Source organism: Neofelis nebulosa, chromosome 4, assembly GCF_028018385.1.
Source record: "Neofelis nebulosa isolate mNeoNeb1 chromosome 4, mNeoNeb1.pri, whole genome shotgun sequence".
NCBI classification, from domain to species: Eukaryota; Metazoa; Chordata; class Mammalia; order Carnivora; family Felidae; genus Neofelis; species Neofelis nebulosa.
Window position 1 is genome coordinate 76,304,472 of NC_080785.1, and position 72,089 is coordinate 76,376,560.

A 72,089-nucleotide genomic window follows, 5' to 3' on the forward strand; every position below is an offset into this window, starting at 1 on the left:
TAGCGATATAAATTTAATATGATTTGAGAACTATACTGTACATGAAATCAGAGATAAAGCCAGTGGAAGAAGGAGCCTCTCATTTTTCTCTATTCTAATTATCTTCGTTTCAGTGGATTAGAAAATGGTAAATGTAGAAGTCAAGTTGGAGATGGTCCTGAGCTCAATCGCCTGCCAAGTTAAGTCTGATAAATGGCAAGTGTGTATAATTAATACTGTCATTTTTCCCCAGACCAAAGGGCGACTGCAGTAACTATAGATTGTAATTGTCATCGTTGTCACATAAAATGTGCTATTATTAAGTTCAGGCTGAATTTTATTGCTGGGAATGCTCATAAATTGAGCGGTCAGTCATTTAAATTACCAAGTAGAGAGCTTTGTGGCTTGCTCTGAAACTACTTTCTAAGACAATGTATTTGACTTTGGACCTCTAGAAACTAATTGCATTTTCTGAACAGACGTTAGACAGGCTGTAACCTATAAGTGAGGATATTCTGACAGACATGCCGCGTATACTTAGGAATGTTCGTAAGAATCTTACATTTTTATTTCCAATATTTTTGGTGGTAGGGGCAAGAGAGGGATGAGGAATAGATGTAACTGACATATGAGTGGGAGAGATTATTTTGAAAATACACTTACTGCTCTCTTGCAAGATACCTACTTTCCAGAAAGTGATGTTGATAAAAAAAAAAAAAAATTGCAAGAGTGCAGGATGAAAATTAGGATGGATTTGTTGTTACTGTCTTACAGGATGATTGTGGGAGGGAAATTTGAGTGGTGTAGCAAGAGAGGGGTGCCAGCTAGCAATATGTTAAAACGATTAGTAATGACTAATAGAATGTTTGAGGATTGGTTCCATTTATTATTAGATCAGTTTCTTTGTGTATTTAAAATCACTATAATTAAAACATGTATTAAACATAGGTTTACCTAAAATACTATAATCAGTACTCTGATATGAAAAGCACTGATGAGACACATGATTTTCTCTTGGGTATGTTGAATTCTACTTACATTTCTCAGCATGAAAATAGTACACTTTTAAACTAAAAAATAGAAATAAAGGGAAAAACACCCCCCCCCATATTAGTACCACTACTGTTGTCAAGTTAATGCATAGCTTCTACATAAGATGAACTTTTATCATTGTAATAAATGCTTAAGTAACCTTATGTTCTGTGTTTTGTGTTCTGTGAATCTCTTTTTCATGATTTTCTATGATTAGATAGCATTCTGTAGATTTTCACATAGCCGTCGGTTCACTCTTGGTATTCAATTCTTACGAATCGCCTCCCAGATGATTTAATCTATGTTAGTTTACTTTCTCTCCTCCAACTTTCTATCATGCTATCCTTCACAGAATCACCGTATTTGTAACTATTAGTCCTCTGGTAACTAATTTTACTCATTCAGTTGCTCATTTATTTCTCTATTCAGTTAAAATATAAATTCCACGACAGCAGAGACTTGTCTGTCTTTCTCAATAATGTATCCCCAGCCCTAAAATAGGACCTGGCATATGCAAATAAATATCTATCGAATGAAATGAAATTTTTGCTGTGCCATTCTTCCTTTGTGGGACGTAACTTATGTCAATTTTGGTGTTGTTATATAGTTTATGCATTGAAGGGTATTTTCCATGAATATAACAGTTCTCAAATTTTAGAAATAAAATATTAGAAAAGCTTAGAAAATAAATTCAAATGTTAGATAATAGGTCAAAGAGTCCGACATTATTCTTTTTACTTTATTTTATTTTTATTTATTTTTTTAGTTTTCTTTGAGAGAGAGAGAGAACACATCTCAACCAGCCTCTACACTAGAGCTCTGCACCGTTAGATTATGATCTGAGCCAAAACAAGAGTTGGACACTTAACCAGTTGAGCCACCCAGGTGCCCCATGAAGGTATTCATGTTTTAAACATTCAACTTATTTTTTTAGAAGGCTTGAACAAATGTCAGCAGCCTTTTGCTTCTGTATACTTTTTCTCATAGTTTCACCTCTGCTGTGTGTTACAATTTTATTTCTTTATTTTTTAATATTTTTAAATTTATTGTCAAGTCTGCTAACATATAGTGTATACAGTGTGCTCTTGTTTTGGGGGTAGATTCCCGTGATTCATTGCCTACATACAACACCCAATGCTCATCCCAACAAGTATCCTCCTCAATGCCCATCACCCATTTACCCCCTCCCTAGCCCCAACCCCCATCAACCCTCAGTTTGTTCTCAGTATTCAAGAGTCTCTTATGGTTTACCTCCCTCTCTGTTTGAAACTGTTTTTTCCTCTTCCCTTCCCCCATGGTCCTCCATTAAGTTTCTCAATTTCCACATATGAGTGAAAACACATGAAAAATATACAAAAAAGTTCCTATGAATCAAATGGCAAATGGGTGAAAACAATATACCTGTGCTTGTTTATTTTAATTTTCTTTGTTTTTTAGCAAGTTTGTACTTTGCTTTTTTTTTTTTTTTTTAAATTTTTTTTTTCAACATTTTTTATTTATTTTTGGGACAGAGAGAGACAGAGCATGAACGGGGGAGGGGCAGAGAGAGAGGGAGACACAGAATCGGAAACAGGCTCCAGGCTCCGAGCCATCAGCCCAGAGCCTGACGCGGGGCTCGAACTCACGGACCGCGAGATCGTGACCTGGCTGAAGTCGGACGCTTAACCGACTGCGCCACCCAGGCGCCCCCTTTGCTTTTTTTTTTAATGGTATTTTTTCCTTCTGTAAGTTTGTGTTAATTCCTTCATTATGTTTTATGAGTATGGGCTCTTGTATACTTGAACCCTTTGAGCTATCAAGCTTAGTTGTATTCAATTAAACCATTAATTAGAAAGGTAGCATGCTATGAGCTTAACTGGTGCATCAAGGAATGAGTTATAACCCTTGAATACCCCTGACGTGACGTAGGAGGGAGATAACTATTCTGACCCCTCAGTACTAAGACTAGTTATGTCACACATTGTGGTCAGTACTTTGTATCACTTAATTCTCAGAAGTCGACAGAGTTGATTGTATATTCCTATTTATTTTTTTTTAATTTTTTTTTTCAACGTTTTTTATTTTATTTTTGGGACAGAGAGAGACAGAGCATGAACGGGGGAGGGGCAGAGAGAGAGGGAGACACAGAATCGGAAACAGGCTCCAGGCTCCGAGCCATCAGCCCAGAGCCTGACGCGGGGCTCGAACTCACGGACCGCGAGATCGTGACCTGGCTGAAGTCGGACGCTTAACCGACTGCGCCACCCAGGCGCCCCTGTATATTCCTATTTAAAGATGTGACACTAATGCTCAGCAAGATCAGACAAATTGCTCAAGATAACACAGTTCTTAGGTGTTGGGGCCATGATTTAAACTCAACTCTGTTTTCTCTCGTAGTCTGTCTACTATGACAGGATATCACCTTTGTGATGGACATGTAGATGATTAGCAAGGAAAAGTGCCACAGATGTCACTGACAAAGATACTAGAAATGAAACAGTCTGGAAACATTGACGTCTGACATTAAAATGTGTATTTTTCAATTGGCTTGAATTGTCCCATGTTGCATACACATCACCATGTTAACCTCTTCCTTTGTTAAGTAGGCATGTGCTTAATTTGTAATAGTGTGGTTTATATTGCTAACTAAAATAGTTTCATTTTTCTTGTTATATTAAATACTAAAGAATGGTTTAAAGTTCTGCAAAAATACTCTGGTTCCATTGTTTGGATAAATGTAGACTGTGCACTATTTATTTTCACTGAAGTTTACATGATATGTTAATGGATGATGTGAAAACTGGTTTCCAGGACTGACTGACAATCAAGATGTCTGCTTCAGAACCCCCAGTGAGATTTACTTACTTTCTCACATTCTGCTCTTGAATAAATCAATTTAGAGAATCTATCATTTCCTGTGCTTATATTGGCAGCATGGGATTATTGGAACATCTCTGGCCTAGAAATCAGATTATCAGGGCAAGCAAATACCAATCAAAGACTCACATAGTATAATCTCTGCTTTTTAAGACCTGAAATCACGTACTTGCACAGAAGGGATGATGTAAGGAATAAGGTAAGAAAAAAACTTCAAAATGATTGATCTGATGCCACCAAAGAAAAAAATGTTTCCAGTTAGATAAACCCTTTGTGAGTTACTCTAGATATCTTTGTGTTGATAAAGAGACATAATAGTATTTTTTGTGTTCCTGACTGTGGGAGAAGCAGAGGGGAGACTCTCAAAATAGCTGAACTAAAAATCTCTCCCCATGTCCTGTGTCCCTCTTTGTACTCCTATGTGTGTGTGTGTGTGTGTGTGTGTGTGTGTGTGTGTGTGTTTGTGTGTGTGTGTGTGAAGAGGTGGTGGGTATCTGGACATACATTTCTAGAATTAAGAAGGTAATGAATGTGTTTCTCACATCCTATAGGTATCTTTTTATAACCCAAATTAATAATTTTTTATCATGATCCAAAAAAATGTGAGGAAAGAAGATCTGCTAGTGACCCCTTGGCTAAAACTTACAGAGAAGTCTTTTTTTGGAGTGGATTTTTTTTCTGTGTTTCTGAAAAATCATGCGATGGTACTTGTATTTTCATAAACTTTTAAAGTGCCCTTTAACAAAATAATAAAGTGCCCTTTAATCTCTGTCTTTTTCTTTGGTGTCTGAACTCCACAATTGTAACTTGTTTATGTAGTTGATTTTATTCCTGTGAAATGTGTGAGTTGACATAGGAATAGTAGATAATTTTCACATATAGATATCAATATTCTGGAAATAAAGTACGCTGGGATATGATGCTATAATTCTTAACCAAGCATTGATTTGGGCCTCTTTATCGTCCATGGCATGTTTGCATAATAGCTTTGACTATCCACAGCACTTTTACCTGCATTAGCTGATGACATCAGTACCACAGCGCTGTAAGTAAGGTGGGTGGCAGTATTTTCCATAGAAAAATAAAAGGTGCGGAAACTGAGATTTAGATCTATTATGGGACCAATCCAAGGCCACACAATAAATTCCAACCAGAGCTGGATGTCTTGGGTACTCTAATAAAGGTTTGATAAGTTATAATATCTTGGTGTATCATAATGCCTCCTGGCTTCTCATTAAATTTACTTATGCTTGAGGGGGAAAAAACAATTCTCCTTAATGTGGTTTGCATCCAGAATTCACTAACTAATGCTTACTAAGTCCACATAAAGGAAATAGCAGTCAGTGCTGAAAAAACAACAAGAACCGGTGTCCCAGTGTTTCAGAAACAAGAGCCTGTGACAAGTCCTCAGTGGGTCATAGCCGGCCCTCTGCTGTTCTCTTTTAAGGCATAATGTTCCTTCATTAATATTAATGATTTTGAAGTGCGTATTTGTGGCTAACATTTCTAAGTAATCTTTCACTGAAAAGAAAATTAAGATAGAATAAGGCAGAATACTAAGGTCATCTTCAAGTCTTCACAGCTGAAATAGGATATATTCTTAGAGACAGGGATATGGCAATGAAAAAGCTACCTTTGAGGGATTGCAGAACCCTTCGATGCTTGCAAACCATCTGTTGGTGAATACGCCATTTATAGGACAATGAGTTGTTAATATGTAACTTGCAGTTTTAGTCTGTAGTTTCTGCAAACATGCCAATGTACTGTCTTGAAAGTGTTATTTTGCTTTCCTGAAACCAGACTAAATCCTGAGAATAAGCCTGGGTATTTGTCAGACCTAGATTATGTCAGAAAAAGACATGGCATAAAATAGTGGTTTGGCTTATCTTCTTTGCCATGTATGTCCTGTGAACAGAAGTTTATTTATGTTTATGGTTTTATTTGCCATGATGACCATATCCTTTTATTTAATATTTTTGTTTGACCTAAAAGCTCTATACAAAATTAAAATATTAGTACTAATTATTATGGATTTCTCTTTCCTGGAAAGGGTCATATAACCTTGATTAAAAGAGATAATCTAACAGTAGATGAATACTTGGTATAGCGGGATGTTTTTTTTGGCTTGTGATTTTTACATATCAAGACAAGAGGAGGATAATCTCAATTGTAAAAGTACTGAGGTATCCAAAATAATTGTGAAATTGGGAGGAGTTGAAAGATTCCATGTGTCCTAGTTTCTCAGAGTATATAAATAAAATTTGACAAGCCAACTCTTTTTTTTCCCAGGCACTTCTGGTTCTAGAAACATCAGAGAAAGATTTCTATTACCTTTTAAAGTGGGAAGAAACATTGAACTAAAAGCCAAGCCAGGGCACCTGAGTTCTAATGCCGTCTCTTTGTCCTTGGGCAAATTTCATTCCATCCTATGCTATCGAAGCACTTTGTCTATAATGAGGAAACCAAAAACCAATAAAGTAAAGCCTATGGTATATTTGAAGAACTCAGAAGAAAAATGAAATAGAAATTAGATACCCTTTACAGGCATGAAAATAAGCACCTTTATTATGCCTGTAAAAAATTTAATGATACAACTTTTTTATATTCCTTTTATTAACTTTGTAATAATGGTTAGAAATACGAATTTAAGGGAAGCAAACACAAGTGTGGGGCATAATCAGAAAGAGTAGGAGACTAACTGGCATGTCCTGAATCTTTATCTAAACATGCATATCAGGGGGCGCCTGGGTGGCGCAGTCGGTTAAGCGTCCGACTTCAGCCAGGTCACGATCTCGCGGTCCGTGAGTTCGAGCCCCGCGTCAGGCTCTGGGCTGATGGCTCGGAGCCTGGAGCCTGTTTCCGGTTCTGTGTCTCCCTCTCTCTCTGCCCCTCCCCCGTTCATGCTCTGTCTCTCTCTGTCCCAAAAATAAATGAAAAACGTTGAAAAAAAAAAATTAAAAAAAAAAAAATAAATAAACATGCATATCAGATCCAAACATTCTGTATGTCTTGATTAGGGAAAACGAAATAAATCAGGTCAGCTAGGCAGTTCTGTCAAGTCACGAATTAGTCAAATAGTTCTCACTCGACTGAATGGTTTAGTTGATATGTTTACTCAAACAGCCAGCAAAAAAAAAAAAAATTTGAGCATCAATTCTGGGTCAAGTATGTGCTATAAACACAAAGATGGAGCAGACATAAACTTGGCCTTTAAGGATTTTATAGATTATAGGTGATGCAACTACAATCCAAGGTATTTAGTTAAATGCCATCTAAATTGAGCCTGCTATAGGCAGAGGTTTGGTTGATTCAGGGTGAGAGGAGGAACAGTGAGAAGGTGTCTACAAGATGAGACACTTGGGGTCAAAATAAAGGTAATTCAGGAAAGAAATTTGTAGAGGTTTCGGGATTGAGATAATTTTTTTGGCTGATTCATCATTTCCATTCTGCAGTCTGATGAACCTGAACCCAGATGACATTGGGTCAGGACTGAGAATAGACTTTGTTGCTAATCTTTTTACATTGATTGTAGTCCAAATTAACTGACTTCCTTTCTGCCTATTATCATCCAGAGATTCTTTCTCTCCTTTCTCTTTGATCAGATGAAGGACAGAAAGTCAGGTGAGTACACAAATTGTTCATAGATAAGTAATATGAATAGGTAAAGGGAATAAGGGGAACCAAGACTCCATATGTTAACATGAGGTGCTTGATGAAAATTCTCACATAATATCTTAGAATGTTCATAGTAACACTAAGGCTGATCATTGCTATTTATATTCAAAGTTAAGTAAATGAGCTCTCAACTGGATATAGAACAGTGATTTGGGTTTAGCACTCTGTCTTGAAACCATAGCTTGGAAAGCTATGGAAAGGAGATCTTTATGTGCTTTTTTTTTTAATGTGTAGATTTATTTATTTATTGATAGAGAGGGAGAAAGCAAGTCGGGGAGGGGCAGAGAGAGGGAGAGAGAGAATCCCAAGCAGGATCCATGCAGTCAGCACAGAGCCCGATGCTGGGCTTGATCTCATGAGCAGTGAAATCATGACCTGAACTGAAATCAAGAGCTGGATGCTAACCGACTGAGCCACCCAGGTGCCCCCAATTAAGTGCCTTTTTTTTAGTGTTCTTGGTAGTCTCCAGTTCATGTTGGACACAAATGTGAGATGTTTGTATATTTGTGATAATTCTGCACTGAGGCACTAGTATTCACTATGGTTATCATTTAAAAGCCATATTCATTTAAGGCTATGTCTTATGAGAGAGCAGAGACCATGTTGAAATACCCTGTGCTAACAAAATCCAGCTATTTCAGAGGTGTAAAATCACCCTGACTTTTGGTCTTTGGATGATGGCACTGGGGATTTGCAGGGACAGCCCTTTAATAAAAACAACAACAACAAAAAAACAAACGAAAAAAAAAACCCAACTAATGGATTGTAATGGCACTGAGGGATTTCTTAGGATGGTGCATGGGAGAGTGAAGGTTTTGTCGTGCCTCTAAATAAAGAGGAAATACTTAGGTTCAATTTGAAAATTCTTTCTAGGTCTAAAGTTTATTTTAAAATGCATGCCTGGGTGGTTTAATACATTAAGCATATGACTCTTGATTCTGGCTCAGGTCCTAATTACACAGTTCGTGGGTTTGAGCCCCACATCGGGCTCTGTGCTGACAGTACAGAGCCTGCTTGGGATTCTCTCTCTCTCTCTCTCTCTCTCTCTCTCTCTCTTCCTCCCTTGCTTCCTCAAAATAAATAAATAAACTTAAAAAACTGCATGCCATATCTGATTAGTTAAAATTTCACTGAATTATTTTCTTCTGCTATAAAATTAATTATCTTTTATAAGCTTTTACATTCAAGACTCTCAGTCACACCTGCATTCAGTATTAGTAATTACTTAGATATTAGAATTATCTAAATATTTATCTAAATGGATTAATGATAGCCAAATGCTGCTCTAGCAATCATCTGTTGTGTTAATAATTTTATCACCATTTCTGTCCAGATCCTAGTGTGAGTTACATAGTAGAATTGAATTAATTCATGGACTTTTTATTCAGTTATGCTTGTTTCACTGGAAATGGTTGCCAGCAGATTCTGCTTGGATCGCCTTGCCTGCAATTTAATAGAAGGATCTCTGAAAGGCAAGGGGCTTGTCCTGTAATCAGCAAGCCCAAGGCGCACATATCTTGAGTCTGAGTGGGCTAGGCAGACTCAGTCTCTAATAGCACTTTTTTTAAAGTACATTTTGGATTAGTTGAAGGGAAGAACAAGTAAGTGATGAGTTACACAAGTCACCATTGTTATAAGTGATAATCTTGATTTAGGATCTCAATTTGAATATACCAGGGAAAGAGGCTAGTAGAGGTAGGAAGAGAAGAGGATGATTTTGAGAAGAGATTGAGTAACAAATTAAAGGTTCAGATAGAATGTGTGTGGCTTCAAAGGATACAAAACCAAGGAGGTGACGAGGGATTCCATTTTCCTTAATTTCTTTTTATACAAGTGTTAAGAGATTGAAGCAGAAACCTTGGGGAAATGATGTTGCATTAACTGATAGTTGCTAACTAGCTTTTGCATTCAAAGTTCACTTAGGCAGCTGTGTTATATCAGAAGCTTGGAAACCTAATAGTTAAAAGTGAGGTTCCACAAACTACAGTATCTTGGCCAAATCTAGCCATTGTGTGTGTGTGTGTGTTTGTTTGTTTGTTTTCTTTTACTACCTGGGGGCTGAGAAGGTGTTTTGTTTTGTTTTGTTTTTTGTATTTTTTAGTGGCTGAAAAAATTCAGAGGAATATTTATTGACATACAAAAGTTATATAAAATTCAACTTTCCATGTCCATAAATTTTTATCAGAACACACATCCACAGCCTTTCTTCCTTCCTTCCTCCCTTCCTCCCTTCCTCCCTTCCTCCCTTCCTCCCTTTCTTTTCTTTTCTTTTCTTTTCTTTTCTTTTCTTTTCTTTTCTTTTCTTTTCTTTTCTTTTCTTTTCTTTTCTTTTCTTTTCTTTCTTTCTTTCTTTCTTTCTTTCTTTCTTTCTTTCTTTCTTTCTTTCTTTTTCTTTCTTTCTCTTTTTCTTTCTTTTTAAAAAACATTTTGTTAATGACTGCTTCTCTACTACCAGGGAGGAGTTGAATAGTTGAAACAGACTGCCTGACCTGTACTGCCTAACCTATTTACTTACTCTCTGGCCCTTGATAGAAAAAGTTTCTGAGCCCTGGTCTAAGATAATCCCAGTTGCTCTATTGCTTAGTGCGGGATTCAGTGATCTCCCAAGCAAAGATTTATTGCGGACGATTGTGTGTCACAGCATTTTTCAGAGAACTTGTCTTTTCTCATTTAGCCCTTGCAACACTTTCATGAGATAGCTGTCATTTTTTAATGCATACTTTAAAAGAAGAAACGTACGCACCAAAATATTAAAAGCTTGCCTCTAAATCACAGGGCTATTAAGTAATCAAATTGAAATTTGAACCCTGGCAATTTGACTTCAAAAAAGCATGCTACACACTTTCTAATTCTCAATTTCTCATCTATAAAATAAGGATACTAATACCTTTTTAAATACTTATTCTTAGGATTGAGTTTGTTAAAGTATATAAATCCCTTGCCATGAAAATACCTAATGCATTAGTCTGAGCCTTAATTCTATCTATCTTGGACTCAGAAATTCTGGAAGGCAGGCTAAAAATAAGCTTTATGAAAAGTGTCCCCAAGTTATTTCAGTGCATGTGGTCAGGGTGGCATTTTGAGAAATCTTGGGTCATTGAGGATGTAGAGAGAGAAAGCAATGATTCTGTCCTCTAGAAGGATCTAACTTGTATGCATAAAGACATAATCATAACAAACATTAAATCCAAGGTTATGAACAAGTCTCATAGATATTCACGGGATGGAAAGATTATTGTAGGGATCAGTTAAAATTATGGAATAAGAAATGGGAAAGGTCAGAAAAGCACGCAAAGAACAGAGAACTGATTAAAGTATAAACTGCCCTAAATGAATGAATAAACCAGTGTGGCAACTTAACTTGAGGAGGAGGCATTCACAAGACACTTCTGAAAAAGGGGGTGCCCCTACTGAGTTCTGAATGCTTAAATTAGACAAAGTCTATTTTAAAACAAAGATTGTATGGGACGCCTAGATGGCTCAGTCGGTTAAGCGTCCGACCTCAGCTAGGGTCATGATCTCATGGTTTGTGGGTTCAAGCCCTGCGTTGGTCTCTGGGCTGGTAGCTTAGAGCCTGGAGCCTGCTTCAGATTCTGTGTCTCCCTCTCTTTCTGCCACTCTCTGCTCATGCTCAGTGTCTATCTCTCAAAGATAAATAAACATTCATAAAATTCATAACGTAATTAAAAAAAGAAAGACACTTCTGAAAATGCAGGCTGTCTGGGTGTCTGTCAGAAGTAGACACAGAGACCCCACCTAAGGAGTCATGGTTCTTGATCTTAAGGAGTTAACAGTTCTAGTGGAGAAGCAGTGACGCCAGCAGTCGTCACACTACACTATTGAAAATTCAGTAGCAAAAATATGATCAATCTTGCTAATCACTAAGCTGAAGAGGTACCAACCAACTCTGCCTGAAGGAGAAAGCTAGGTTTCAATGAGGAGTCAAAATTTCTGGTGGGAAGACAAATGAAACATAAAGACCATGAGAAGCAAAATAACAACAATAATCAAGGAACATTAATGGAGAAGTTCACAATGATGTCAAAGAACAATATAACTTTTATACCAAAATGTGATCTACAGGTAGAAGGCTTAGGCCAAAGAATCTATGAAGAAAACATTTTGATTTTAATATGTATTTTAGTTGCAAAGTATCATTTTAAACTCAGTCTCTCTGTCTCTCTGTCTCTCTGTCTCTCTGGTCAATAAGACTAGGTAGTTCATACTTGACATAGTCACCGTTTTTAGGGCTTTTAGTGATATAGGGTGGAAAGATCAATAAAAGGTCCATTGTCCAGACAAATGTTCAAAACCTTATGGTGGTTATCCACTGATGATGAGTTCAAGGTTAAATGTGAATTTTTAAAAGTTTAACTGACTTTCCATGCAACTTTTGTAGTAGAAATACCCTTTATCTTTGGCCTAATTTCCAAAGATGAGCCTTCTCTAAGTGTCTCCTTCCAACTTCCCTCCCTTCCTCTTGTGTTTTTTGAAATATTTCAAATATACACCTACAGCATCACTCCCCAGTTTAATCAACTCTGAACATTTGCCACATTTGCATCCGTATAGCTGGGCTTACATAACATTTTAAAGATACAGTAGAACTAAAAGTTTCTTTTATATGCCTCTCCAAGGCTGTCCCCTTGGCTCTTCTTCAGATTTGATCACTATTCTGGTGTACAACTTTAATGGCTTCCATTCCCCCAAAGTTTCTATATGTTAGGTAGTTATAAAAAAAAAAAAAAGTACTAACTATAATATGTTTAAATTTTTGGTATTTAGATCTATTAATTTTAATTTAAATATTAAATTTCTAGTATTTATAACTATATATATTTAAATTTGTAGTATACATATAACTCTGAATACATTTTTACTTAAAGCCATGGTTTAGGGGTTATTCATATTGAATTATACAACACTAGCTTGTTAATTTTAACTGTTCTGTATTATTCCACTGGGTGACTATGCCACAAATTATTAATCCATTTTCCTGAGGAAGAACATTGGTTTTGTTTCTAATTGTGAGTTATGACAGATAATATTGCAGTGAGTATTCCTAGAGGTGTCTCCCATGCACCTGTGTGACATTTTTGGGAGGACAGTAGTTTTAGCAATGGTTGGAGATTGCAATTCCCCTCATCCTCATCTGAGCCTCACCCTTAGAGATTCTTACTCATTTGTGCTGGGCCACTGATCAGGTACTAGTATTAAAGATAAAACAAACAAAAAGCTCCCAAGGCCATTAGAGTGTAGAGTTAATAAGTGAAAATCCATTCTAAACTAAGAGTGTGGTTCCTGGGTCCTGGAACCACATGCATCTTTTCAGATTTGTTGTATTATTGACAGTTGGTTCTCCCTTTAACAATATGTGTGTGTTCCAGTTGAGCTACACCCTCACCAGTGCTTGTATTTGTCTCTATTTTTGTTTAGGTGTGAATTGAATTAGTTGAAAGGGAATACCACATGATTTTTAATTTTGTAGTTCTTAGGTTACTAGTGAGATGAGTTTTATTTTATTATACATTTAAATTTCCACTATTGCGAACTTAACGTTTGTTTGTTGTGCTCGTTTTTCAATTGGATTTTTAATTTTCTTGGTGCTTACTCAAATTGAGTTTTTAATATCATCCAAATATTGTTTTTATTAATTACACGTGTTACTGATATTTTCCTCATGTATGTGACTTTTTTCACTTTGTTTATGGTCAATTTTCTTAAACGAAAATATTTTATTTTGATGTAGTTAATTTCACTTATGATTTTCATTATGGCTGATGTTATTTGTGACTTATTTTAGAAATTCTTCCCTATTCTGAGGTGATAAAAAACATTGTCTTACAATTCTTCTAAAAGCGTGAAATTTTAACTTTTTCCATTTGGATTCCTAATCCACGTGAATTTATATTTGTGTATGTTAGAAGAATATTATAGTGGCTAAAGTTAAAATGGAGAACAAACACTAGCTAAGTAGGCTGGCTTCCAATGAATTACTACTGGTATAGGGACTACTGGAGGAGAAGCAGATTGCAAGGTAAGTTGTGCTGTATAGCGTTGGTTAGCAAGGTTTGGGATACATCTGTCTTGGCTAGGGCTGCCAAAACAAAATACAATAGATTGGGTGGCTCAAACAACAAAAACTTAGTGTCTCACAGTTATGCAGGCTAGAAGTCCAAGGTACAGGTGTCAGCAGGTTTGGATTCTTCTGAGGTCTTTCTCCATGGCTTGTAGATGGCTTCTTTCTCACTGTGTCATCAACCTCTGTGTGCGCACCTTTGATGTCTCTTTGTACTTCGAATTTTCTTCTTACAAAAATACCTGTCAAATGGGATTGGGGCCCACCCTAACAGCCTCATTTTAACTTAATCCCCTCTTTAAAGGCCCTATCCCCCAATGCAGTCACATTCTGAGGTACTGGGGATTGGGCTTCAACATATAAACTTGTGGATGAGGGAGTCATGTTTCAGTCCCAGACAGGATATATTGAGTTTGCTTTACCCATGGAATTAGGCAACCATCATGGTAACGATAGGCTCTCAGAGAGTAGAAGCAGAAATTGCCAGGTTTCTGGAGAATTTGATCTGGAATTGAAACAGTTCCACTTCTGCTTCATTCCATTGGTCAGTGTAAATCACAGGGCCAGCATAAATTCTAGCAGAAAGGAAAGAGATGCCACCTAGAAGAACAGAGAGAATTCTCTGGCCATGAATGCAGACACTTTACTGTAGAGACTGAGAAAATGGTCACAGATGTAAGATGAGAACAGAGAGCTCATTCTCAGATTCCAAGGAAGGACAGTGATTTGAGAGGCAAGCAATTCAAAGCTGTAAACATGGCAGAATGATGAAACAGGGAATGAAACAGAGGGAAGCCTCTGGATTTGGCCGAACTATGAGATTTTTGGGCCACAGAAGGTCAGGAATTGGCATTTAAGGATTTAAATGCAGTAGAAACAGAAGGACTAAAACAGTGGGCAAAGAGCTCAGCTTCACACTATTAAGTGAATTGAAGGGAAGAAGAGAGGAAGTAGAAGATGCAAGGAAACAGGCTTCTCTGAGTAGTATGGAAATGAAAACAGGGGGTAATTATAGATAACTCCATCTCAGGGACACATACAAAAGTTGCTGCAAGACCCGGGACCTGCCTTTCATTCAGATGGTATTTGATGAGACCTCTTTCCTAAGATGATGTGACTATCATATGAGATAAGGGCTGGCCGCATTTTGGAAGATACTGAGAGGCAATTTCTCCACTGAAGATTTCTTGCGCTAAATAGAAGATAACTTGCAGACAGAGCTTATGTTCTTGTGGTGTCTTTTGGTTGGGTTGATTGCTTTCAGATGGGGAACTCAGCTCACCAAATCTTACAGGAGTGTCTGTCTCTGGCAGGGAACAGTAAACTAGTGTTCATGAGGCAAATAGGACCTGCTGCCTATCATTGTAAATAAATTTTATTTGAACATAGCCACACTTGTTGGTTTATGTATTGTCTGTGGCTTTCCTGCTATATTGGCAGAGTTGACTAGTTGAGACAGAGACTGTACAACTCAGAACACCTAAACATTTATTATCTTGCCCTTTTCAGAAAAAGGTTTTCAAGCCCTGATCTATATAATATTGAGAACTCGCTCTAAAGCTTTGTCATTTAGCAAGCAGCTAAGGAACCCTATGGTGATGAATTAGGAAAAAGCCTTGGCAATTGCCAAGCCACTGCTGAAGGTCTTAGAGACTATGTAGGAGAAGAAAAGTCAGTCTAAATGGCAGTCCCCCGCTGGGCTGCCAGATTCATCAAATAAAAATACAGAATACCCCAGTTACAATTGAATATTAGGTTAAAAATAATTTAAAAAGTTTTTTTTTAATGTTTACTTATTTTTGAGACAGAGAGAGACAGAGCATGAATGGGGGAGGGTCAGAGAGAGGGAGACACAGAATCTGAAGCAGGCTCCAGGCTCCAAGCTGTCAACACAGAGCCCGATGCGGCGGGGCTCTAACTCAAGGTGTGTGAGATCATGACCTGAGCCGAAGTCGGATGCTTAACCGACTGAGCCACCCAGGCGCCCTCCCCAAAAAACAATTTTTAAGTATAAAGATGCCTCAGGCAATATATTGGATATATTTATGCTAAAAAGCCTGATTGTTTATCTGATACTAAATGTTAACTGGATGTCTCATATATTCTCTGGCCACCCTAATATCAAGGCAAAAGAGTAATGCTTAAGAGTGGATTCTGAATACAGACTGCCTGAGTTCAAATTTGCCTACATTGCTCCCTAGCTTAGTGGCTTTTATTTATTTATTTTGGGGGGGGGAGGGAGAGGGAGGGAGAAAGACAGAGAGGAAGAGAGAGGGAGAGAGAGACCATAAGGGAGGTGCAGAGAGAAAGAAAGAGAGAATCCTAAACAGGTTCCAGGCTCAGCACGGAGCCTGACGCAGGGCTGGATCTCACAACCATGAGACTGTGACCTGAGCTGAAATCAGGGGTCAGGTGTTTAACCCACTGAGCCACCCAGGCATCCCCTGAGTGACTTTTACTAAGATATTTAGCTCTTTATGCCTCAGACTCCTCACTTGTAATATGAAAATAATAATAGTTTTGACCTCAAAGGATTAAGTGAACTCACATATTCAAAGCATTTAGAATAGTGCCTGTCACAACATACGTCTCCTTACATGTTGACTCTTCTTAATCATGCAGCAAAACAAATCAGAATGAGAAAAGAACTTTGAATCTTGCTGGATACAAATGCTGTGAAGAAATGCCTAAACAGAGGTGGTGCTCAGAGAGACAGGTATCAAAGCAGAAATAGATGGATTTGGTGGCATCTGTTGAGAAGAAATTGGCATGGACTACAGTGTCTCCTTGAAAAGTGCACTTTTAAAAACCACACAGCTGATCTCAGATGCAGAGTCCCTTATTCTTATTATCATTTCAAATCAAAGAAGAAGTCATACAGTTGTTGCATAACAAGAAATGAGGTAGAACACTTTTTCTTAGTCAACAAAAATCTTAGGCAGCATTACTTTCTCTTGTTGGAATGGTCCCAACTATTTACCATCATGGATCTTATTTCAAAGGAGACTCATTTTTGTTTTTAAAGTTTTATTTATTTTGAGAAACAGTGAGAGAGAGCATGTGAGCAGAGGAGGGGCAGAGATGGAGAGAGAGAATCCCAAGCAAGCTCCATGCTCAGTGCAGAGCCTGATGCAAGGCTCAGACCCACAAAGCCATGAGATCATGATCTAATCTGGAATTCAGAGTTGGATGCTTCACTGACTGAGCCACACAGGAGCACCCAAACGGACTATTTCTTAAACTCCTTGAAATGGAATGTGCTCTAGAAAAGCAAAACGATTTGTGGTTATATTCCTGAGTCAAATATCTACTAACAAAGGAGTTTTTTGTTTTATTTTTAATTTAAAAAAAAAGCTTTTTTTAATGTTTATTTTTGAGAGAGAGAGAGAGAGAGAGAGACAGCACATGAGCTGGGAAGGGGAAGAGAGAGAGGGAGACACAGAATCCGGAGCAGCTCCAGGCTTTGAGCTGTCAGTACAGAGTCTGATGTGTGGGGCTCAAACCCACAGACCACAAGATCATGACCTGAGACAAAGTCAGACACTCAACCGACTGAGCCACTCAGGCTCCCCCAAAGGAGTTTTTGTAATTGCAAAAATTAGCTTCTGTTTTATACTTACCACTGATTTGCCATAATGCCTTTAAATCTAGGGCCTGATGGGATAATTCAGAAAGTGACAGAGACGTGGAAACTGAGACTAAAAGTAACCTTGCCCCAAATAGTGAAGCTCATTTTGGAACATGGTGAGACTTTTCTTTTGGTTAGCTGTGACAGAGAAGATCAGGTTTTAAAAAGGTCTTGCTTTGTTAGGGTGCAAAACAGACCTAGTTCAAAAGGTGTTTTTAAGTATAGCTCTTTTTTTCTAGGATTACAACTTAGGTTCTCCTGTAAGCCAAGGATTTTATTTAAAATCGTTATCAAAAATTAGTTGTTTCCTTATCAGTTATCTACCTTTAACCCCCATTCATCTTTCTAATACTATGTTATTCACATGAATAGAGCTCATTGTACAATGTTGTCTGTACCTTTGCTATTTCAACAGGAGTCTTAAATAATACTATCTAGTGACCATTTGTTGGGAATAGAGGGTGCCGACTTAGACTTGGTATGGATTCCTTGTGCTTAAGCCAATATAAGACGTTGATTTGTGCTCTGACAATAACAAATGAACTTATGGAAATACTGGGGGTGTGTGCAATAGATACACCGAATGAATGGTCCAGGAATAATGCAGCACACTTTAAATTACAGACCATTTCAGAAATGATGATGAGGGAAAATATTTTACAGATATTTTTCCGGGGGATTCATTAGGGGTTTTAAGTGATCAGGAGTTTAGATTTATGTGCTACTGAGTCAGTACCAATAAATTATCCATCCATCCATCCATCCATAAGGGAGGAATAAAGTAAATGAATAATATGAAAAATATTGTAGGGAATGCAAAATCGTGCAAAGATATGTCTCCAAGCCAACACAATTTGGTTTGATACATGATCCTTTTATTTTACAGTTTTAAAATGCATCTCACAGGCAAAACCATTCTTTACTTCTCTCCTTGGGGAAATATGCAAAGACATGCAGTTCCACACAGGTCTGCCCCACTGGAAGGTTTTTATTTCAATGCTATCAACTTCTATTCTCTCCAATCATTTTTCTTTTATTCTCAGTATCCATTGTTTCCAGTAATTCACTTGAGCAATCTGAGCACCGCTGAGAGCAGCTGTGAGAAACCTCTCTGCCTGCCTACTTTGTTGAGAAAGGCTTTTTGTGAGGGAGGTTCTTTCTGAGTCTATAGACAATTAATAAATAAAGAGACTGAAATTAAATTATCATTATCTCAAAATCACACTGATAAGAAAATACAGTTCTATTTTTTGCTGTACAGAGACGATTTTAAATTGTGTCTGCCAACATTGATCCCCACGACTTTGTGTGGTAACGGTGTTTACTCTTGTCCAAACTGGAGGAGCACAGACGGGTCATCAGGGCAAGATTCCTTCCATACTAACCACCTACCTTCTCCTCAGCCAGTATCCTGTGGTGACCTTACTTTAAATTTGTTCGTCAAGGGTTGCTCTATCGTGTAGTAATATGGTAAATACAAGAAATGTGTGTAAGTTCATAGGGGAAAAAAAAACCCACCAAGTTGTATGGTTCATTTGGTTGTCTAAGCAGTTACATCTGAAATGTATTAATGACATCTCTTCGATTGCTATTATCTTGATCATGATGGTTAGTATTATAATCCTCGTCACTATCATTGATGATAATATTTTATTACTTTTAAAGCTCTAAGTATATGAAATCACGGCTATAGATTTACTTAATCCAGTTATCTTAAATAAGTCAAATCTCTTTTTTTTTTTTAAATTTAATCAGGGTGAGCAGATCAGTCTGATCATTCATAAATAGGCAAACTAACCTATGCCTTATCATTCTCTTGCTCTTGGAATACCATTCAGTTGGTTTCAGCTGACCAATGTCAAAATCATTGCAAAACATAGTGACCTAAGATCTTTTTTACTTATCAGTTATGTGTGTAAATTATTTTAGACTAAACAGTAGGCCTCTGGTTTCGTGAGGTTGGAAGGGATTCTGTGTATTACACAGTCTATCACTTAACAGTTTGTGAGGATGGCTTTGTTTCATGGAAGTTGTCAAAGTACCGACTAGTCTAGGATTATTTTATATCCAGTAACTGCTTTAGCCAGTTGCATCAATAATTACTGATATCAAAATTGAAAACACTGATGTCATTACTGGTGTAATAATAATAATAACAGCTCTCTTTTTCTTTTTTAAAATGTTTGTTTTGTAACTAGAATGTGCCAGGCTGCAGGATAACTTATTTTTTCAACACTATACTAATTCATTTGGGGAACTGGCTCTCTTAGACACCTTGCCTACAGATGGCTCTTTTAGAGAGTATATAACATCAGTTCAGAGTGGTGAACAGAAATAATATTATAATGATTCATTCACATAACCAGAACTCTTAGAAACATTTTTACACAGTTGTCCTTAGAGAGTATATGATATGCCAGGCTAACTTAAAAAAAAAAAAAAAAGATCTTAATTATTTTAACAACTCTGCAAGTTGATAGAATTATTATCATTGTGTTGATGAGCAAATTGAGACACAGGAAGGTTAAATATCTCAGAGAAAACCAATCTTACTTCCACTCCTGGAAATATTGGCTTTTTCACCTTCCCACTAAAAATAACTAGAAACCCTGGGTGTTATATATCAAACAATATAAGAAGTCTTTGTATGGTGGAGAGAAGAAGAAGAGCACTGTCAACTTTGAAATCCAAGAACCACCATGGTGGTGAGTGTCCTGAATTTTTTGTTGGCTGATACATCCAGATAGGAATGAAGATGTAGGCAACTGGTAAATGCCAACAGGCACAGACAAAAATTGCCCAAATAAAAACCTGTGTTTGCAAGTCAGAGGACCAAGAAAGGGGCAGCCTACAAGTTAGAAAAATTTTACACAATAGCTGCTCTACTACATTTGAACACCACAGGAAAAACAAAATGAAACAAACAAAAAGCATGGCCCTCCTCCACTCATGCTAGTAAAGGCCAATTTGAGAAGCCTAGATCTCAACCTTTGTCCGGCTGTAATGGAGTGCTTCCACTTTCACACTAAGGTTAGTGTCAGAGAATGCTGACTGGTGAGACAGACTTTCATCTCCATGTGGTAACAAAGAGACAGCCTTTCTCTTACCATGGGGGTGGTGTGAGAGAAGGCCCAGTGGAGAGTCAGGACTTATACCACCACACTGCAATAATAAGGCCCTGTGGTGACAGTGAAGGCCGTATGGGGAACAGTTGATGAGGCCTTTCTATCTGTGCCAGCCAGGGAGGTTGGTGGACACCCTGTGGGAGCTAGAATTCTTATTCCCACCCAATAGTAATGAGGAATCCTCCCCCTGACTGTCAACAGAGGCCAAATGGGGAATCCAGACTTCTACTCCCCTGGGCAGTAATGAAGTGGTAACCCATATATCCTACCATGATTTCTACAAAGTTGTATCTTCCACGTTTTTTGGCTTTTAAATTTAGGAGTTACAGGATGGTGTGTACCATATACTTGAAACAATGCTGTCTAAATCAGAGTATGGTCACCCTGGGGTATGTATGAAATGATTTATTGGGATGTCAAATTAAAATATTAGAGCTTCTATTAATACTTGGTTATCTCATCCTTTTAAATGACTGTTTATATTTAAATTAAATATGATATTTATAATAGTACATGTATATAATTAATATATAAAAACACATACACTGGGGATGTACGCTCAGGGTTTTTTTTGCGTGTGTTTTTTTTTTTTTTTTTTTTTTTTTTTTTTTACTGATTGGATACATCATATCTGGGGAAAAACATTTTAAACAATATTTAAAATGTTTTCTGACCTGAGGATTGAACGCTGTAAAAATGGGTTGATGTCTTGAGAACAGGTACTCAGAAGAGTGGTCAAAAGGAAGATTTGGGAGGTTCGGGAGATGAATGTTTTTGTGTTTGATTACTCTGACTGGATATAGGGACATACCTAGATAATCATATACTTTACCCTATATAATGTCATCGTTCCAACAGACTTTAAAATATAATTATTTTAAGCCCTCAGGTAGAGAATAACAACACAGGCATGTTGAGAATTTGCCTATCCGAGGTTAAGTCAGGCAGGTTGAGGTGTTAGGGAGCAGGATTGGACAGGGTTTGCTGTAGTCTCTAAAGTAGACATCTAACAGGATATGATATACCATATAATAGCGCTTCTAAAACTCTGGCAGTTTGATTGATTCAATCAATACATAATATCTCTGAGCCTCGAGGGAATCACACTTGAATGAAATTTAATCAGTGCTATTAACTCATCCAAAGAAGGAATGGCTCTGATGGAGAAAAGTGGAAAGCCTAGAAAATTGAGACTGAGAATGTGAAGATCTGCTTGATTTTTTAGTAACTGCTCCATTAAGGGAGATTCTAGATTTGGGAGATAAAGACACACTTGTTAGTTTAGCTTTATTAAAAACTGAATGTATGAAACACTACCGCTACCCTACTTTCTTGGATCTTCCATTTCATACTTACCAAACAACTTTGTGCTGAAAAAATATGGGTTCTTAAATATCTTGCTAACTAACAGCTCAAAATGGTTGATCACTACTGTGTGTCAGACACCGTTCTGGGTGCTTTATATGTAGTAGTTCAATTAATTTTTATAACAGCACTCTGGAGTGGAAACTGTTATTGGCCCCATTGTACAAATAAAGGAACTTGGTTCCACAGAGGCTAAGAAATGTGCTCAATTGTTAAATTGTTAGTAAGCGGCAGAGCTGGGATTCATTCCGGCGGCAGAGCTGGAATGGTCAGAACTTCAAGTCTGAGTTCTTAATCATTCTGAAACATGGACTTGTTGAATCTGGAACAAGGGAAGCCTTGGAAAGGAATGTAGGTACTTAATTACTGAAATAATGTGACTGCTGTGGTAAATTAATGAATGGTCATTGAGCTGTTTGATCAGAAGTACATAGATCAGTCTTGTGTAAAGTCAGTTAGCAGGGCTTCATCGTGGAGAGACTGTACTCTGTAGTTTACTAAGGACTCCTGGTTTTTGGACTCCAAGGGGATTACCACTACAAGCCTCTGGTGAGTTAATCACCAGGATCATCCCTTCAGCAATCCAGCCTCTCCACTAGGGAGCTTCATTAAAAATTCTGATGCAGGGCACCCGGGTGGCTTACTCAGTTGTGTCCAACTCTTGACTCTTGGTTTCTGCTCAGGTCATGATCTCATGGTTGTGGAATCAAGCCCCACAACTGTGCTGTGTGCTGCTAGCACATGCTCTCGATTAAAATAAGTAAATAAACTTAAAAAAAAATGTGATGCAAGTGTGTCCTATAAGTATGGCTTCTATAGGAGATAATTTGGGATTTTTCAAAGACTTCAGTGCAGTCTTCTTTTATGTGAACTCCTATGTCTCCTCGTTCATTGTGACTTCTCCAATCTGATTTACTGTTTCTGAGAACTCTTTATCTCCTAAATTGATAAAGTTATTCATAGAGTAATATTGTAAAGAACAGCTGTAGGGTTTTTTTTTTGTTGTTATGCTTTGTCCATTTGTAGGACTCAAAAATATTTTGAAAAGTAAAGTTGATTATTTAGTAAACTCCCAGTTGTGTTGGGCCAGTTCTTCTTTCTAGGAAATGACTCCTGAGAGTTGGCTTGTGTCAATTCTTACAAGGCAGAAACATCTGTTAAACTATTTTCTTCTTGGCATTTACAAAAATAGCTTTAAAGTTGTCGTTATTGTAGTTTTAAAAGTAGCATATTTTCATTTTAGCCTCTTCTTTCTCCAAAACTGCTGTCAGGCGATCCAGCACCAGGGACTAAAGCAGTGCTTTTTGTAGCTCTCTGGGCTTCCTTCTGTCTGAGATGATCATCTGAGGGCCTGGGCTCATCCATAGGCACATCTATTAAAACAACTAAATCTAACTAATCGGGGCTGAAACCTCACTAGTTTCCTTCACTTCCATGTAGCCCTCCATGTATCCTCTTTAACACTTACCTAGAAAGTTCTCACATTGAACACAGTTCAGTCTGGCAAGCTTTCCTTGATACTTGCTCCTGTCTATGTATTTTTAATAATTTCTTTCCTGACTATTCTGGTAAATGACTTTGGCCTTCCTATACTGCCTTATCATGGAGACCAAGAAAGCTGCTCTCCTAGTTCTGGCTACTCCCACTAATTGCTTTTGGGCACCAAAGTGACTGCTTTTCTGTCTGTTGTATTATTAAAGGATTAATTTCCCACTGCCTTCCTGTACCCAACACAGTTGACACAGTGGGATTTTTTCTTTTTTTAAAGAGTGAAGGGTAAAAATACATTCATACCTAAAAGTTTCTAATTCTAAAAAAAAATAGTGAAGAAAAGAAGGAAGATGGAGGGAAGGAGAAATCAATCAGTTGATATCAGAAATTAAACTGTTTTCCAAATGATGCTGTCTTGTGCTCACTTTGGCACAAAGTATACTAAAATTGGAACGATACAGAGATTAGCATAGCCCCTGTGCAAGGATGACCTATAAGTTTAGGAAGTGTTTGAAATGTTTCTCTCTCTTCTCTATATAATATAGTGAAAGGCTAGTTACTATTTCCTATCAAGGAGAATAGAAATAATTAAATTAATAATATTCTGTTTCGTTTTCGAATTGATTCTTATTGATGGATAATTATAAGATGTAATATATTGATAATAATAGAGTGGTTCTGGAGGTATTGACCATATATGTACTAATATGACAAAGAAATAAAATATAATCATAGAGACTAAAACATTTATATAGAGACAACAGGGGCTTAAATTAGTGGTGGCATCTTAGTTGAAATAAATGGCAAGCCTCAATGTTAGAAGGTTCGCCTGACCCTAATTTATGAATTTGTTGTTTGGTTCCTTTTGTTGCATCATGATTTTATATGAAATTACAGATAGAAAGGTAGAGTAATATGGTCTTATAGTATCACTTTTTTTGTCCAGAAGCTGGAGGCAATTTTAGGATAATAAAAACTTCATCTTTATACTTCAAGTGGGTAAGATGAGGATGGGTAGAATTTTTTTTTCTTTTTCTAGAAATGAGTAAAGTAGAACTACTCTGTGGGTTTCCAAAGTCTGAATACCACTGTTGGAAATTTCTATTCTTTAAAACATAATGTTCATTATTAAAAATTGCTATGATTTGAAAGCCCAAGTGTGGCAAAAAAGAATATAGTTGGTGACAGAAAATTTATTAAGGCATGTATGATGGCAAATGTATAGGAGACAGGTTTATAGGAACGGAGTGAGTTAAAGGTCAGGTTGCTGAAGAGTTCTCTACATTCATTCTTCAGCTCTTGGATTCATTGCAACATAAAATAAGTCTTCAAAGTTTGCTCCCTTCCTTGTACCCTGTTGACCTTCCAGGGACTTCTAAAGTGATGTTAAATCCAGATCTACCTTCTCAGGGCAATAGTCTCATCCAGAAATTGGCTTTCTCCCATTTGTTCTCTAAAGAGCAAAAATCTTTATTTATTTTAAATGCAGCTGTTAAGGGCTACTGGTCCCATTGTAAATTTTCTGATAAATTTATGTGGAGTCTATTTCATAGAGATCCATGTTATCTTATGAGGAACACGTTCCTAACACAAATGATTCACTATCTAGTGCTGAAATGTCAGACATCTGTTGCAGATTGATGGGAAAACTTGGGAATGTGAGAGCTTTGGGCATTTTAAATCAAACAAATAACCTCCTGGGACTTACTTTAGACATGCTTCCTAAACTGACCATCTGAAACTGTATACTGGTTGTAGAAAATGATACTGAGCTGAATCATATTCAGGACTGCGGAAGGTTATCACATTAATCATTCAAAGTGAATCATGCCTCCTGTTACTTATGTCCCTATATAGTCTTCTTCTGTGGTCACTATGGGCTTGCTCATGTGACTTGATTTGGCCAGTGGTTGGTCAACAATTAGGAATACAAATATGAACGTGTGCTTGCACATGGTGGTTTCTCTCTTGAATCCCAGGTTGCCCAAGACAGTCTGCTTTATAAGCCAGGTAGAGGAAAACCAAGGCACTCTGTTCATTACCACCAGCCAATTGCCAGCATGTGGCCCTATGGGGTCAGCCAGCCTCCAGCTGACTTGCCAACTGATTGCATCTGCATGAATAAGTCAAATCAACATTGCATGAAGGAAAGACAACCTTCTCCAGTTGAGTTTTGCCTAAATTACCTGTCCAAAAATTTGTAAAAAGATAAATCGTTCTTGCTTTAAACCAGTAAGTTACGGAGTGGTTTGTTTCTCAGCTCTTAGATAACCAATATTTATCTGCTAGAAACTGCATTGGCAATTTACCCCAAACTGGGTAACTTCTTCTCATTATCCATAGAAAGATGGGTAAATTACATTCTCTGAGAATCAGTTGGCTAATAAAAAAAAAAAAGGAATAATATTAGTATCTTTCTGTGTGTGTGTGTGTGTGTGTATGTGTATGTATGTATGTGTGTATATGTGTGTGTATATATATATGTATATATATATCTATATATCTATATCTATATATATATATATATTAAATTATAGAGACCATTTAGTTCATTCCTTTTCCAGCTGCAGAGACAGATATTTGTGGGATTAAATGGCTTACTCAAAGTCACAAAAAATTACTAGTTGGTAGAAATTGAATTAGATTTCTTTTACATAAGTAATAAACACTTAAGTCTTAAATGATATGTGATAAGAGGATGGTAATTTGCATTAAAAAAAAAAAAAGCAGAAACATAAAATACCCAGGATTGAACCTGACACAAAGGAACAAGACTAATAACAGGATTTACTGGAGGATGTAAAAGAAGACTGGAATAAGCGGCCAGGCCTACCAGTTTCCTCAAAAGATGTGATACTGTTCAGATGGCAATTATTTCCAAACCCATACACTGAATTTCAATCAACACTTTACATTTTTGTTGTTGCTAGAACCCAAAACGTTGATGCTGCAGTTCATCTGAAAGAATAATGAATGCAAAAGGCCAAGAACTACACTTAGAAAATAGAACAAGAAATTGATGAAAAAGGTACAAACATTGGAAAAATAAGCTATGAAACTATTGTAATTGAGGTAGTACAGTTCTGGCATCCTTACCCTTAGATAACATTCCTGCTTTATATTCTATTGTGGAAAAATAGAAACAATTAGAAAAGAATTTCCATTTGTTTTTTGAACTACATTTGTCAACCTGTCTACATCTGTATCTAGATTCTTTGTCTCTTCTCCTATCACCACGAATAAACGGTTCATCCAGTTGGTATCCAATACGAACCCCTTTATTTTATAGTGGCTCCTCTCTCCTTTAGCCTGTTAGACTTTCTTTAACAAGAGTCTCTTCTCTTGCAGTATCAACATTTTCTGCTCCACTGGATTATCTACCAGTACACTACTGTGCTGCTATTTCTTGGTTTAAAAAAAGGGAGGAAAAAGGTCTACCTTGACCCCTTATTCTCTTCCAGGTTTTATTCTATTTTTCTTTCAGCAAAACACCTCTTAAATTTCTGCCATCAGTCATTTCACTTTTCTTCTCATTCTCTCTGGAAATCATTGCAGTCTTTGGTGTGCGCCACTTTAGCGAAATCGCTCTTGTCAAATGCATGTGGGACTTCTGTTGGGAAAGATGGTGTTCAATACTAGGGCTTCAGTTTACTCAGTTTGTCAGCAGCCTTTACCACTGATGATCACTCCTACCTTCTCAAAACATTTTCTTCATCTAGATTTTAGGAAACCATGTTATCTTCATGACCTGCATATAGTCTCATGGCTTTAAACAATAAGTATGCATTCATGAATTTCAAAGCATACCTCCAGACCAGACACCTCATCCAAACTTGACACTCATCCATCCAGTTGTTTAGTGTATATACTCCATTGGATGTCTAATAGACATCTCCAGCTTAACAAGCTCAAACGGAAGCTCTTGAATTGTGACAGCCCAAACCTACTCATTTCATAGCCCCCTCCATCTAAACAAATGGCAACTACATTCTTCAGGTTGAATAGACCCAACATGATGATGATATCCTCCATCGTCTTTATTCTTCATATCTGCAAATGCTATTCACTCATATTTGCAAATGCTTATAAAAACTCCTCTGTCACTATCATCCTCATTCAAATCATCATTTTTTCTCTCCTGGATTATTGCAATAACCCATAACTTGTCTTTCTTCTTAAGCCTTCCACACAGGCAAATTATACCCCAACTAAACTAAAATATCCACACTAAAGGAGTCATCTTACAATCAATATGGCTTATGTCCTTTTTCTTGAGGAAGTAGAAGCAGATGTGGGTTCAAATTCACATTCTACCATTTATAGTATGAGTACATTATGAACATTTTTAGCCATTGCTCTTTCTTTTAAGAAATGTGTATGTAATTTGCTCTCTCTACTCCACAGAGATTTAAAGGGCATTAAACAAATACAAAAACACATCTGTGTATGTGAAATTGGTAAAATGTTACCCAAATATAAAATGATAACAAGGGGCGCCTGGGTGGCTCAATCGGTTAAGCGTCCGACTTCGGCTCAGGTCATGATCTTGCGGTTCGTGAGTTCAAGCCCCACGTCGGGCCCTGTGCTGACAGCTCAGAGCCTGGAGGCTGTTTCAGATTCTGTGTCTCCCTCTCTCTCTCTCTGACCCTCCCCCATTCATGCTCTGTCTCTCTCTGTCTCAAAAATAAATAAACGTTAAAAAAAATTAAAAAAAATAAAATGATAACAAATTGATAGTATAATTATTATGACAAGCAAATACATGAGTCTACACTGTATAATATTTCAAGTGTCATAAAATATTAATAACTTCAGATTAATATAAACCATAATAACCACTTCATATAATGTACTACACAAAATGGGGAAGGGGAGAAGAGTATAGCCCAGCCACTTGAGATGGACTTGTAAAGATTTATTAAGCCCAGGGAACAATCTGCTGTCTAGCAAATTGGCATTTGAGGGGTGTCACAAATAATAATGTACTATACTTTACAGTGCACAGGTGTCCAAAGGCTATTACAATCCAAGCATTGCACTAAAATTGTATGAAAGTAATAACATGGTTGCTATGAGAAGGGTACTCAGAAAAGAGCTTTTTAAAAAACCTATTTAGTACAATCACTGCTGCCTTTCGTCCAATAAAACTATAGCTCAAGAAAAAAAAAAAAACCTGGAGAAATTAAATCCTCTGTTCCCAGTTCAGCCACTACCTCTTTAAGTAATAACAACAGGATAAAATAATTATACATCAGAAGGGTGTCTGAAACTCTAGGCTTGTTAGATTCAACCCACATACAAGGGATTGTTGAAAGCTGACCGAGGGCCTGGAAAGTATGGGACCTCCCCGTGTCAGCCTACTTTTTGAATGAATTAAATGAATCCTTTACAGTAAGAATTTGGTATGAAATATTTTTTGGTGTACTTAGTTTGGAATATTGTATATGTCTCTAGCAAAGGCTTGGGACCTTTGATGCATGCGTTTTGTTGACCGTGTCCTTGTGTCAGTTCTAGACTGAAATTTTCATTATGTTCAACTGATTATTTAGTTAAAACTTCCCACAAACACGGGTTGAATTCTGAATACAAAGGAAATACTAAAGCTCAAATGCTTTTTTCTGTGCTATACTCTTAAATCCAGGATTATACTTTCTATCTTATGAAAGATTGGAGTTTTAAAATGTTACTCAGATACTGAGATACATCGTTTTCTTTATGGGCATTAGTTGAGTCCATGTACAATAAAGATTATAAAAGGGTATCATAATTATAATTGCCATTCTTATAAACCATTTTAGTCTTTTTCTTTTTTTTTCTTTTCTTTTCTTTTCTTTTTTTTTTTTTTGTTTTTGTTTTTTGTTTCTTTAACCGATTTCCCTATCTGGTAGGAATTAGGCTAGGTATTAGAGCCACAAGGTTGAGCAGGAAAGATGTGGTCCTTGATATGTTCTTACTATATAATGTTCAGATATACAGGCTCTTAGTTTCTGACATCTCCAGACTCTATTTCCCTCCCCTTGTTCTTTTAGATCCTCTTCTTTCTTGCATGAACTTTTGAGGTCTTGCTCCATTTGAATTCTGTTTCAAGCTCACACTCTTTCATGTGGGGATTGCGTCTAGAGCGGTTTTCAGGCTGTCAGTTGTGAAAGCTCGCAGCATCCTGATGGCTCCAGCCCCTTTCATCATTTCAGTGGGCCCCTTGCAGTTACTCTGGAATAGGAGTTTGAGCTAAGGTCCTCACACCAACTCATCGTTTGCTTGGAGTGTCTCCTGGCTGTTGGAGGTCTTCTTGTTCCCACCTCACTCCCTTTTGCCTCATTCTGCATAGCTGCTGATACCACACACATCTTTTAGGTGCCTTGGTTTATCCACACCTGCTAATATTTGGGGCGAGGGGGTTACAGATACATTTTCACCTCTTTTCCTTATTGATACCTGCTATGAGCTTTGGTTTTTTCCTCTTCTAGTTGGTTTTTCTCTTATTTATGGGGGTTACAGGGAGATTCAAAAACTCTGCCACCACTGACATCCTCCCAGAATTCAAAACATGTAGTTTTGAACTTGTCTGGACAAGTAGAGAATCTCTGGGGATGGAATAAAGCTAAGATTTATACACACGCCAGAAGTTATAACAGCACAGCTGGTCTGCACACAGAACTGGAAACTGTGAATCAGGCAGTTGTTTATCAATATCTGAATGTTTTTATTCTTGGAAAGCTTTCTCTCAGGCTGTTAAATCTATACTCCACTAGCATTCTATGAATATGTACACATATATATAGACTGCAGACAAAAAAGTGTACACATAATATTTTGAAAATGGGAGCCAAACAGGGATGCTACATTACCACCTGTGGTAATTTAATGTAATTAAAAATTAACAACCATTTGGTACAGAGTAATATATCATACTTCCTCCATCAGTTATGTGTTTCAATATGCTCTGTGGTTGATTGTTTTAAGTTGGACTTGGTGTTAATAGCTTCTACTGTTGGTTGAATTTTACATTTAACATAACCTCCGCTTGCATCTCTAGGTTCCACCTTGCATCCAGTTAATTCTTTCTTATTGTGAGATCTTAGCTAGAATGTCATTTCCTTAAAAAGCTTTTCCTGACCACTCCACACCCTGACACCATTTACAATCTGTTTCTTCTTTTATTCTTTGTGACAATAATTGGGGTCCCCCCCACTCCCTTTGGTAGCACCTAGGAAGGATCAATGCTTGAATAAACTGCTAAACAGTCCCCTTCTGATCTGCATACTCTGTTTTTTTTTTTTAATTGTGTGATTTGAGGAATAAGGTAGAGTCAAAACCTTTCCTAAAGATTTTAAGGGTCACATAACACAGAGCTTCCACTACTTTTCAAATGTCTGATGCTCTGTACTATGTGACTTAGTTGATAATTATGTTGTTGGAGTAGGAATGGCCGTCCCTAGATTCTCTTGTGAAGGCACAGCCAGAACAGTGTCATGTAACTGGTGTTGGTGGTGGTCTTCTTCTTTTGTCTGCACAATTACTCTTCTACAGTACTAGGAACCACACTTCTAAATTGTTATATTTACATACCTTGACCACTCTTGCCTTAGGGTTAGACAACTAAACTAAATTGGCACTAAACCAAATTGCCTTAGGGTTAGACAACTAAACCAAATCAGAATTTCTTTGCAGGGACATAAAAACCAGAATCTAGGGGCATGTGAGTGACTCAATTGGTTAAGCGTCCGACTTCAGCTCAGGTCATGATTTCATGGTTCATGGGTTGGAGCCCTGCATCGGGCTCTGTGCTGAGAGCTCAGAACCTGGAGCCTGCTTAGGATTCTGTTTCCCTCTGTCTCTGCCCCTCCCCCACTCATGCTCTGTCTCTCTCTTTCGAGCATAAATAAATATTAAAAAACATCAGGATTGAATATAGCTGTTCTTCTCAACAGAGGATCTGTAAACCTCAGAGATATGGTCAGCCGTGTCCTACCATGTGAACTTGTCATAAAGTAAAGTGGTATTCTGTGAGCTAGAATGATGATGCAGTCTGGTGGACATGAGAGATGGGAGGTGTTGTGTTTGTATTTGTGGCCCTGGCTGTAGTTTATTTCCGAGGTCTGACTGGATCTACGTCTTTCAGCTCTCTAAGGAATTTTTGTGTTCTAAAATTACTTTTTCTTTTAGTACAATCCCATTGAGTGGGTTTTTGTTAGTCATAATCTGCAGAGACCTAATAAAAATACTAATTATTAGCTATTGAATAAGCATATGACACAACATTTAAGAGTTATAAATTCCTATTGCTTTCAGTTGAGGAAATGAGCAGTCACTGTGACAAGAGAAGGTTCATTCTCCATACAGCACTTGATTGTGTTAAATAGGGTGTGCAGAACTATTCAGGATTTGTTGTTCACTTGGCAATTGATATCTGAAGTGAACTTGAGATTCATCTAAGCCATTTAACCGTGTCTTCAGCATCTTCCGCATGTGTCATCCTTCTTAAGTAGAGCTCAGCAAACTTCCTTAATAACAGTTACAGAGCTCATGTGAAGCCGTGACATGAATATAACCTAGACTGTCTGGGACCCAACTGTAAATAATTAATGCTCTCGTTTAATATCCTCCTGGCCTATCATGGCACCACTAAGAGATGGGGGTATGAGGAAAACACTGGGTCTAAATATCAAATTGTTATCTCTGCCTCAGGCGTGGAAACCATCTGGGGCAGGAGATAAACCTAACTCTCTATGCATCTTCAAGGAGCTCTTTTGCTTCTGCTGTTATCACAGAAACTCCCTGTGGATGCTTTCTCAAGCCCCAGCCACTGATAGAATGTTTGAACCTAACTCAGTTATTGATTCTGTGATCTAATACCTCCAAAGGTTGATTTTCATACTACATGCTTGAAACATGCTGAATCAGAGTCAAAGACAGGAAAATTTGTTAAATTGTAGTTTCTAAAATGAAAGAATAATTTTCCCTACCGGTTAGCTCTTCGTTAGCTCTGGTTAGAATCAGAGAGAGAGACAAATACAAAGTTTAGGGCCTTGGCAGGTAGCAGCTACACAGGTAAGTCAGAGCAGACCAACAGTATGGTAACTGATTTTCCTCTCTGACTACCATCAATAGATTGAGGAAGAGGTGCCAAACTAACAGATGTTTTCAGTGTAACTTGGACCCTTCTGCCGATCCAGAATAAATCTCAGCTTCCCGGGATTTATCTTCTACTGTTCATTTGAATTGCTGGAGAATAAAAGCCATACCTTCTTTTAATTTTTTTTGTGAGGTTTTCCTATTATGACATCAATAAAATTAAGGAAATGAAGTGAAAATAAGGAGAGTACTCAGGTTTATAAACTTATTGATAAACTAATTGTAAACAACTAATCAATATGTAAATCAGGAGCATGCCATAGTAATCTGTATCAGGGCATTTGAATTAAGTGACTAGAAAATTCCAAATTAACTTTTTCCAACAATTTCTGATGTTTCAGGTATTTTTTTGTATGTCCATATGTATGAACAGTCAAATATCTTCATACTATTATGTTATTGTTTCCATTCATTTTCATATTTTAGATTGTATGCCTCCCTTGTTATGTTTAGAGCCATTAGGCATGAAACCTACATGGTTAAAACTGTAATTGCTAAGTTGTTAAGTGTTGTCCATAATTGCTATTACCATGGCTAATGACACCATAGAAACGATGATAATCATAAAAAAAAGAGAAAATTGGACATTTTAAACAGAATAGTGTAGATTAAAACAGGACTAACAGATCTCATGTGGAAAGCCTATATTTAAGTAAGAAATATCCTTTTTTCTTGGACTGAGATTTCCCTTCAAAGGCATTATTTGTTTGTGACTCTCGGTATACACTCAGTGTCTCTACATCATGGCATCAGATTGCTGGAACATAGAGAAAGTTTGTCATAATGAAATGTCATTTCTTCCTAAAAGTCTTGGACATTTAAATCTGTAGAAGTAATGAACCTGATATCATCAAACTATCCCCTACTCTTTAAAATTAAATATTTTTATTGATTTTTGCAAATGTATGCCAAAGTCAGCATTTTATCATAATTTCTTATTGGATTTTTTTCTTTCCATGGAAATCTATTAACTCGAAGTCTAAACTTTAAGTGTTTTTTTTTGTTTGTTTGTTTTATTTTGTTTGTTTGTTTTTTTACTTTGCTGAAATTTGTGTTATAATGTTAGATTTCTTGCCAGGCAATAATTTTAATCCCTTTTAAGTACATTGTTACTCTTTTTGATTTTGGTGCCAGTTGTTAGAGCAAGATGAGAATTATCACGGCATGTGCAGAATTAGAAAGTATTTTTAGGGATCTCTGTTCAGGGTAGGAGGCAGACATCAACAAGGTAACTGCTATTTCAGATGCAGTGGGAAGTTACTTATCAAATCTGTTTCACCAGCTCTAGCAGCTATGAACGACATGAGTAGGAGAGAGAAACTCTCCTGAGCTTCTGTTTATCCATGTGGAAAACATGGAAAATAAAGAGCCCTGGGAACCCTATCACTCAAACAATGTAAGGGGAAAATAGAATAATTTATACAGGAGTGCCTGGGTGGCTCGGTTGGTTAAACATCCTGCTTTTTGGCTCAGGTCATGATCTCATGGTTCATGAGATCTAGCCCTGAGTCTGACTCTGTGCTGATAGTGTGGAGCCTGCTTGAGATTCTCTCTGTCTCTCTCTCTCTCTCTCTGCCCCTTCCTTGCTTGCATGGCCTCCCTCTCTCTCTCTCAAAATAGATAAACTTAAAGAATAATTTATATAAAGGAGCTTTATAAACTGTCAAAAGCTGACCAAAGGTCAGAGGCTGTCAACTTCCCTGTGAATCTGGTAAATGTTTCTGTTTCTTTGACCTACGTAGGTAGATCAGGGTCTGAGTCCTCCAGGGACATACTCAAGCTCCATGTAAGAAACTCTGTCTCTGATTTCCTGGGAACGTAGGAGTAGTAAACATGGTTCACTGAATGTCTTTTGGGCACCCAAAGGAAAAAAAAATAGCTTAGAGATACGACCCTTAAATACAACAAATCCTTTACATTACAAATCCTTTATATTTTGTTTTTATACTTAATGAATTTTGGGGTTATTGGGAATTATATAGAGATAATTTTTATTTCTTGACTAAAGATAAAATAATAAGAAAACAGCATTTCTCATGGAAAAGGGGAAATAAAAGTCTTTTCATTTTTTTATCCATTCAAGTCTCTGAATTTCATATAGACATTCTAGAATTGAAACAAAAGCATGAGTACTGAAGTAGTTAAATATACGTGTGTTTAATCAAGTTTAAGCACAGCCACTAACACTGCCCATACATATGTGGGATTTCACTGTTCATATCTGCACATTAAGTATTTTGATGAGACACTGCTAATTTTATGAACTCTATATATGAAATGTAGAAGAAAAGGAGAAGATCTGATGTTATCCTAGAGATATGTTACTTGATTAGCAAAATTATTGACAAAAAATAACAGTATTTTGTTTATAATGGTACCTTCCCTCTACATTTCTAAATTATTATTTTTTCCCTTTGAGCCTAGCTTTTTTGATGACCTTCAAGCCTTTGGGGCTATAATCAAATGAGAGGATTTATTTTTGAATGTTAAGAGTGAAGATGGTCATGGAAATAAAAGCTCTAATTATGATAAGGTTGAATATGGCATATTAGGCTACAAAATATTAAATAGAATTTATTAGCTAATAATTCAGTTCTAAGTGCTGCCTTTAGCTCATCACGTCTTTTAGGGCACTACGGGAAGGGGCTGTGCTGGGAGGCTATAAGTCAAGTGCATTTTGTCGGGGCTACTTTGTCACACACTGTATGATGCTCATGTATGAACCTGCTCCCTTCTCTCAAGACTAGCATGTTTCCATCTGATGTCTTTAGGTCAGACCTGCAGGGCACGGTTCAGGAGAAGAAATAGCCTGGGCCTACTATACAGAACAGCTTATTCCATTTTTGTCTTAAGAGATGACTTCTAAGTCTTGCCGGATGATGGTATTCAAACTACTAGCAGAGGAGTCTCCCTCAGAAATGTTATTCCGGGAAGTCTGAGGTGGAATCAGACTGGTGGTATTTACTTGCAAGTCTCTCCGGGCACCAGCAGCTTCTCATCTATAAGAAAGGGACTGTGATAAGCTCAGCCTCATCAACTCTGATATTTAAATTTAGTCCAATATAGACTCTGCAATTAAACATGTCTGAAGTAACAGATATAATTAGACAAGTGGAAAGTAACAGATACAAAGCAGGCCTTGCAGGCAGTGCTGAAAAATAAAAAGCAGTTACCCCCAAGAAGATAACAAAGCAATGTCTTTGGCTTTGTAAATGCTTCTGGAAATGACAAGCCCATTAAATCACCAGATTCACAGATTTTTCTGCAGAGTATATAGACTTGCTTCAATAGAGGATGTACTGACTATTACAGGAAATGCATTGAATCACAGGAAGAGTTTAAAATGAAAGATTCCCTGAAGGCTTTTGTGTTAGTGTGATATGACCATCTGGTAAAGGAAGTAAGTAGAATGATCAAGACTTCTATGTAAATTTGTTAGACTCTGAGTCTCTTTGCTGTCCAAAAGCCCACTTTTCCTATTTCCATGATAAGTGCTGGTAAGTGCAGATATAATCTTAAAGAGATTTCTAAATGACACATTCTTAAACTCAATACTTGGAATACACAGTAACACCTTGATTTGCAAGCACAATTAGTTCTGGAAACATGCTTCTAACCCAAAATGCTTGTATATCAAAACGAATTTCAAGAACCATTGGCTCATTTGTGATTATGTGATGTTCACGTACTCCTATTGCAAGACATCGCTCCTTTATCACATTAAAATTTATTAGAAATGTTTGCTGGTCTTGTGGAACACTCGGAGAACACGTTACTCGCAATCCAGTTTCATTGTATTTTTGTGGAACACCTTTTATCTATGGCAATGAGGTTTTATTATTTCTCATTCATCATGATTTAGTCCTGGACTGGTTTCTTCTGCACATCTATGGCACACGCAGGTTACTGCTTTTCCTTTGTTGTTCTCTCTTCTGAGTATGAGAGGAAAATCATTTTAGTAAGCATGGATGAGATAACAGTATTTCCGAGAGCTGAATGAGAGAAATATCAAAGTTTATAGAGCTTTCAACACAAATTCAGATTTTCTGTTTTTCTAAATCATCTCTGGTGGCACACCCAAGAGATCCTTCCTTAGAATTCTATATTTCTAGCTTCTTAGGTAGCTTGCTTATTTATTTATTTATTTAGCCTTCATTTTTGGGGACAGGAAAATACCACCACAAATGAAACCAAAAACTGCTTTTGCCTTCCTAACTAGTCAGGTAAATGATGAGAAAACATAACCTAAGGCTGACCTACAGGTCATTTTCTGAATTAGCTCACGGAAGAGTCTGTATTTATGACCCAAACCCAACCACTGAATGAATCTCTATGTGTGTGTTGCAGAGCTAAGCAGAAATTACTCTTTCGTCATCAGTAGAGCAGAAGCAGTAACATCCTTCTGAGTACAAAAGACGGAAACTCTCTTCATTTATTCTCCTGTGGTGCCACCCAATTTGAAATAATTAATTACCTAACTACCCATGTTATATGTGACTACCTGTATATTATGTATACTTTTATAGGAAGAATAACTTTACCAAACATTCAGGAAAATATGGTACCTTGTTTACGTTCTGGATGATGAATACCAGCAAAAGTTTTTCTCCTTTTGCGTGCTCTTTTTAGTACTGCCTACAAACATACATAGTTTTTTAAAGAACACATTTATTTTTATACTATTTGATACTTTGCTTTTTATTTTCAGCTTGACCTTAGATCATATGCATATTTTCTTCATTGCTATCTGCATTTCACACTATTTCTATGGCAGCATAATGGGACGTTTTATTTTTATGTAAATAAATCATTTCTGGCTGATGTAACCTTAAGATCGACTCTAGTTCCCTGTTATAGATGATGCCACAACGGAGATAGGTGCCTGCAATAGGGTACTTGAAGTATATCAGTTTTTATATAGTAGCAGGTTGTGATTCCACATGTTTTGGCTTCTCTGGTGTTCTGGCTGTCTATTCCTGGGCTACAAGCCACCCTCTACTTAATGACATAAGGCTACAACTGTTTTATTATGCACATGGATTTGGTGGTCAGGAACTTGGATAGGACACTGCAAAGATAGAATGATGTTCAGGGCTTCTGCTGGGAAGACTGAAATGGCTGGGGGTAATCTGAGTGACTGGAGGCCACAATCATCTGGAGGTTTCTTTACTCCCATATCTGGCTGCTGGCCGGTGATGACTCAAAGTCTGGGCTCACCTAGGACCATCTCTCAGAATGTTTACACACAGGCCCTCCACATGACTTGGACTTCTCACAGTGTGGCATGTGTTCTGAACGAGAGTATCGTGCCAGGGAACAGCTGACACAGTGTTCCAAGTGTCCAAGGGGACCAAGATGCTGCAAGGAAACTAAATCATGTGGGGCTTTGTAGGGGACAGGCTTCTTTGGATTTAGCTTTAGAAACCACTGAAATGGAGGGGTGTCTGAGTAGCTCAGTTGGTTGAGTGTCCAACTTCTGCTCAGGTCATGATTCCACAGTTCGTGGGTTGGAGCCCCGTGTTGGGCTCTGTGCTGACAGCTCAGAACCTGGATCCTGCTTGGGATTCTGTTTCCCTCTCTCTCTGCCCCTCCCCCCACTCATGCTCTGTCTCTCTCTTCTTCAAAAATAAGCAAAAACATTTAAAAAAAAACAAAAATAAAAAGTTACTGAAGTGGCTTCGATCCAATTCTCTTAACTACAAATAGGTCAGTAGAGCCAGTTGAGATTCAAGGAAATTAGACTCCCTCTCTTAATGGGGCCTGGTAAAGTCACATTACAGAAGAACAAATATGATAGAAGATATTTTTATAGCCACCTTGGCCACACATGTGAGTTACTACAGTATTATTTCTGGGGGGACAAGATTTTAAGTGTATATATTAATTATGTGGTTGAACTGTGGAAACAAAGCTCCATTTGGATCAGAGTGTTTCTACAAACTGCTTTCCCAACCCAGAGAGATAAATGGCTTTAATGCTGCTCAGTAAACCATTAGCAGAAGGTGATTGCTTCAGTCTTTGTCACTGAAACCTCAGAGACCACTTTTCAGTGGGGCCACAGTGTTTCTGAATCACCTCTTTGTTTTGACTTGGAGCCAGATCTATTCTCAATGTTTAGTTCTTTTTTCCAATTATAAAAGTAAACATGCCCTGAGGCATATGCTTATTATCTCCTCTTTCTATCTGAAAGCTGTTGGCTAGGATTATGCAAAGTACCTGATTTAGTTGATTAAGTAAGTAATCCATTTAGGTTTTCATTCTTGCATGAATTCATGGATACATACATTTATTCCTTTAACAAATGTTTATTGAGTAGTTTTTTGCTAAGTGAAATACATTGTGAATAAAGGTATGATCCCCACTCTCATGGAGCTTAACGGATTTTAGGGCAGAGTAAGAAGAGGTATTAAAATGCATATCATAGGGGCACCTGGGTGACTCAGTCAGTTAAGCATCTGACTTCAGCTCAGGTCATGATCTCACAGCTCGTGGGTTCGAGTCCTGTGTCAGGCTCTGTGCTGACAGCTCAGAGCCTGGAGCCTGCTTCAGATTCTGTCTCTGTCTGCCTCTCAGCCCCTCCCTGACTCAGGCTCTGGCGCTCTCTCTCTCTCTCTCTCTCTCTCTCTCAAAAATAAACATTGAAAAATTAAAAAAAATAAAATAAAAATGCATATCATAGTACGCATACAATAGCATGTTGTGATGAATGCAGTGAAAGATAATGATGAGAGTGATGTGTGGAAAATGAGGAACCTGTCTGTTCAAGAGGTAGAAGTAAAGCATTTCAGCCAGGAGACAGCACCTGAAAAGGAAATTTATAGTTGAAGAATGGAAGGCAGGGCAGTTTACCTAGTGCAGTGAGTAAAGGTGACAATAATGCAAAAGCTTTAGTAAGGTGGGCGATGGTCTGGTCCTGCAGGTCAGTTGAATAGTCTGAATTCTATTCTCAGCATGAAGTAAAATGATGAAATGGCCTCAAGGTGACATAATTTAAATTTTTTTAAAAATTGAAGTATAAGTTTAATTGAAGTGAAGACATACAATGTTAGGTGTCAGGTGTACAACACAGTGATTGGGCAACTCTGTTAGGCTCTACTCACCATGTGAGCTGCTACCGTCTGACATGTGACATGATCTATCTTAATCCTTCAGAAGAATTATTTGGGTAGAGAATAGTGTGAGGAAGGTTAGAAGGATTCCATAGAGATCAGGAAGGTACCAATTTAACAATTCAGTTGGGAGATAATCCTGGTTGGTAGAGGAAGTAAAGAGCATCGGAGAGCTTTCAGATATATCTTGAAATTTAAGAACATTGGTGATGAATGAGTTGTAGGTGATATGGATAAATTGCTCAGAGTGGCTCCTTCGGTGGAGCTGTCTATCCTTAAGGACAGGAAAGCCACACAAGGATGAATCATGCTCTGCTGCACATCAGTCAGATGGTAGGTGGCCGGCAGTGACTTGAGGAGGCAGCTCCATAGTGTGTAAAGGAAGATGCCCTGTGGGCTGAAGTTAAAAACTACTGCCACATTCTCAAATAATCCCCAAAGCCCTAAGGATATTATGGTTGGAGGAAATAAAGTACAGGTGAGCAGCAGAAGATAAGGTCCGAGAGATAACAGGGAGCCACTTTGTGTCAAGACTTTGTAAGTCATGGTAAAGACTTAGGATTTCAGTAGGAGTAAGATGGGAAGCCATTGGAGTTTTTTGGTACAGAAAATAGGTACGAGCTCATCATGTTTTAATAGAATTACTCTGAGCTGAAGTGAAATTGTAAAAGAGCAACATTAGATTTAGGGAGACAGATGAGGAAAATGTGTAAATCATGGAGACAGATGATGGTAGCTTGTACCAAGATGTTGGTCCCGAAGGTGGAAAGCAGCGGTCAAATTCTAGAAAATCTTTGCAAGCCATTTGCTTCAGAAATAAACAGTTTGGTAACCATAATTCCTTGCATTATTCCAGAAAGCATAGGTTGAAATGGGATTCTACGTTGTACTGAAACAGCATACCTAGCAGAAGAAGAGTTGTTACATTCCGTGGTAATGTGCCAAAGGATGAAGCTAACCCCATGTGCATTTTGGGTATGAAAGTAATTTCTTTATGAAAGCATTGAAAACAAGGAGCTGCAAGTGTTTTTCACTCCTGTTGTTTTTTTTCCCCTGCAATGCAAATTTCCTATATGTATGTTTCAAAGTAAAATAAATTGATTCTTGGAGACATGCACTGCTATCCTTTAGAGGATAACACAGACCTCAAAGTGTTTTAGATCAGATGCTTAAAAGTTCTATGTGCATATATCTTGTTGGATTATGACTCAAACAAATGAACTTAAAAAAGAAAAAAAATATGATAGAAAAATATAAGCACATAATGAATATTTGATCATTATTAAGGAATTATGGTCATAATTTTAGGTATGATTTGTGATATCATGGTTATGTTTTTAAAATGTCCTTATCTTTTGCATGTGAATACTGAAAAATTGATTGAAACTGTAGAATGTCTAAGATTTGTTTGAAAACAAGCTGTTAGGTGTATTGTGTATATGTGTGTTGGGAGATGAAATGGATGGGGATATATAAAAAAAAAAAAACAAAAAAACAAGACAGGCCATGAGTTTATAATGGGTAATACTGTAAAGTGTGTTTATAAGGCTTTACTACACTATTTGGTTTACTACACTTTCGGTATTTTGCATATTAAAATGTTTTTAAAGTGAGCTGTTACATTTGTAAAACAAGTGACATGATAAATTGTATGAGACTGGTTGCCTGCCCAGGAGCATCCTATAGTGTGATGATAATCAAAGATGATCAGCTCATAGGTTGGTATGGCTCATAGGCTGAGAAATTAAATTTTCTAAGGCATCTAGAATTAGTTGAACTTATGTGACTGATTCATATTAATCAAGTTCAGAACATGAATTTAAAATTGAAGATAACTTTTATTAGTGATCAGAATTCTTCAGCATTTTACTATATACACCCCCTGCATGTATCAGAATAGAAGGTTATAGAGGTGCAAGGTACTACAGGAAAAAGAAGTGCACCATTTTGAAGGATACATTATCCATGACTTGGTGAGGCCTGGTGAGCCCTCTCTGATCTAATAAAGGACAACTCTCTAGGGATCGGAGGCCAGTGCTTTCTCCAAATTCTTGGTCTGTGCTTGACATATGTACATTATCAAATTCTATGGTTCTCTATCCCATTCTTTTGGACCCTTTGATCATATTCAGCTGCAAAGTCATTAAAGTGATAGTTTTAGACAGATATTCTAATGTACTCACTGACTGTGAGTCAGGAAGCATTCTAGTCCTGTGTCCATCACCATGGGTTTTTTCTCATAGATCTCATTCATGAATTGTTACTTATAATATCATCCTGGGGGTAGTTACCATGACATTTGGTCATATCTTCCGGTTGTCACAGAGAATAGAGAGCCACCGTGTTAGGTACCCTTTCATGTTTACAGATTTTGTAGATGGGGACTGGACATCTTAGGAAGACCATCTATCTACCAAAATAATCCTGGTCCACAGCCCTGTATCTCGATCTAAAATCCTGTCCTTGAATTAAGTATCCAGTTTTTTATTGAATTTATAAAATCTCTATACCTTTATGAAAAACATGCTTCCCAAAGGAAATAGTTGATGTTGTGTTTGTAAAACTGGGTCTTTGGCTATAAACCTCAAGAATGTTAAGGTTATACTATTACTGTTTTCAAGGGTACACATAATTTTCTAGAAATACATTTTACTTTAAAATTCACTATATTATATATAATTTTTACTATATAATTGAAAGGAAACTGTATACCAACTCTATTTGATATAGAAGTGTTCTAGACAGAGTCATGACGTTCATTCTCCTTTCCAGGTGCCCTTCCTAGATCACTCTTTTGTTATAAGCTTAGTCTAAGACCAAGTACATTACTAGTAACAACCTCACATAGAATAAAATGCACATTTATTAAATGGTAACAATTTGTCTACCTAGCATGTTAGGTGTGCACCATGATTACACATGAATTTTGAGGGAGATGGAAAAAGTAATATAACCTCTTTATAAAATTACAGAAATAATTTAGGAAGAGAAAATACTCAAATTCCCAATCAGTGATAACCATTATTAAAATTTTGCATGAACTTTTCGATGTGTTTTTTCCCCCATGCATCTATTTACATATAGATTGACATACAAATATAGTTACATGTTTTTGAACAAGAGTGACATTTTTTATTTATTGAGGTGAAGTTCATATAATATAAAATTAACCATTGAAGGTGAGCAATGTAATGGCATTTAGTACATTCACAGTGTTATACAAAAAACACTTCTATCTAGTTTCAAAATCCTGGCATTTCCATCACTCCAAAATAAAACCCTATATGCGTCAAGCACATTCTCCCCAGTCCCTTCCCCCCAACCAGCTACTAGCTGTCATTAATATTCATTATATCCCAAAGAATTCATTTATTGTAGACATTTCATACCAAAGGAATCCTTAGTCTTTGACTTAGTATAAAGTTTTCAAAGTTCCTCTACTATATAGCATGTATCAGTATTTGATTTCCTTTTTCAAGGCTGAATAATACTCCATTTCACATATATACTGCATTTGTTTATCCATTAATTCATTGATGGATATTCTGTCTGTTACCACTTTTTTTGGCTATTGTTAGTGCTATTACGAATGTATGTGCACACATACATGTCTTTGTTTAGCACCTCCTTTCAATTCTTTTGGGCATATAACTAGGACTAGAATTGCTCAGTCATATGGTAACTCTATAACTTTTTGACAAATAGGAGTGGCTTATTTATACATATGGTTGGGTAATATGCTTTATAAAATATTAAATGTTTTTTGATGACATTCTGCGATTACTTAAAAAGTTTCTCAATTTTGGCCATAAGTGGTATGTAGTTTTTATCAGGATTATAATAGAGGAAAATTTTTTTCCTCTTTGTGTAAGCCTGTGTTTCAGAGTAAATCATATGGAACTTAAGTGAAATCTGTCACAGAAAAAAAATCTTTAGAACAAGCGTTCAAAGGGGGGGCGGAAACAAGCATTCAAAGAAATATAACTGTTATCTATTTGTTTAGATAAAAGAGCTGTTGAATGCCACTTCATGAATTGTCAATTTTCATGTACTGAATTGAAAGAATGAATATCAAGTTTTTTTGATAGCTAAACCTTTTTCTTCAAAAACACAACAGAAAAAGAATGGGTCTAAGGTTATAACATTCTACAAAAATACATTTGTCAGATATAAAGTCAGTTGACAAAACTCAAGTTTGTCCCCACAATTAGTATTCGAGCAGCACTAAACCAACTCAAAGAATTTAGAGAACTATGTATTTTTGTGTATGAGAAAGTACTAACAAAATTCTTACTCATTTAAACTATTCAAACATTATTTATTGTCAACTCTGTGACACATACTTTTCTTTTTTTTTTTTTTCAATATATGAAGTTTATTGTCAAATTGGTTTCCATACAACACCCAGTGCTCATCCCAAAAGGTGCCCTCCTCAATACACATCACCCATCCTCCCCTCCCTCCCACCCCCCATCAACCCTCAGTTTGTTCTCAGTTTTTTTTTTTTTTTTTTAATTTTTTTTCAACGTTTTTTACTTATTTTTGGGACAGAGAGAGACAGAGCATGAACGGGGGAGGGGCAGAGAGAGAGGGAGACACAGAATCGGAAACAGGCTCCGAGCCATCAGCCCAGAGCCTGACGCGGGGCTCAAACTCACGGACCGCGAGATCGTGACCTGGCTGAAGTCGGACGCTTAACCGACTGCGCCACCCAGGCGCCCCATGTTCTCAGTTTTTAACAGTCTCTTATGCTTTGGCTCTCTCCCACTCTAACCTCTTTTTTTTTTTTTTCCTTCCCCTCCCCCATGGGTTTCTGTTAAGTTTCTCAGGATCCACATAAGAGTGAAACCATATGGTATCTGTCTTTCTCTGTATGGCTTATTTCACTTAGCATCACACTTTCCACTTCCATCCACGTTGCTACAAAAGGCCATACTTCGTTCTTTCTCATTGCCACGTAGTACTCCATTGTGTATATAAACCACAATTTCTTTATCCATTCATCAGTTGATGGAAATTTAGGCTCTTTCCATAATTTGGCTATTGTTGAGAGTGCTGCTATAAACATTGGGGTACAAGTGCCCCTATGCATCAGTACTCCTGTAGCCCTTGGGTAAATTCCTAGCAGTGCTATTGCTGGGTCATAGGGTAGGTCTATTTTTAATTTTCTGAGGAACCTCCACACTGCTTTCCAGAGCAGCTGCACCAATTTGCATTCCCACCAACAGTGCAAGAGGGTTCCCGTTTCTCCACATCTTCTCCAGCATCTATAGTCTCCTGATTTGTTCATTTTGGCCACTCTGACTGGCGTGAGGTGATATCTGAGTGTGGTTTTGATTTGTATTTCCCTGATGAGGAGTGACGTTGAACATCTTTTCATGTGCCTGTTGGCCATCTGGATGTCTTCTTCAGAGAAGTGTCTATTCATGTTTTCTGCCCATTTCTTCACTGGGTTATTTGTTTTTCGGGTGTGGAGTTTGGTGAGCTCTTTATAGATTTTGGATACTAGCACTTTGTCCGATATGTCATTTGCAAATATCTTTTCCCATTCCGTTGGTTGCCTTTTAGTTTTGTTGGTTGTTTCCTTTGCTGTGCAGAAGCTTTTTATCTTCATAAGGTCCCAGTAGTTCATTTTTGCTTTTAATTCCCTTGACTTTGGGGATGTGTTGAGTAAGAGATTGCTACGGCTGAGGTCAGAGAGGTCCTTTCCTGCTTTCTCCTCTAGGGTTTTGATGGTTTCCTGTCTCACATTCAGCTCCTTTATCCATTTTGAAATATTTTTGTGAATGGTGTGAGAAAGTGGTCTAGTTTCAACCTTCTGCATGTTGCTGTCCAGTTCTCCCAGCACCACTTGTTAAAGAGACTGTCTTTTTTCCATTGGATGTTCTTTACTGCTTTGTCAAAGATTAGTTGGCCATATGTTTGTGGGTCTAGTTCTGGGGTTTCTATTCTATTCCATTGGTCTATGTGTCTGTTTTTGTGCCAATACCATGCTGTCTTGATGATGACAGCTTTGTAGTAGAGGCTAAAGTCTGGGATTGTGATGCCTCCTGCTTTGGTCTTCTTCTTCAAAATTACTTTGGCTATTCGGGGCCTTTTGTGGTTCCATATGAATTTTAGGATTGCTTGTTCTAGTTTCGAGAAGAATGCTGGTGCAATTTTGATTGGGATTGCATTGAATGTGTAGATAGCTTTGGGTAGTATTGACATTTTGACAATATTTATTCTTGCAATCCATGAGCAGGGAATATCTTTCCATTTCTTTATATCTTCTTCAATTTCCTTCATAAGCTTTCTATAGTTTTCAGCATACAGATCTTTTACATCTTTGGTTAGATTTATTCCTAGGTATTTTATGCTTCTTGGTGCAATTGTGAATGGGATCAGTTTCTTTATTTGTCTTTCTGTTGCTTCATTGTTAGTGTATAAGAATGCAACTGATTTCTGTACATTGATTTTGTATCCTGCAACTTTGCTGAATTCATGTATCAGTTCTAGCAGACTTTTGGTGGAGTCTATCGGATTTTCCATGTATAATATCATGTCATCTGCCAAAAGCGAAAGCTTGACTTCATCTTTGCCAATTTTGATGCCTTTGATTTCCTTTTGTTGTCCGATTGCTGATGCTAGAACTTCCAGCACTATGTTAAACAACAGCGGTGAGAGTGGGCATCCCTGTCATGTTCCTGATCTCAGGGAAAAAGCTCTCAGTTTTTCCCCGTTGAGGATGATGTTAGCTGTGGGCTTTTCATAAATGGCTTTATGATGTGTAAGTATGTTCCTTCTATCCCGACTTTCTCAAGGGTTTTTATTAAGAAAGGGTGCTGGATTTTGTCAAAGGCCTTTTCTGCATCGATTGACAGGATCATATGGTTCTTCTCTTTTTTTTTTTTTTATTAATGTGATGTATCACGTTGATTGATTTGTGAATATTGAACCAGCCCTGCATCCCAGGAATGAATCCCACTTGATCATGGTGAATAATTCTTTTTATATGCTGTTGAATTCGATTTGCTAGTATCTTATTGAGAATTTTTTCATCCATATTCATCAGGAATATTGGCCTGTAGTTCTCTTTTTTTACTGGGTCTCTGTCTGGTTTAGGAATCAAAGTAATAGTGGCTTCATAGAATGAGTCTGGAAGTTTTCCTTCCCTTTCTATTTCTGGGAATAGCTTGAGAAGGATAGGTATTATCTCTGCTTTAAACGTCTGGTAGAACTCCCCTGGGAAGCCATCTGGTCCTGGACTCTTATTTGTTGGGAGATTTTTGATAACCGATTCAATTTCTTCGCTGGTTATGGGTCTGTTCAAGCTTTCTATTTCCTCCTGATTGAGTTTTGGAAGAGTGTGGGTGTTTAGGAATTTGTCCATTTCTTCAAGGTTGTCCAATTTGTTGGCATATAATTTTTCATAGTATTCCCTGATAATTGTTTGTATCTCTGAGGGATTGGTTGTAATAATTCCATTTTCATTCATGATTTTATCTATTTGGGTCATCTCCCTTTTCTTTTTGAGAATCCTGGCTAGAGGTTTTTCAATTTTGTTTATTTTTTCAAAAAACCAACTCTTGGTTTCGTTGATCTGCTCTACAGTTTTTTTAGATTCTATATTGTTTATTTCTGCTCTGATCTTTATTATTTCTCTTCTTCTGCTGGGTTTAGGCTGCCTTTGCTGTTCTGCTTCTATTTCCCCTAGGTGTGCTGTTAGATTTTGTATTTCGGATTTTTCTTGTTTCTTGAGATAGGCCTGGATTGCAATGTATTTTCCTCTCAGGACTGCCTTCGCTGCATCCCAAAGCGTCTGGATTGTTGTATTTTCATTTTCGTTTGTTTCCATATATTTTTAAATTTCTTCTCTAATTGCCTGGTTGACCCACTCATTCGTTAGTAGGGTGTTCTTTAACCTCCATGCTTTTGGAGGTTTTCCAGACTTTTTCCTGTGGTTGATTTCAAGCTTCATAGCATTGTGGTCTGAAAGTATGCATGGTATAATTTCAATTCTTGTAAACTTATGAAGGGCTGTTTTGTGACCCAGTATATGATCTATCTTGGAGAATGTTCCATGTGCACTCGAGAAGAAAGTATATTCTGTTGCTTTGGGATGCAGAGTTCTAAATATATCTGTCAAGTCCATCTGATCCAATGTATCATTCAGGGCCCTTGTGTCTTTATTGACCATATGATCTATCCATTTCTGTAAGTGGAGTGTTAAAGTCCCCTGCAATTACCACATTCTTATCAATAAGGTTGCTTATGTTTATGAGTAATTGTTTTATATATTTGGGGGCTCCTGTATTCGGCGCATAGACATTTATAATTGTTAGCTCTTGCTGATGGATAGACCCTGTAATTATTATATAATGCCCTTCTTCATCTCTTGTTACAGCCTTTAATTTAAAGTCTAGTTTGTCTGATATAAGTATGGCTACTCCAGCTTTCTTTTGGCTTCCAGTGGCATGATAAATAGTTTTCCATCCCCTCACTCTCAATCTAAAGGTGTCCTCAGATCTAAAATGAGTCTCTTGTAGACAGCAAATAGATGGGTCTTGTTTTTTTATCCATTCTGATATCCTATGTCTTTTGGTTGGCGCATTTAATCCATTTACATTCAGTGTTATTATAGAAAGATATGGGTTTAGAGTCATTGTGATGTCTGTATGTTTTATGCTTGTAGCGATGTCTCTGGTACTTTGTCTCACAGGATCCCCCTTAGGATCTCTTGTAGGGCTGGTTTCGTGGTGACAAATTCCTTCAGTTTTTGTTTGTTTGGGAAGACCTTTATCTCTCCTTCTATTCTAAATGACAGACTTGCTGGATAAAGGATTCTCGGCTGCATATTTTTTCTGTTTAGCACACTGAAGATATCGTGCCAAGCCTTTCTGGCCTGCCAAGTTTCAAAAGCGAGATCAGTCACGAGTCTTATAGGTCTCCCTTTATATGTGAGGGCACGTTTATCCCTTGCTGCTTTCAGAATTTTCTCTTTATCCTTGTATTTTGCCAGTTTCACTGTGATATGTCGTGCAGAAGATCGATTCAAGTTACATCTGAAGGGAGTTCTCTGTGCCTCTTGGATTTCAATGCCTTTTTCCTTCCCCAGTTCAGGGAAGTTCTCAGCTATAATTTCTTCAAGTACCCCTTCAGCACCTTTCCCTCTCTCTTCCTCCTCTGGGATACCAATTATGCGTATATTATTTCTTTTTAGTGTATCACTTAGTTCTCTAATTTTCCCCTCATACTCCTGGATTTTTTTATCTCTCTTTTTCTCAGCTTCCTCTTTTTCCATAACTTTATCTTCTAGTTCACCTATTGTCTCCTCTGCCTCTTCAATCCGAGCTGTCGTCGTTTCCATTTTGTTTTGCATTTCGTTTAAAGCGCTTTTCAGCTCCTCGTGACTGCTCCTTAGTCCCTTGATCTCTGTGGCAAGAGATTCTCTGCTGTCCTGTATACTGTTTACAAGCCCAGCGATTAATTTTATGACTATTATTCTAAATTCACTTTCTGTTATATTATTTAAATCCTTTTTGATCAGTTCATTAGCTGTTGTTATTTCCTGGAGATTCTTCTGAGGGGAATTCTTCCGTTTGGTCATTTTGGATAGTCCCTGGAGTGGTGAGGACCTGCAGGGCACTTCCCCTGTGCTGTGGTGTATAACTGGAGTTGGTGGGCGGTGCCGCAGTCCGACCTGATGTCTGCCCCCAGCCCACCGCTGGGGCCACAGTCAGACTGGTGTGTGCCTTCTCTTCCCCTCTCCTTGGGGCGGGATTCACTGCCCGTCTGGGCTACTTGCACACTGCCAGGCTTGTGGTACTGGGGATCTGGGGTATTAGCTGGGGTGGGTAGGCAAGGTGCATGGGGGCAGGAGGGGCAAGCTTAGCTCTCTTCCCCTTAGGTGATCCACTTTAGGAGGGGCCCTGTGGCAGCGGGAGGGAATCAGACCTGGTGCTGGAGGGGTGGCTCCGCAGAAGCACAGCATGGGGTGTTCCCTGGCAGGAACTGGTTCCCTTTGGGATTTTGGCTGGGATTGGCGGGGGAGATGGCGCTGGCGAGGGCCTTTGTTCCCTGCCAAACTGAGCTCTGTCCTCCCGGGGCTCAGCAGCTCTCCCTCCTTTTTGTCCTCCAGCCTTCCCACTTTCCGAGCAGAGCTGTTAACTTATGACCTCCCAGACGCTAAGTTGCGCTTGCTGTCGGAACACACTCCGTCAGCCCCCTCCGCTTTTGCCAGCCAGACTCGGGGGCTCTGCTTGGCCGGCAGGCTGCCCCTCCACCCCAGCTCCCTCCCGCCAGTCCGTGGAGCGCACACCGCCTCGCCACCCTTCCTACCCTCTTCCGTGGGCCTCTCGTCTGCGCTTGGCTCTGGAGACTCCATTCTGCTAATCCTCTGGCGGTTTTCTGGGTTATTTAGGCAGGTGTAGGTGGAATCTAAGTGATCAGCAGGACGCACGGTGAGCACAGCGTCCTCCTATGCCGCCATCTTCCTGGACCCGGACACATACTTTTCTAGGCAGTTGAGCTTCATCAGTGATCACAACAGACAAACATGGTCTCCCTCAGAGACTATTTAGAATGTTTACATTTTCCATTCTTTATGTAAATATAATTATTAATATTGATAAGTGCTAAGGATATGGAGTTGGAATTTTCCTAGAAAATAATTCCCTCGACTATTGCAAAAATTGACCTAACTACAAATGTATAACCTGAGAATCACTCAACATTTTGCTTCATTTGAGCTATCAGTAGTAAATCTGAATAATTCATATAAAGGATAATTGTATCATACGATTCATAGCTATTTTGTCTATTTTTTTTTAAACCTTTAGTCTTTCTCTTCCTATTTCAGAGAATGGCTTGCTATTTCTCAAGTCAGTTTCACTCTTCTTTCAATATTCCTGGACTGTATTTGTCTGCCTCCCTTGCAGTTGAGTTTGGCCATGTGAATGAGTATGTGAGCAAGTGTGATATTGGCAAATGTTCTGTGCACCAATTCAAGCCATGGCCCATGTAAATCTTGAAAGGGAGATCTTGCCTGCTTCTCCCATCATGCTGGCTTGATGCAAATGGGCCCAGTAACCTTGGAAGTCATGTTGAATATAGTCAATTCAAAATATGGAAGGAGCATGAGTGCTGATTTTCCGCTTGGAGGAGAGCCACCTGCTTAATAGGACTACCCATTTTAAACCCCTGTTTAAGACATTTTGTGTATTACAGCAGCTAGAGTTACCTTAGCTATTATATTTACCTCTATAAATAGCAAAGGAAGACCAAAATGTCAATGCATTGGGAGGAAAAGAGCTATTTCAGAATGTTGAATTGAATATAAAAATAGTATTGGTTTCTCTAAAAATCTCTTTTCTTAAAAAAATATAATTATAATATATATAATATATATATATATATTTCTATAAAAATATATAAAAAAAAAATATATATATATATATTTCCACTTCCTCCAAGTGGAGAATGAATTGAGCAAGGTTGCTTCCCTTAGAATGAAAGCTTAAAGAGAGCCAGAGGAATTACAAATTTATTTTTTAAATTTTACTTGATTTTTTTGTTTGTTTAAATTTTTAAAATTTAACTGAACTGCATCTAAAGGAAGATAATGAGGACACAATGAGCAGAAATGACATGAGTGAATTTTCTATGATGTTTTCCCTATTGCACAAAAAAACTCCATCAAAAATAACTAGAAAAATGCAATACTTGTAATCAATGTAACTAAGAATTAGACTATGATTTGAACCTAGTGGCAAGAGTATATAGGCAAGTCTTAAAATGAATAACATTAATTAATAAAAAGAATCATTGGGATGATCAAGGTTTTATGTTTTAATTTTAGTGTCAAAGAGGTTATGGGTCAGTAGAAAGTTAAGAAAATTAAGTGGCAAAATTAATGAGTAATATTTTCAAAACTAGGTCATTTTGAGGGGAAAAAATCCTTGGCAATTTAATTTTGCAGTTTTGGATTTTGTAAAGTAGTAATTAATAAAAATAAGTAACTGGGGTTTATAAACACAAAAACTATCCAGGACATTATTTATTAGTGTTTTGATTCTTGGGCATATGGGTATAGTATTTGTTATTGAAAATGTCTGAAAAGTAACCTAAGGGTAATAGTGGACAAGTACAAAGGTTTTCCAGATGGGAGTAAATTAGATTTCAGAAGCTGAGAACAGAAGAGTCTGGTGTTCATCTATGTTACACTTTAGAATGAATTCTTAAGCTAATGGTTTGAGTGTTTTTAGAAAAGAAAATAGTAGCCATTACCTAATGTCTTTAGTAAATTCAAGTCTTGCCAAATCAACCTGCTGTTCTTTTTTAAAGAGTAATTAAACTGACAGTTGAGGAAATTGACAGAGTTTTTTACATCTTAGTGTAAGCCAGGCATCTCACAAATATTGCTTACACACAGGAAAGAATCATATGCCACAAAATATCACCCTTAAGTGCAATTCTAGTCAATTTAGCAGTGGATATGGAAGCAACTACTGCAAAGCTAACTAAAGTTGTTTTTGTTGTTGTTGTTTTTACTTAAGCTTACTTAGGAAAACAAATCCTGTAATGACCTCACATTCAGTGGAAAAATAATCTTTATTTGGTTTGCAAGAGAACATGACCATATACCCATGATTTAATATTATAAATAACATTTTATAAAATGAGTGATTAGTCAGTAATTTGTTTTAATAGTATATTCCAATTTATTTAACTGACAAAATTCACAAGCAGCACACCACAAATTAAGTGCCATTCTGGAAGGTAATATGGTAGAAATACATATGTGTACACACATATGTATATACACATGTATATTTAGACACACACACACACACACACACACACCAGCTTCAGGAATGAGAAAATACATGATTCAGAAATATGCCATGATGCATATATGTCTTATCTAACTGGAAAATCATCAGCTAAAATATGCAAAAGATTCTACTACACATTGTAGAGATATCAAACAATCCCAGCCAGTAATCTAATAATAATGATAAAAAATTAACACTGATTTTTTTTTTTAATTTTTTTTTCCAACGTTTTTTATTTATTTTTGGGACAGAGAGAGACAGAGCATGAACGGGGGAGGGGCAGAGAAAGAGGGAGACACAGAATCGGAAACAGGCTCCAGGCTCCGAGCCATCAGCCCAGAGCCTGACGCGGGGCTCGAACTCAAGGACCGCGAGATTGTGACCTGGCTGAAGTTGGACGCTTAACCGACTGCGCCACCCAGGCGCCCCAAAAATTAACACTGATTTTAAGTGAGAAAGGAAGAATAATAGCAAATGAAATTTCTGATGATAACTTGGACCAAGAGTGATAATACATAGTTAACAGTGTTCATTTTGAGCATTTCCAAATTTCCAAATAGCTGCACGTGAATTGATCTGGTAATCTGCTGTGCAACAAATCACTTCAAACGTAATGGCATACATGACAGTCATTTTATTATGCTCATGGAGTCTGTCAGGAACTTGGATAGGGCCTTTCATAAGGCCTCTGTAAGCACTTTTCACAAACGTGGTCATTTAAAAGAGCTGAAAGCTACTCTCTCACAGTTTTGGAGGCCAGAAGTCCACAGTGAAGGTTTGTGTAGGGTGGTGGTCTCTCAGAAGACTCTAAGGGAATCTATCTTTTACTCAGTTTCCAAATGGAAAATCTAGACTTGAAAAGCATAGTAATTGAACTGAAAATTTCACTAGATGAAACCAACAGTAAATGTGAGTTCACAGAAGACAGAATTCATCACCTTGAAGATAGATGAATAGACTTGATCTAAACTGAAGAACAGAGAGAAAAAGACAAAAGGAAAATGAATAGAACCTTAGATGTTCAGATGATATGTGGTGAAATACCTAGTATTCATCTTATGTTAATGAGAGTTCCCGAAGAATAGAGGAGAAAGGAGTAGAAAAGAAGAAATAATGGCCCCAAGGATCCCAAATTTAATGAAAATCATTAAATTAAAAATATAAGATGCTACATTAACCCTGGGTACAATAAATGCTAACATAACATTGTAATATCTTCTGGACATTAACTCATTCTTCCCTTTGTAAATACTTAATAGATCTTGAGTTTGACTTGTGTGTGCCATTCAGCCTTAATGTGACACAATTATTTTTTTATTAAAAATTTTTTTTTTAACGCTTATTCATTTTTGAGAGACAGAAACAGAACACAGTAAAGGAGGAGCAGAGAGAGAGGGAGACACAGAATCTAAAGCAGGCTCTAGGCTCTGAGCTACCAGCACAGAGCCCGGACATGGGGCTTGAACCCACGAACCGTGAGATCATGAAGTCAGTCGCCTAAATGACTGATTCACCCAGGTGCCTCATCAATGTGAAACAGTTTTTTAAATTATTTTCTTTTATTTAAACCTCAGGGCATTATGATAATTTGGGTTTTCACTTGCAGTAAAATTATTACTTCCCCAAATGGGTGAAAGGGAGCTATGGAATAACTTCCAGTTATGGAATGAATAAATCACGAGGATGAGAGGTACAACATTGGGAAGATAGTCAATAACATTGTAATAGTCTCATATGGTTTCAGATGGTTGCTATGCTTGTGGTGAGCATAGCATAAAGTACAGAATGTTGAATCACTGCTGTATACCTGAAACTTAGGTAACATTGTGGGTCAATTACACTTCATTTGAAAAAAGTGAAAATACAAGGAAAAAATTAGTACTTGCCCATTAATTCCATTTCTTTTTTTCTCATTTTTCTAGGGAAGGAATGGGCAGACTTTTCTAAGAAGTTCCAGAGAGTAAATATTTTCAGGCTTGTAGTCTATACAGTCTCTTTTGTAACTACTCTATCATTTTTGTGTGAAAACCACCATGGACAATATGTAAACTAATAAGCATAGTGTGTTTCAATACAACTTTTAAAAAAATAGAAAGTGGTCTGGGTTTGACATGTAGGCTGTAGTTGCTGAGCCTTACCTGGGATAATAAAAGATATGCTCCTTGGGTGGGAAAAAAAAAAAAAAGGAGATTTTGGCTCTGAAATTACATGCCCTTATCAGAAAAAAGGATTGTGATCCACGTAATTTTGAAAATGTTTACATTATGCTTTTATATTAGGAAAAGAACACTTTCCTTTTTAAAAGAAAAACGATCAAATTTGAGAAATACTAACCTTAAGGAAGATCTGTACTGGTGAACTACAGGCTAAACTTCTTTTTCAACAGTTAATATCAGTAATTTGGATGAAGTTACAAAAATCTGGATGGAAAATTTAATACACATCTGGATGGAAAAATTTAGCTCAATAGATATCAATGTGAATTTGGTTGACAGAGTTCAATGAAAGTATGTACTTTCAATAGTAATACAAGCATGGGCTTCATCAACTCAAGTACAGCACATATTACCTGGAACAGTGCAATTCAAAATGTGGTCTTTAATTGCTATCCGTCTGCAATAGTTTGCTACTGGTTTATGATGAAATAAAGAAAGCAATTGAAAGAAAGCAATTAACTGAGTAATGTACTTCACTCTTTGACTAAAATGTTTTAATACAACTTTTGTCCTCAATAGAGAGAGGGATAAAAGCCTACTGGTATTTCACTACAGATAGTATGAGAATTGCTGACCTGAGAGATACTCTGTGGTACTGATTGTACATGTCTTTGGTGCTTACTCATACCTAAGTTTCTGGTACTTTCAGAGAGGAGAAATTAGGATAATGGACAACCTGGAAATGACATCAGTTGATTAGTGGTAGAATGGAGAGGTAGCAACAGGAGGTCTGATTATTTTGGAATTTGTGGAGTCCTCATAGGAAAAAGAGCAAGTGCTTATTATGTGTAGATAGAAGAACCAAAAGGTAGAAATTAGTAGGGGAAACATTTTGACTCAATAGTCAGAAGAAGCCGGATTCTTAGAGTGAAAAATGAGAGTATTCTCCTATAGGATGAAAATACTCTGCAATATTAGAGCTACTCAAATAATTTCAGTTGATAAGTTGAAAGACATTTGGTATAAGATTGATTCTTGGGGTGCCTGGGTGACTAGATTGGTTGAGTTCCGACTTTAACTCAGGTCATGATCTCACAGTTAGTGAGTTCAAGCCGCACATTGGGCTCTGTGCTGACAGCTCAGAACCTGGAATCTGCTTCAGACTCTGTGTCTCCCTCTTTTTCTGCCCCTCACCCACTCTCAGTCTCTCTTAAAAAAATAAAATAAAAGATTGATTCTTAAAAGTTCTTTTCCAAACCAAGATTCTAGGACTCTAAAAATAGGATAAATAATCTAGTTTGGTAGTAGGGTACTAGCTTGTGCTGAATATAATCCTCATTGAAGTCTGGAACTAATAGTGCTGCTGTCTATGTAACTTCAAGACCATACTAATTAAATGGGTAGGTCTTACTCTTATGACATGTTTTGGTTCCCTTAGAGGTGTAGAGTTTTGGCTGTCCTATTTAAAAAAAGTCACTCATCCTGATAGGGTATTATGTAATCTCCATACATTTTCTTCCTAAGTCTTTATTTTTGTTAAACAATATGCTTTTGGCCTTGAGCTATCCAGATATTTTTCTCAACATTATATCTCTTACTTCTGCATATGTATTGTAAAAGAATAAGCCAGTCTTGAAACATACTCAGGAACTAACTGTGAATTTGACAGTCACAGGTATAACTGAGATGAAGTGAAATATTATTTTGTATCCTGAAATAACCTCCTCTCTTCCAAACTCTCATAGGAACTTCTTTATACTTTCTTATTCTTTTCTTTTTAAAAATTTTTTCTCATTGCATTATATTTATCATTGTTTTATAATACATACATGCCAGAACTTCATCTTTTCTCTTGTTGGTCTCTCCTGAAATCAAAAGGCCTGCATAATATTTTATTTTCACACAATAGGTAGAAAACAGCCCTCAAATGGTAAAGGCTTCCTCCCTTGCAATGTTTACTATTTTGATACTTGTTGTGATACCAAATAAACAGTGAGTGCTTATTGAGTCATTGCTATGTTGAGTCTTTGTGCTAAACATACTGTTATCTCACTATTTATCCTCAGTCATGACTTAGCTCTGCCTCTAATCTGGGTAAACCTGGTGATTAACTATACTTGCTGTTACTAAAATGAAATTTATTTTTGGTTCATATGTGCCAAAGTAGGGAGTTTGAATTATCTTGACTTGCCCTTAGGGAACCATATATATTTAAGCCATTTGTATATGTCTTATACCTTTAACATACTACCCAGCAGTGATTGTGCCATATTGTTATATTTTCTACCTTTCCTTTTTTTTTAAAAAGACATTTATTTATTTTTGAGAGACTGAGAGACAGCATGAATGGGGAAGGGGCAGAGACAGCAAGAGGGAAACAAAGAATCTGAGCAGGCTCCAGGCTCTGAACTGTCAGCCCAAAGCCCGATGCGGGGCTTGAACCCATGAACCATGAGATTCATGACCTGAGCTGAAGTTGGAAGCTTAACCGACTGAGCCACCCAGGTGCCTTGTTATATTTTCTTAAAAGAATAAAAATCCCTTATACAAGGGTGACTCAATAAACATTTATTTCATGATTTACTAATTTTAGCCTGACATATAGACAGGTGTATACAATTACCCAAGACTACTAGGGAAGTAGATTAGATGGAGAAACCACCCATTCATGAGTAACTTATAAAGCAGAATAAGGTATATGGAGCAGCAGTGACCCTTTCTAAGAGTGGACCATTAGTAAACAGAGTATTTGTAAGACTGGGGATCCTAGTAAATAATCCTGGGGCTGAGGTGGAAATTGAACTATGCAATCAGTCTTGTCATGTTCTTGGTGCCTATGCCAAATTTAGAGTGCAGGCTCTCAACTCTCATATGCCTGGGTTTCTGTTCTATTTGAGCTGCTTAATTTTAAGTGACCATAGTCAAGTCATGTAATTTATCTGTTCCTCAGTTTCCTCATTGAGAAAATGGAAACAACAATACCTACCTCAGAATGGTGGTGAGGAGTAACTGAGGTAATCTAGGCTAAGCAGGAAGGAACATAGTATCCAGCACCAAGCAGGCACTTAGTGAATGACACTTCTTTTTCTTCTTTTATAACTGGTTCTGGAATCTGGATTTGGCTCTGGCTCATTGTTCACCCATGATATTCTTGCTTATATAGATCCTAATTCTAATATTTATGTTTTATTTTTGACCATATTCTAGCATCTAATTCATGTTCACTTCTTCTCTTAGGTTTTGTTGTTGTTTTGGCTTTGGGCACTCAGTTTCATTGTTATCCATTTCTCAGAACTTAATCTCACATGGTCCTCTCAAGAATGGTGAAAAAATAAACACTAACACAAACACAATGAAACAAAAAAAGACCTGACTTTTCTTTAGAGATATATTTAAAAAAAATTTTTTAATGTTTATTTATTTTTGAGAGAGTGCAAGCATGAATGGAGGAAGGGGCAGAAAAAGAGGGAAACAGAATCCAAAATAGGCTCCAGGCTCTGAGGTGTCAGCACAGAGCCAAAAGTGGGGCTCGAACTCAAGAGCTATGAGACCATGACCTGGGCCGAAGTTGGACACTTAACCGACTGAGCCACCCAGGCCCCTAGGGAGTTACTTTTTAATCACTTGAATATCTGATGAAGTCTGCCTTCTGTATGTATAAATAATATTTGAACAAGACTTATACTAGCTTCCTAAAAGTTTTTGTATTTCTTTTTTACCAGACAAATTTGCTGATCAGAAAATGTTAATAATGGAATATATAGCAATATCTTTACATTTTTGTTTTGTCTCAATATTTTTCTGTTGCAGAAGAGTAATAATAACTCAGCCAGGTGAAACTTGATAGTATGTGAACCTTGGATTTAATATAAATGTAGTTTATGTAGCTATGTAATCATTATAACCTAAAGTTATGGTTTTGTGGACTTGAACTCTGCTTTAGATAAATATTGTATTTTTAAATGAATAATTGTGTAACATATTCAGTAATGTAACAAAATAAGTAACCTGAATATTAAATAGGTTTTCTTTAAGAATTAGGGGATTCTGAAAGTGCTATAAAAACTGGTTAGGTAAGCACATAAATAATTTTAGGTTTTCGTAGATTTGATGCATATCCAAAGATTATCTGGATTAAGAAATTAGAATTTCTGTTAGTTATTAGTTTGTTTATTCTTACCACAAGGTTAGCCTCAACTATCAAGAATAGTAAGCCTTTAAGTGTAGTTTGCATTTAAAATCTGAGAATGAAAAAGTATGGTGAGTTAAATTATCAGTAGCATATTTCTATATGTCAAATACCCACATAAGAGACTATAGTAAATGAAATATGCATCTGCATTTTTAACTAAGAAACATTTACTAAAGAGCATCATAATAAAGCTATTTTATTTTTAAGAATTGATCTAATTCAGAGGTTCAACCTCACTGAAGAACTTCCAGGATAAAATCAATACATTGTAAGGACTTACGCCATACTGAATGAACATAGCCCTTCATCACTTTGCTTATGTATTTGTAGTCCACATATTACTGTTAACTTTTATATTCATTGCAGGTGCAGGAGTACAATCTGTCTCTGAAATATTCCTGTGATTATTAAAAAATGACAATTGTCAGGAGGTAAAAATACCAGACTAAATTACTCAATTATCAGTTGGTAATTAGAGCTGGACTTAGCTGAACAGGTGTGGTGTTAGCTAGGCTTCTTTATGCATCTACAGCTGTCTGTGAGATGTAGATCTAAGGTAGCCTTGATTCAATGGCCAACTCCTTGAGGTTAACTCAGACTTGTTTACAGGGAGACACATTTGAATGGATGCAAGAACACAAGCACCAAAATAGCACCATTTTTCAAATCTCTGTTTGCACTATGTTATATTCCATTATATTATACTCTATCCTATTGGCCAAAACAAGTCCGATGACCAAGCACCTTAGTCAGCGGGATAAGGCATCAAACAAAAGTGAGGACACAGGAAGGCATGAATAAGTTTGGGGCTATCACTGTAATAATTTATAATGAGGTTTAATGAGGTCATTTACTTTAAATAATCTCTTTACAATAAAATAGTTAAAACACAAAATATAAACATAGTACCTTTTTCAACATGAATTTTATTTCAATTTGAATTTGCTTGATACCACACATATTTTGTTATTTGGTAACATCCCCCTGTAGCAATAAGCATTTCCTAGTGACACATCTACCTCCACATGGTTGATATGCAGGAAATTCGAATCTTCATCCTTACTTCCCTCCATCCCCACCAACCTTCTTCATTGATCCCTCAAAAATTATATCTGATGTGTTTCTTCTGAAATGAAATGAACTTGACGCGATACACTGAACTAAACAAACAAAAAATCAAACCCCTCAAACTTATATCCTCTTTTTTTTTTTTATTTACAAATGGTTTTGATTGTTTACTGACCAGAAGATTTGGGAAAACCTGAGAGTGAAGATAGAATAAGAATTATAATTCAAGGTGATAATGTCTCTCAAGAAGATTTTTAGACTAAACTGACTGTTTGTAGGCTAAATAAATGAATCAGGAGAAGAGAAAAACTTTGTAAGCTTTGTAAGAAAAGAGTATAATTATGGAATGAGTTCACAGGGAGTATAGAAATTATTCTTGGAAATAGGACAGGCTTCTTTGTCTTTGGGAGAAAAAGAAGGTAATACAAGTGTAGACTGAAGAACAAGACTTTGCAAGGAGCCAAGTGTGATGCAAAAAGGACATGTTACATTGGAAGGAAATACATTTTTCTTTCTCATGCATCTTAGTAAGATCAGAGGTAGCATCACTTACTTAGATTGAAAGTCCAGTTCATTTCACCTCATCTCACATTATTTGAGCATCTCCTGTGTGACAGGACTCCTAATAGTTGTTACCTGTGATCCAAAGAGGAATAATGCATGATCTCTTTTTTGAAGGATGTTACAATCTAAGTGAAAAACAGTCATGTAAACCCAGTGTAGTGTTCATAGGAGGACTCTCAGAGAATACGCACGTACGCTTGCTTTGAAAGGATATATGGGGGCACCTGGGTGGGTCACTCAGTTAAGTGCCTGACTTCAACTCAGGTCATAATCTCACAGTTCGTTAGTTCAAGCCCCACATCTGTGCTGACAACATAGAGCCCGCTTCAGATTCTCTGTCCCCTTCTCTTTGTGCCCCTCCCCCACTCATTCCCCCCCCCCCCAATAAATAAAAACTTAAAAAACAATAAAAAGATGTATGGACATTGACCATGAAAAAATGGAGACAGAAATTTCAAGCAAAATAATAATAATTGCCAAATCAACCAAGATGGAAACATTCAGTATTGATAGAAATGTTTCTCAATTGTTTTTAACCTATTATCCCTTTGATGAACATGAAAAATGTTCACAACCCTCTTCCAGAGATGCTGAGTGGCCTCTTACTGATGAACAGTTATTTTCCTGGTATAAAACCTGGTGTTTCTTAGTGGTAAGACTCTGCCTGAGCACATTGAAGTGCCAATAGGAATAATGTGCAGGTCTTTTCATAAGCAATTCTGTTAGGAAGTGAATGCTGAGGAAACCAGAGGTAGTAGAATATAAGTAGAAAGGGAGTAAAGCTAAGGTTAGCAAACTCCTATTTTTACCCAGAGGAGCCTTAGATGACTAGAAATGGCTCTGAGGCAGTAAACCAAAGGGCTTAAAATTTTCTGCCAATCAAATTCCAATATAACCTCTAATGACATACCAATTGATTACAATAAACCAACACATAGGGACTGTGTTCCTCCTTTCTACATGTTTCAAGATACTTTTTACCAATACTCTTTATTTGCCCACAAGGGAAGCCCAACACCATTCACTTGTATTGAACTGATCCTTTGGCTGTCAAACAAAACTCCAGATTTCCAAGTTCATGTTAACTAAATGATTTTAGAAGCTATTTGGGTAATCAATTTAGCCTTCTCTAAAGGCTACCCTTTTAATGACAATCTCAATAGGGGAATAATGTCATTAAGCCAGTTTCAATTAAACACGTTTATTCATAATATCATAGGTTAAAGTCATTCTTATGTTACTCAAACATTCCATAGTTGTATATTTTTATATTTAACCATCCATTCTTAATGCCTTTGGGTATATTTTATGAAAGGAGTGGACATCTGGACTAAATGGCTCATGAGGCTTACTTGTCACACCTGAGACCCCAAAGGTTACAATATTAAAATTGACATGTGGGTTAGGTTGAGAAATTTTCTTCTGATGGTTTTAATATTAATTTCTTTCACTCTCCTACTTAAAACAACTGTTTTTAAAGTATCTGTATTGAATAGAATAATCAAATTTAAATTTTGATAATTTATCTTAATTTTCACCTACCCAATATTGCTCTACTGTCAGGGAGTAATGTAAAATGTAGTTAGGAGCTTGAACTTTGAAATCAGACAAACCTAGGTTTTGGTTGTGTGAATTCAGGCAAATTTTAAACAATGCCTTAAGCTTGGTGTTCTTTCTTTCTCTCTTCCTTGTTTGTTTTCTTTCTTTCTTTCTTTCTTTCTTTCTTTCTTTCTTTCTTTCTTTCTTTCTTTCTTTCTTTCTTTCTTTCTTTCTTTTCTCTTTTTTTTTGTATATGTCCATTCATTTACCTATCCTTATTTATAAAATTGGTAAAATAGTATCTACTTTATCTCTCAAGAAGATTTTTAGATTAAGGAAACTGAGTATGTTTGTAGGAAAAAGAAATGAATCAGGAGAAGAGTGAGGCTTTGTAAGAAAAAAGAGTATAATTATGGAATTACTTTTGGAGGGTTGCCGTCATGACTTATGAGATCAGGCATAAGAAGTGGTTTTGGTTTTTTGGTGTTGTTTGTTTTGTTTTGGAAAGAATAGACTTTCAGTGAATCCTAGGTATTAAAAATAAAATAATACTGAGCTTTTCTCTTTAGGCAGGCATTTCCTCATTTTGTCCTGAACATATCATGCTCTCTTGATCGCTACGTGTTTGTGTATGGTTGTTCCTTCCACTATAATCCCTTACTTGAGACTCAGTCAAAACCCCACTTATTCCATGAGGATTTGTCCCATCAATGCAGAATACACAAGTTTCTGAAGATCTAAATTTTGGGGGCACTTGGGTGGCTCAGTTGGCTGAACATCCAACTCTTGATGCCAGCTTAGGTCATAATCCACTGATTTGTGAGATTGAGCCCCTCATGAGGCTCTGTGCTGTAGGTGTGGAGCCTGCTTTAGGGTTTCCTTTCTCCCTTTCTCTGCGCCTGCCCTGCTCATATTCTGTCTCTCTTTCTCTCTCATAATAAATAAATATTTTATAAATAAATTTATTTGCGATGCACTCTTTGGTCTTTAATTGGAGTTGTGGCCCAGTATTGTTTGTTGATTTGCCCTTATATATGTACTTTTTCTGAAGAGATTTTAAATTCTTAGATAATAAATTACGTTAGCAAAAGACAGCAAACATAACAAAAATACTAACAACCAAAATAACTCTCCCCCACAAGATACTTCCAGAATGTACTTCAAGCTTTCAGGCATTTACTAACTGAATATTTGAGTGTCTGTCTTAGGATGTTAGAAATTACCCTCAAATTCAAAGGGGTATTGAATATACCCAAAATGAAATATTGTTTTTCCTTAAAGTTCTTGTCAGCCAAACTTTTATTGGTGTAGGAAGGTAGGTTTTACATCACAAAGTAAAAGCAAATTTACCCCCAAGCTGGGTGCTGCATTTTGATTTGGGGCCTCCTACAAACTTAACTGTGACATTAGGACTGATAAAGATGGGCAGGGGCTGGTTTTCTTTCCCTGGCTTGCTTCAGACCTCCTTTTATTATCTTTGGTTGCCTAGCAACAGATACGGTTGTGCTAAGGCCAGATGATGCCATTCAGGTTCTTCACTGTGCTGTAATTTTGAGTGTTTATTCATTAACCATATTTCTTTGATGGTCACATAAAGACCCATGCTAGTGGGAAAAATGGGAAAAGAGTTATCTGGCTAATGGAACAGCCACACATTATTTGAATAACATAGAGTGAGTTTGTTTAAAAAATGTGCTGAGTAAACTTCTTTGATAATTTGAAGAAAAATAATTTGGTGGTGACTTACTATAATTTAAAAAGAAGTGGAAGAGATTTCTTTATAGGTGGCCTCTTTCAAATTGCAGGTTTAAAGGTGTCTGATCACAGTAAGGAACTAATTGCCTGGTCTTAACTAGGCTCACTGCTGTAAAAGATCTTGGAAACATTTCTTCTCCTGGTGTTTGTATCACCTTGAGCTTCATTTTAATGATGCCTTGCTCTTTTTGTATTGAACCTCATATCAACAGAAAATGTGAGCTGTTTTCACTTTTATTTTAAAGAAAAGTTGTGTATAAAAAGTTTGAATATGCTGAAGTTTCTCATTTGTTTTAAAAATTCTGCTCAGAGAGGTAGATTTGTCTCATTAATTTTTTAACAGTTAATAATACTTTGTGACAGCCACCGTCGCTAATAGCTCTGTAATATTTCCCTTTTTTATCTCAGAAATATAATTACCAGCACCAATAGAGTATTTTTATATAACTGTATTGATGGAGAACCATGAGAATCGCAAATTTATGTATTCCAAAGTCTAAAATTATTTAAGGCATTTTGTACCATTTTATAACTAATTTTTCCACCTACCCTAACTTTAAATTTAGAATGAATAAAATCAGTTTGAGATGTTTAATATTTTAAAAAGCAACTGACTTCTAATTCAATCCAAAACACCCTACTATATGTTTGTTATGTTTATATGACTAAACATGGCATTTGAGGTCTTGCGAATATGAAAAAGATATAGTCTTTATTTTCAGGTGATTTATGATTTATGAAGGAGATAACAGACATGCAAGTTAGTATAAAACAAAGTAGAATGTAGTTAAAACAGAAACCTATGCAGATATGAATACATATACTAGGTATATTCAAGAGACAGAAGAATTTAAATTTATCTAGGACAGTGGTTCTCAAACTTCACCCGGGTCCAACCAGCAGCATTGGCATCATTTGAGAACTTTTTAGAAATGCAAATTCTTGGGACTCATCCCAGACTACAAACTCAAAAAGTCAGGAATAGAGTCTGACTGTCTGTTTTCACAAGCCTTCTGGATGACTCTGATGCATGATAAAATTGGAGAACCACTGCTGTGGAGCTCAGTTGTGCAATATGGTAGCCACTAGCTACATGTTGCTACATAATTTAAATTTAAATTAAATAAAATCAGGATTTCACTTCATCAGTTGTATTAGCCTCATTTCAAGTGCTCAGTAAGAATATGGGGCCAACAGCTACCATATTGGACAGAAGAGATGTAGAATATTTCCATTATAGTGGACATTTTTATTGGACAGCATTGCTCTACGACATGGAGCCCTCATGGGAGATTATTGAGAAATGAAAGAAAGTAGATTTAACTCAGATTGTAGCAATTTTTAAATGTACCAGTAAGGAATTTGAGCCACATTCTGCTATTTGGAGAGAATGATGAATTCTTACTTTTTTAAGAAAAAGACATAAGAAGCCTGGACTTTGTTTATGGAATATCAGTCTTCCAGTCAGATACCTGATGCTTCATACTGAGTGAAAATGGAGGAAAACAAACACTAGGTAGACTTGTACTGAGACTGTAATAGTGGGGAGGGAAAGAAGAATGTGTGTTTATAAAACATGGAGAATATAGACTCAGCAGAAACTGATTATCTTTGAATAGGAGTTGGTCAGAGAGGTAGAAAGATTGTACAAGATTGGATTTTGAGTGAATAATTGGGACAAGATTAATGCCATTACTTATGACAAGGAAATAGGAACAGCAGTTTATCTGATTATGTGAAAAAAGATGTATTTGCCATGTAACTTTTTTAGTCCCATAGTTTTTATGTTCATATAGAATTTTTCTGCATTATTCTTATAACACAGTTTCATCCTTTGCTTGCTATCTACTGATTTTTTAGATAAGAACTTTTAATGACAAAAATGAACATTTAACCATAGATGATTCTGAATGTTTTTCAGAAATGAAGGAGAGGGAATAAATTGTATCTGTTGATGAATTTGCTATGATATGTGAAAATAATTTCCTCTTTCCCCCTTTTGCTATAAAATACTATTTCTGAGTAAAAGAGTTGCAAAGAAAAAAACCTGGTTGTAATGCATTCAAGGAAAATTCTAGGTTCCTGAACATTATGGTTGGATTTTGTGGTAAAATTGAAATGATTTTCAATTTTTTGTGAAGTGGAATATTTATTTTTGAAAATAAACAGAGTGCTTAGAGTGTTAGGCATTGTTCTAGTTCTTTCTGATCATACAAATATCCTAGTAGCATATATCCTTACACAATAATATGCTTAAATCCCTGTGGAATTATTTTATTTTCATTTTGAAGATTTAAAAAAAAAAACAGGGGTGCCTGGGTGGCTCAGTTGGTTGGGCGACCGACTTCGGCTCAGGTCACGATCTTGCAGTTTGTGAGTTCGAGCCCCGTGCTGGGCTCTGTGCTGACAGCTCCGAGCCTGGAGCCTACTTCAGATTCTTTGTCTTCCCCTCTCTCTGCCCCTCCGCTGCTCATGCTCTGTGTCTCTCTGTCTCTCAATAATAAATAAATGTTAAAAAAAAATTTAAAAAAAATGTTGGCTAATGTCCTGTAAGAACACTTTGTGCATTTTAGATTAGTTCTTTACTGAGATAACTGGCATAATTTTAGGCATCATAGTAAGGTAGAAAAGAATTATTCTGTTGGATGTCCAGCATCCGGTGTTGTTACTTCTAGTATTTTTAGGATGCTAAGTAAAGAGTAAAATTCTATGGGCTAAAATTTTCCCATTTATGTAATAAAGAGTTTGAACTAGATTGCCTTGTTTTTATGTCTTTAAATGGGTCAAAGCATGAAAACATACTTGCTTGCAAATTGTTTATTAGCTGTTACTTATCAAAGAGCATGCCTCTTGGGTGAAAACAAGGCACAGGGCAGTCAAGCTGCTGAGGACTCAAGGAAAATAAGATTTGGGACAGATGATGGAGTTGATAGTGTCAGATTAGACAGTAGCAACTGGAGACTGACTCTGAAGTCTATGAGACCTGGGGTAATGTTTTAAATAGGGGAATTGGTTTTCTCATGTAAACGTGATTCTCATTGGTAATGGGGGATATGATGGAAATAAAGGGAAATGTTAGATATAGTTGGCATGAAGTGGAATGAGAAAGGCTTCTGTAAAAATGAACTCTGTTCATATGACTTGGCTGTACTTGGTCTGCCTCTAGTTTCTGTTATTACCATTAAATGCTTATAACTCTGAATCTGTGTGATGTAGAAGTAACCTGGCAGATACATTCATGGGTGAATATCAGATAGGGTAGAACGAGCATTGAGTAGGGAATAAGGAAGTCTTGGTTGGGTGTTAGCTCTTCTAATGCCATAGTGTTGCTTACGTTGACACCTAGTTCTTTGCAACTATCCTCCTGTCAGACTGGACACTTTTAGGTATATCTGAACCACAGTGAGAGCAATCTAAACAGCAGGTGGCTAAATTGCTCTAATTTCCATCCAGCCTACCTAGTTTACCAGTTAGTTGAAATTGGCAGCACCCCAGATCAAAACTCTTTCTGGTAACAAGTAGTCCTTAGGCCACATGGATTTGTGAGCATTCAAAAGGTTGACGTTGACTGTGTCCAAACTAGAAGAAACACTAGGTATGTGTAGCAGTGAGGAGTGATTGATCATTCTGATCAGTTTAATGCCTTTTTTGTTTTTTTTTGTCTTATCTCCTGCTCAAGTCCTTTGTCTGCAGCACGAACACTTATTAAATTTCTCTTCAGGTCTTTCCAAATGGGGTTTGCTAATTACAGTTTCTAAGCCTCCTAATTATCATTAACTGCATTTACATAGAGTTGTTTCATATTGACCCAAGGAGGGATGTCTGTTATGCAGAGAACCAGAGGGTGAGACAGGAATAGTTAAATCTATGCTTGAACCTGGTCAGATTCTACCTGTGCTTTGGCTTTTCCCACTCCTTTGGCTACATATAAATTGTGCAGTGACAATGCATTTAGGCTTCAGATTTCTCAGTGATCAGCAGTTGTGAATTTTATTACTTCAACAAAGAACTGAAAATAGTTTTTCAAAATAATTTACATGATTCCCCATAAAATGGAGTTACTTGATAATTCTTAACAAATCAGTTACTACACTGATACATTTCCCTTAATATAATCATTATTCTCATTTTAATATAACACAAGTCCTAATCCTCCCTTCTCCCGTAAACTTAATCTCTAGGCTGCATTTTTTTTTCTCCCCTGCACACAGAGTAGTTTGGATTTGGGGAGCTCTGAGTCCCTTCAAGCTCTGAGACTAAGTCTCAAAGTCAAGTATGATAATAGGAGGATTTTTTTCTAGTTTCCCGAGATTGAAGTTGTGGAAAGTGTCTACTGTGCTGTTTTCTAAAACATCCCTTAGATTCACTGAAGTGAATAGACCATTGCAATGGTCTGACACTGAATGCTATTTATCTTCAGATATTCATCAAATGGTTGCCTCTCACTCTTCCATGAAATGATTTTGCAGGCATTCAGTCCTTGAAGCAAGTGGCATTTTTCTAATTTTAACTCAGGTCAATCATTTGGGTGAGTATTGATGAAAAAGCATTTGTTAAAATCGTGTCTCAAGTAATGTCAATCTGGATTGAACATGTGCCATGCCTAAGAGATTGCTTCATTAACCTGCTGACACTGCCAATGAGAGTTCAATGTTGTTTCAAGAAAGAGTCCCAAGGGCACACACCCTTTGCTATTTTTACCATTTACTCTGACAGTCCATGAATCTCATGACTTTTTTTTTTGAAAGCTAAATAATTTATTAAGATAATTTCAATACATTATTTCAGTTCTTTAAAATGTTGATGACTATAATATTTGATAGCTGAGCTATAGATTTATTGAGATATAGTAATATGGAGGTCACAATATAGGACCCAATGAGCTATTTCTATGATTATGATTATATTTATTTATTTATTTTCTTATTTATTTATTTACTTACTTACTTACTTTAGAAAGGCATGTTTGAAGCCACTTATCTGCAAAGTATTGCCTGAAAGGACTAAGTCCTGAGACCTTCTCCCAGGGACTAGATATTATAATGTTCACTTTGCCATTTGTTTTTTATTGATGTATAATTGACATCTAGTATTCTATTCAGGTGTACATCATAGTGATTTGATATTTTTATACATTACAAAATGATCCCCACGTGATAAGTCTATTACCATATGTCACCATACAAAGTTATTACAGTATTATTGACTATAGTGCCTATGCGGTACATAATATTTCCATGACGTATTTATTTTTTACCTGGAAGTTCTTGCATCTCAATCCTCTTCATCTATTTCACGTGCCTCCCAAGCCCTCCTCCCTCTGGTAACCAACAGTTTGTTTCCTGTGTTTCATTTTTGTTTTGTTTGCTCATTAGTTTCATTATTTAGATTCCACATATAAGTGACATCAACATGGTATGTGTTTTTGTCTGACTTATTTCACTTAGTATAATACCTTCTAGGTTCATCCATGTTGTCACAAATTGCAAGATTGTATATTTTTGTGGCTGAGTAATACTCAGTTGTATATGTATACCACATCTTCTTTATCCATTCATTTATCACTGGACACTTGGGTTGCTTCCATATCTAGGCCATTGTAAACAATGCTGCAATGAACATGGGGTGCATATATCTCTTCAAATTAGTGTTTTCATTTTCTTCAGGTGAATACCTAAAAGTGGAATTGCTGGATCATACAATAAATTTATTTTTGAGTTTTTGAGGAAACTCCCTACTGCTTTCCATAATGGCTGCACTAATTTACATCCCACAACAATGTACGATGGTTCCCTTTTTCCACATCCCTATCAACGTTATTTTTTGTGTTTTTGGTATTAACCAATCTGAAAGGTGTGAGGTGATATCTCATCGTGGTTTTGATTTGTATTTTCTTGATGGTTAGTGATGCTGAGCATCCTTCTGTGCTCACCTTTTCATGACCATCAGTTGGTCATTTGTATGTCTTCATCTCGCCATTTTTGAAATGGTAAAACAACTGCTATGGCTTTCACTCCAGAAAACCTGGTATGTGCCCATTTGACTTGCTGTCAGATATGCTTGAGTTTATCTAAAAAAAGTATTTAAAAATCATATATTCCACTAAAAAAATTAAACTGTGTTTTTTAAATTATTTTTTAATGTTTATTTTTGAGAGAGACAGAAACGGAGTGTGAACTGGGGAGGGGCAGAGAGAGATGGAGACACAGAATCCGAAGCAGGCTCCAGGCTTTGAGCTGTCAGCACAGAGCCCAACGCAGGGCTTGAACTCACAGACCACGAGACCATGACCTGACCTGGTGTCCCAAAACTGTTTTTATCAGAGATTAATTCAATAGCATATTTAAAAGTTGGATAATTAAAATACAAATAAATCCATGAAATTCACTAATTCTAAAGACACAGTTTGATGACTTCTACATCTATACTACCCAGATCAAGATGTAGAATATTTTCAAACTTCGTAAGTTTTCCAGCATCCCTTCCAATTGTATATTTCCTCCCCTGTTGAGGTAACAACTATTGTGATTTTTATCATTGGGACTGATTTTGCAAGAATTTTTTTATTCAGATGCAGAGACAGAAAATAGAAGGTCACAATATAATGCGGGGAGATAAGAGCCATGAAGAAATTACTACAATACAAAAGTCATCCCTAAGTCCCATACATTTGTAAGGGCAGTTATGCCATTTCAGGTTTTATAGTATTTGCTTTTTATAAATATGTACATCCTTACAATCATAATCCACTCTCACAACACTTTTGTACAATGAATGCCATTATCTCCATTGTACAAATGAGACCACTTGAGGTCATAAAGTTGAACTAACATGCCTGTATTGGTTTTCTATTGCAGTGTAACAAATGGACACATGTTTAGAAGCTTAAAATGACACATATTTATTATCTCACTTTCTATGGGTCAGGAACTCAGGTACAGGCTAGGAGGTATATACCAGTGGGCAGGAATCTTTGGGGCTATGTGCCTACTACATTGTCAGTGGTGTCACATAGGTGATAAGACATAAACTAAACCTGGCTGCATATCTTCTGTATCTTTACACCATACTTCTGTATTAATTCAGAATGAAGTGATATTAAAAACATCTCTTCTGGTCAACTAAAGCTATCATATATTGAATTCTTACGTTCCATTACCAGATTTAAAGATAGTGGCAATCTTAGGAGATAACATTTGAGTCTCATTTTAGAGATAGGGAAGCAGATGCTTGGAGAATTTAATTAACTTGGTTAAGATCACACAGTTTGTATATAAAGGAGATAAGATGCTAACTTAGTTCTTTCTCATTCCATATTCTTTGCACTTATCCACTATATGACATGCCTGACGGTAATATTTGAACTAGCCTTTGAAGGATATGTAGATTTTCAACAGACGTATAATCAGAAATTAACAGTAACACGCAGAAACAACAGCAAAAACAGAGGTAAAGAGTTGGGAAGTGTCAGTTACGTTGTGTGAACTGTGGTATTCCCAACAGGATACTTGGATTGCAGCAACCGAATATTTACCTTCCCTTACAAGAGCATTTGATTGGCTAATGCTTTATTTTGATACCAATGACTTACATTGATAAATACTATAAATGGCCCTATAGAAATCTGTGGTATCGCATGTAAAGGAGAGTGTTCATTTCCTATTTGGGATCTTTTTCTTCAGAACTTTTGAGACAGATTCCTTTCTATTTCTCAGATGAAGAGCTGGGCTCAACCAGCATGCAATTAGTTTTCCTCTTTGCTTGCTTAGAAATCTTGGTGCTGAACTTTTGGCCCATCCTAACATCTGTATGACTTTATGATCAATGTGCTTTCCTTTTTTGGTGTTACCCTCTTTTAATGTATTTCATCTCTAAGCTGCCTTTAAATTCTTCTTCAAACGAGTCAGGGTATAAGTACACAAGTTTATGAATAAAATCTAGGTAAGCAGTTTATCAGAACCACTTAGAAATTTGCAGGTAGGCAGAATTCCTGACACTCAGCTATCAATCCTCCTAAGCTGAAGGGACCTGGGTGCACTGGAACACTAAGCCATTAGCTTGGCTGTTATGCTATTGTCAATAGATCCCAATGGCGGGCCCAGACTTTGCATTATAAAGATTATGATTTGGACCTACTGATAAACATTCCATGCTGGTGTCTCCTTCCTTTAACTTAGACAGTAATTGAATTCAAAGGATGTAAAATGTGAGCTGTAAGAAATTAAAGTCCTTCCACAATTACTTCAAAAGCTGTGTCAGCTCAATTTAGATAAAAGTAGGCTGGCACAGACTCACAGAATATGGTACATCAGCAAAGCGATGATTGTTACAAATAAAAGCTCACACCTCTCTCACGTTTTCAAAAATGCAAACTGTGTTAGAAAAAATGATGTGATACAACTCTGTGGCGAACAGGATATAGGAATTTGTTGTCATGCTAAGCTGTTTGGATTTCATGGCAATAGCTAAAAGCAAAAGGCAACCCCGATGAGGAATCATCAGCGAAGAAGGTAAGTTGAAAAATGT

At 36.9% G+C, this 72,089-nt stretch overlaps 1 non-coding gene across 1 annotated transcript; it reads left to right on the forward strand.

The window, feature by feature from the left end:
• Positions 1 to 23,645: 23,645 nt before the first annotated feature.
• On the forward strand, positions 23,646 to 23,751 carry LOC131511194 (U6 spliceosomal RNA). The gene has a single exon (XR_009261398.1). It is a non-coding gene; the product is annotated as a U6 spliceosomal RNA (small nuclear RNA).
• The last annotated feature ends 48,338 nt before the right edge of the window (positions 23,752 to 72,089 follow it).